Below are 70074 nucleotides of genomic sequence, written 5' to 3' on the forward strand. Positions count from 1 at the left end.
TGTTGTTCATATGTAGTTAATTTGCATCTCAGTGGGGTTAAATCCGTTGGTGCTGGGAGGGAAACATGGCAGGAACATTGGCAAGACAATAGGTCACATAGCGCACTATTGCATCACTACTGTAACTTAAAGACCTGTTTTTATTTGCATAGCTTACACCCCCCACTGAGCTGCAGCCATTAGCATATTCATTTGGCCTCCCTACAGAAAAGAATCTCGTAGCATAAAATACCGACATGCGTCCCTGGTTGGGTACAGTTGTCACCGCAGGCCCTTCAGGATCAGTTTATTGGTTTCTGTAGACCTACAATGTTTTATCTATTCACACTTGCTTCTAACACTGAATACAGTATGTTTATTATAGTGATATTTCAATGTAGAGGACCATAATGGACCATAAAGATGGCCTGAGTGGTTAAATGAATTTCATCTGATTTATTTTCACATGAATGAAGGCCGTTCATATTATAGAATAAGTGAGTCAAACTTGTGTTAAAAATTGAAATGCTACAACATGGGGTTCAAGACCCCCAAGTGGTCCCAAGATAAAAAGGTTGAGAACCACTGGACCGGACCGTATTGTATCGCAGGTATTTGAAGTTTTTAGGTTTTCTTTGGAAAACTGTGTTAAATTTTTCCGAAAGATAAATTACTCTTCCACATAACCAATTTTTTCTGAAATAATAGCCACTCAGGCAGCTTATGAACCGTGTTTGTCTCTTGACCTTCAGCAATTACAATTATTGATTTTTACTTACTGTATTTTGGCTGAAAAGTGTGAATATATACGAGCTGTCACAGTGCAATATCATTTATATTTGGGTGTCTACATTTGTATGCATACTGTTTGTACCCTATTTTTTACTGATCTGATCCACCCTTCTCCCTCCCCTCAGTGCCTACACAGAAGCCTACAACGTGTGCTCGCTGGCTGTCGGTCCACAGACTGGTTCAGTGGGTGATGTCAGGGGACAAACAGCGAGTGAGGAAGACCAGGGGCGCACGTCTGAAGAGGAAGACGGCGGTGCGGACAGCAATTATGACAGACAGGTTAGTTAAAATTGTTAAATTTAAATATATAATTTTATCATTACCTTTATCACTGAGTAATTAAGTAATTAAAAATGTCTTAGCCTTTGTCCATACTTTCTACTGTTTTCATGTTGCCCACTATTCTGTAAAATGTTTTGTATAATTATTATGAAAGAGAAGGTATCACTCTTTCCGAATGCTAGATAGAAAATGAAGACATATTTGAAATACAGAACACAACAACATGTTTTTCACCTTGGGCAACCGCGAAAATTGCCCTCACAAGCCAGGATTTTAATGTGGGTTAATGGAGGTTAATGGGCTACTACAAGGCTGTCTTCATTATTTAGAATTTGATTGCCGCTTAGAGACGATGTGGAGAGGAGAGCCGGCGATATTTGTTGAACCAGTGCCAAAATGCTTTAGCATTTCCTAACCCTGGGCTTATTACAAATAAATAATATGATTGTTTACAGCCTGACGGCCGATCCAGAGCCTTTTACATCGCAAAAGAACTGGTGGATACAGAGAGATTGTAAGTAACATGTAAACTAATTTCTCTTATCCCACATCTCTATCTATCAAAACTAATCAGCTCCTTATTAAATTGAGTTTATATTTCTCTGTCCACAGGCATGTGAAAGCTCTCAAGCTTCTTCAGGAAGTGAGTGTGGTCTTATTAAATTTACTAATGTAATGTATGTGTTCAGATATTCTCTATGGGAAGGAATTAGTATCTACTTTAAACCACAGCAGGCTGTCCGAACTCTGCAGAACTGGAGTTGCAGAATAACGTTTGGAAGAAAGGCAGTTCATGTTTCTCTGCTCAGGTTTACATTTTATATCTCTTGAATTCATCTTTCTGCTTCTTGTTTTTAGCAGACGCATACTATATTTACTTTTACTTCCAATCCTTAATTGTATGAACTAGCTTTTATTATATGCTGTTTATGTTGCGTGTCAGTGAGCATGACTGCGCATGTTCACAGTCACGCCTAAAAGCTGCGAAGTACAAACACAATCTGTTGGCCTCTGAGCAGTTAGGGCTTTTGTGCCTTGCTCAAGGGCACCTTGCCATTGGCCATAAGGGAGGAACAAGTGCTGCTCCTTCACTTCCCTATTTAGAGTTACTCCTCTGTGAACTAGACCTCTGCAGCTCCAGTCGGCTCGAAGAGATGATTAGATTCCTTGATGTAATAGCTCATGTACTCCCTGCTGTCAGATATTATCTAGTTGTACTGCTGCAGAGGGAGGGAAGAAAATGCAGACTTTTGTGAAATTGTAAGTTTAGTCAGATTTTAAATATAAACAATAAAAAAGAATAACCTTTCCGCCACGTGTGCCAGGACTTTCGGGAAGCGGTGGGGGCAGCCGTCGGAGACGAGGGGGAACCTGTGTTGGAAGAAGAGAGGCTTCGAGAGATTCTCAATGAGCTGCCTGACGTTTACACTCTGCACCGCAGAGTCCTCACCGAGCTGGAGAATCGAATCCGCCATTGGTGAGACGCTTACATAATTGTTGAGTAAGGAATACTGGCACACACCCATTCACACATAGACTATAACTGAAAGGAGCTCTTCCACACTCATCCCTGTTCTTCCTTGGCTCCACAGAGTGCACACTAATGCAGCTGAGAAAGCTTTAAATGTAAGCTGACGACTGATGCATGTCACTTCTGCTTCATCCTCTCACGTCTGTTTCTTCACTCAGGGAGGAGAGCCAGAGGATCGCAGACATCTTCCTGTCCAGAAAAGCAGAGTTCTTGGTTTTTACCACGTACATTGGCCACTATGACCGAAGTATGAGCCTGCTGGAGGACAGCTGCCGGACCTCACCTGCCTTTGCAGCAATTGTTCACCAGTTTGAGGTCAGGCCTACGGCGCTTCTCTTACTGCAGTCCATGAAAATCAACATTTAACAAAGCACCTTCTGTATACTACAATATGAACCGACCTTTATGAGAATGAAATGTCCTCAGATGTGACATAAAACAAAACACAGTTTGGTACATAAAGTGTTTTCTCCACATTACATGTGAAGTCAGCCCCTGAATGCTGTTCATCCTCCTCCTCCTCTCTCTACAGCGTTGTAGTTTATAATTTGTAGTTTATAAGAAAATTCTCTTGGAATCAAAGCCTGCATGAAAAGAAGAAAACACTTTTTGCACATTGCATTTATTTGGGTTTTGGTCATGAAATATATACAAACAAAATAAAAACATGAATACTGGGATTGTTTGAATAATTAAAACATTTTTTAAATAGAAAACTAGTTGAGGTGATGAAAAAACTGCTGGGTTTTCGATTAGAAATGACAGGGAAACTTTGGTGGCAACCCTCTATATTTGTTTATTATCTTTGTCAAGAGTCTTTCTTATCTCTGCACATTATCTATTTGCAGAGTTCAGTGTGTGTACATTACGTGCATGTTTTGCAGTAGCAGAGATGGTGATGGCAACATGTGCGAGACTGTGAGTGTGTGTGTGAGTGGTGGTGGGGGGGGGTAAAGGCAGACAGCTAAGTGAAGGAAAGTAAGTAAAGGAACAACTACAATGTGTTCTTGGCTGCTGAGAGAAACAGTCATGACACACAAATAAAAATTTTATGTGTCATAGGTCAGAACAAATATGTTTGACATGTTGGCCTTTCCCAACAGCTTTTTGAGCACTTTAGTGGGGAGTTATAATTGGCCTCAATTAAATGAACAGTACTTTCAAACCAGTCAGCCAGAGACATTGTTAGAAAAGATGTTGAGTTGACAGATCTTAAGTATAAAACTTATAAAAAATAGGATATGATTATATGATATGCTTAAAAGTGTAAAAAACAGGGAGTTTGCAGCATTTGTTCACTACTCAGTATTATTTACAAAAGCATTGTCGAGCCAGCTGCTAAGTGCAGAGCCTGGCAGAGATCAGTGGCAAGATTGTGGCGCAGACTATTACACCCTTTTGTAATAATCAAGCTGGATTGCAGAAGGAAATCCAGTGGCACTATATACTGTACATGCATCTCATTTATGGACAAAGGCGTTTCCAGTATTTTCCCTCCATTTTATAGACCTCTGAAGAGAGGAGTTGGCAGAAAGTCATTGCAGAGCTTGGCAGATTTCTCTGTCTGATTTAAAAGCACCAGTGTTTCAAAGTCCTTAGCTTCCCCTGGGTCCTCTCTCTCTTAATGTCAGTGCAGCTGCATCATTACATTTAGAGTTTTTAGCCAGGCTAGCAGCATGGAGGTCAGTCAGCTGGTTGGTCCACCACTTCAGTCCAAACTGAAAACTATTGGATAGATTGGATTGCCATGAAATTCATCATCCCCAGAGGATGAATCCAAGTGACTCTGGTTATCTCTAGACTTTTCCTCTGTGGCCAACATCAGGTTGACAGATGTGGTTTAGAACGAAATGTCTTGACAAGTAAGAGTGGATTATCATAGTGTGGTACAGACATTCACATCCCCCTCAGGGTTAACTGTAATCACTTAAGTGAAAACCCTCCTATTCACATCTAGCGCCACCAGCAGGTGGCGATGTGACTGTGTAAACAGATTCATGTCCCCACAACAAATAATAGTACTACAAAACCACACACGTACACAAACATTGTGCAAGGTACTGTGCTGGCCAGCAGTCTGTGTTATTGGCCCTTGGTCACACTTAAAATATTAATATGACTGGTGGTTGTGCTCAAAGGTCCAATGTTGTTGTATAATTTGCTTCTCATCACAACTTTCTTTTTCTTTGTCAAAGTTTTTTACACACTCAGTGAAAACCCAGTGACTGTTTTCATTAATCTGACATGTGGATTGTCCATAATTCATGTGCATTTCTACAGTAAATGTGACCCTAATGAACAGCAACGATGCAAAGAAAATGTTTGTGTTATTTGTCTCAGCAGCAGAGTCCAGCTGGGGAGAAGGTTTCTCTGAAGCATCAGCTCCTGCAGGTCATTGTGCGTGTTGCTCAGTACCGCATGCTCCTCACTGGTGAGTCTAGTGTAAAGGACAAGATTTAGTTAAATATGGTCTATTCTGAATACAAATATATTTCACTTACAGTGGTTTCATTCTTGACTCTTACGGGGAATTGATTAATTTCATTCCTCCTATAGATTACCTGAACAACCTCTCCCCCGATTCCAAGGAATATGAAGACACCCAAGGTACCATAAACAAACAGCAGACTCAGTGTGGACAGAGGCTGCTCACGCTGCTCTCTGTTACTCACAGGAGAGCCTTACTGGCCTCTGTTCGTCACTGTGTGTTTACAGGGAATTTATTTGTGCTCATTTGGCATGGAGAGATGGCCACGAGAGAGCCAATTTAGATTTCTTTGTGTGGTGTGGTAACCTACCAGGAAGCTATTTCAGCCCTCTCCTATGTGAAGACTGTAATGTGTAATTCATGAGAAGGCAAGTTGCAGCAACACTATCTTTTACTGTATCTTCGATAAGAGAGACATCCCAGAGCAGATGTGTAGTCACGTCCAGACTCATGACTCATTTTGACTTTTATCTTAGGTGGCTTTCTACTCGGACACAAGGAATAAAGAAACATTTAATCAAATATGAATATTCACTGTGAATGTGTTCACTTGTTAACATGCCGCCTTTTTCCTGATCCCCCTGTCTGTGTTTGTCTGGTTCAGCTGCTGTGGCCATAGTGTCTGACATTGCAGACCAAGTAAATGACAGTTTAAAACATGGGGTAAGTGCCATGTGTAAGTATATGTTGTATGTATGTGTATAACTCTTGAACCCAGGAAACAAACAAGTTCATCCAGAATTACACATCGTATCTTGTACTGTGTGTCCAAAGTCTCTGGTTTGGAAAAGAGTCTGAATCTGTACATTTATGATTAAAAAAACTAAAAAAAAACTGGCTCCCTAATAACTTTAAGATCTTCCTCACGCAGTCATCCACCAAAAGTCCTAAATAGATTATTCAAGAAGGAAAGTGACCTGCTTCCTGAGTAAATGTAGCGTCACAGCACAGATTTGACTGAATGTACACAGAGGAAGAAATATGAGAGCGTTTCACCCCAACAAATTATCAGAAATGATATTGCTAAAACCTTTTTCATATTTCTTATGTTAGGATATAAATCATAGTTTTTACTTAAGGCTGATTCTGCTTTCAGGAGACCAAGCTCTGGTACAAGACGCAGTGAAGCTCACATTTATCAGCAACCACCAGCACATGGTTCATACATTTACAGCACAGCAACATTCTTCATGTATTCATATCATCATGATATCACGATATCAGATGTGAGTTATAAAGTTTTAAATGCATGAAAATTGAATTCCCCATGAAATTTGGTGCAGACATTCACGACCCTCAGAGGATGAATCCCAATGATGCTGGTGAACTCCTGACTTTTTTTCTTATTTTTTTGGTCGTTACTTATCCGGTTGTCATAGTTATATGCCAAGTGATGACATTTCTGAATTGTCTACCTTATTCTAAAGAGAACAATACTTGACATGCCTGCTTGATCTAGGTGATAACTACATCTAAAAACAAAGGGCGTCATGAAAATAGCCAAGCAGAAGGAAATAGTTTGGGTTTACGGGAACATGTCCGCTAATGCTCTTTCATCATTTCTCTTATTTTGGCATCTCATTTTCCCTCCCTGTCTCTCTGTTCTTTTCTCTCTTTTTGTCTCAGGAGAACTTGTTGCGTCTGGTCAACATAGAGTACAGTGTTCACGGCCAGCGAGACCTGCTGCAGCCTGGCAGGGTATGACTCTGATAACAGCATTGTTTCTGTCTGAAGCTTGCCAGTCCACCCTGTCTGCCCTGCACCACCCCTGTGTTGCCCTTTACACAGTCATTCAGCTGGGAATCCCCAGACGGCCTGGACTGAAACAACATTAATTATTGCAGACGTCCTGCATGTGTCATTATCAGAAAACGTGTGAAATGTTCAGTTTGTTTTAATCCTTTGTATATGTTCTTTTTTATTTAATCAGGTTTTTGTTAAGGAGGGCACCTTGATGAAGGTCAGCAGGAAGAGTCGACAGCCCAGGCATCTTTTTTTGGTAAATGCTGTTTCCTGTATGTAGTATATGAGTTAATAGATACCTAATAGGCTATTTTTTTATGTTTCTATGTCCAGACTGAGCTATTAAGAGCGGGGTTTCCTGGCAGGATGTTTCTGAATGCTGACTTCCTGAGCCAGTTCTTTACTGACAGCGCAGGGAAGGTCAACACTAGCTCCACGTACACCTGTGAACTTTTACAACTTTAATTCTGTCAGCTAATATTAGTCTAATGTGTCTTCAGCACCTTTTAATATAAACAGTTCTTTCAGTTCACTGAGATAATGTGAAAGTAAACAGGAGGCAGACAGATATAGAAGTAGAAGTAAAGTTGAAAGACTAAACTAAGTAATAATTCAGGTCATTCTTCACCACCTGTCACAGCCAGATCAACATTACGTCATTTGTTTCATGAAAGAGACAGTTCCAAAAGAGTGAAACCAACAAACTGTACTAAACATTCAGTTGGTAAAATCAGAACATAGAGATGGCTCCAAAATATTGTAATCAAGAGACATTAGAAAATTAAACGCCTTTGCAAATTATCCATGGAGCATCATCAAAGTGCTCCGCTTCTCCCTCCTGTGGCATTTTTTAAATTTGTGATCTGGGCTCGACACTAACAAAGCTCGTAAATGTCTCTTCTGGAGGAATGTTGGTAATCATCGCTGCATAACTTTTATGCTGCCAGTTTATCCATCCAGATGCTGATCATGTGTTTTTTAGCTGTTATTAATGCGGGAAACAGCACAGTAAAACAAGTCCGCGGGAGCTGGCATGCTCCTAAAGAAGGTACTAAACCACACAGGGACAGTGAGTGAAATGATCCATAGGAAAAATAATTCAGTGGTTAATGATTCAATGTGATATCTGTTTTACTGAAGTATCTAGTTCATGTGTGATCATATAAAAAAAATTAAAGGTAAGAATTTTAACTACATGGATCCCTTCCTGACACGTTTTAAGACATTTACAAATACTCTGCTTGGAGTAATAAAAAAGTGCAACCACTGAAAACAAGCTGCCTCCTGCTTGCAAAGTGAAGGTCAAACGTCCAAGTGATGTAACAATAAACACATTTTAAATTATGAAATTAAAGTTTTGTTTGATTAAAGTCAACCAATAGAGATCTGTGCTGTGTGGAGTGACCTGCGGTGGAGGTGGTGGTAGGGGATTGGTTTGCTCCAGGTGGAGATTAAGTGTGTTTGCTTGTGTGTGAGCTGGTAGAAATACAGTATGTTGTCATTATGTTTACTGTGTACTTGTAACTATACATCATCACCCTATTGAAAATAAGAGGCAAACTACGTACAGTGTGGGTGTGTAGTGTTACCTCTCACTTATGTATGAGCTTAGGGTGCCACCTACTGGAGGATCACTGCACATGCATGAAAGAGGAAGTCTGAGCAGCTCACTTATTTCAAATATATCGACACGTCTGCATTTACAGATATATCTATGTTCCTCAGACGTACTGTGAATTATGAATGTTATCTGTGTTGTCAGATGAACGATGTGTTGCTCTACACCTACCCTCAGCAGGACGGGAAATACAGACTGAAGAACACTCTGCCACTCACTGGATTGAAGGTCAGAGTCTTTCATCAAGTCACCTCATGTCGTAATCTCTTTGATTTCTAACTGTTTCCTCCTCAGAATGAATCAGATGTAAAGCTTTTCCCAACCTTTAAACAAACTACAGTCATAAAAGTATTGGTAACATATTAAACTACAGCCCGTATTTTATCATTTTGTCGATATTGGATACCTACAGGAAACATTCCTGGGCAGCAAAGCTGACGTTTGGGAGAAATGGTGCCAACAGCCTTTTTCTTACTGTGTAATTAAAGAGTAAAAAGAGGAGTCAGTCAACACTTGATATTGATCTTATAGCCAGTGCACCTTATTTTTACTGTGTGATCAAAATAATAATTGCTAGATTAGCTATGATGCACCTACATGTATGCAATATGTGATTGCATGACTTTATTATGTTACAGTTTTTGTCCTCAGATGACCACAGAAGTCCTCTATAGCTGTACACTACAGAGAAGTAGTTTGTTTTCTGCCCCAGCGTAACTGTCAATTTTCAGAAGTAGAGACACATTTCTTAACTTGTCCTTATTTTAGATCCTACATTGTAGTAGAAGACATTGTAATCTCTCTTACACACTGCAATGTTTGTTAATAAGTGAAACTTCATTCACACAGTAAGATTCAGATGTAGAGACTGTAATATAATGTAATAATGTTATACATAGCTGTTGTTGCCTTTCTAAAGATTTAATTTCACAGGAAGAACCCCCCCCCCCCTTCTTTTTTCTTTTTTTGATATGTGATATTCAACTGATACCCAGGTCAGTAAACCCATCACAGAAAATGTCCAGAATGCGCTGAAGATCGAAGGAACAGACATCTCCATCACTTTGTCTGCGAGGTGGGTCACACTCTACTGTGTTTAAATGATGGATAATAACTAATAATGGCAATCATGACAAATGTCCACATCATCACAGAAGGTTAAAACATTTTAAACCTAAAACATAAATAAATGTTCACTGATGCAGCTGATATTTTGCATATTTGGTGTTAATGACTTCTGCAAAAACTGTAAAAACTATTCTGTAATAGTGTATTGAGTTTATTTGTACGTTTTGCAGTTCCTTCATTGAAAGAGAGGACTGGTTTTACACTCTAAGCCGCACTGTAACTGAACACACCAGAGGATCTGTAGTATTCAACAGCTGCTCAGGAGAAGTGAGTCAATCGCTGCTTTTTCGTTCCGTAATGTCATTACTCAAAAACATTTTCTACAGTAATGCTTATCCTCACCACTATATGACTGATGTTACAGCTTATGGCCTTATAACTCCTTACTCTGTCTGTCTGTCTGTCTGTCTGTCTGTCTGTCTGTCTGTCTGTCTGTCTGTCTGTCTGTCTGTCTATCTCTGTCTGCGTGCGTGTGCGTTTGTGTGTGTGTTTTTTTTTTGTTGTTTTTTCCAGGCTAGAGATCGTCTGCATCTGTCTCTCGGGGAGAAAGCTCCCACACTTGTTCCAGTCTCACAAGTGATGATGTGTATGAACTGCACCTCAGATTTCAGCCTCACTCTTCGTAGACACCACTGCCATGGCTGCGGGAGAGTGAGTCACACACAAATAAAAAACGCAGTGCTCTATGATACTTTAAAATCTGACAGACAGGATGCAACAAACTGTGCCTTTGACCAGAGTGCTGAATGTGCTTAATGTTTTCATTTTGCCTTTGCTGCCTGTATGTTTATAAATACAGATTGTTTGTCGGAGCTGCTCCAGGAACAGATATCCACTGAAATACATGAAAGACCGCATGGCCAAAGTGTGTGATCACTGTTACAACGAGCTGAAGAAGAGAGGTGGGGAAACTCTGCTTTCATCAAACAATTTGACTGTCAGTCTGCTTTATCTGTCCACAAATGAGTTACTATTCTTCTTTTAACCAATAGAGGCAATATGGCAACCCTTCACTAGTTAACTACATCACTAATAGTTATCAGTAGAAGAAGGGCCAGCCTCAGGTGAAGTTAAATCCAGGAGGTGACATAAGTTTATTTTACAGGAAGGATGATCAGTACACAGTAAGTGGTAGATTTGGAAACGTAGAAATAAAAGTTGAAAGTCGTGGGCCATAATTACTTAGTGCACATCAAAAATATCAGTGCGAATTACAACACACTGTAGTTATTTCATATAGATCCAGCCACACTGGATGTAGGATGAGGATAATGTAAAATCTATGAAATGTGCCCAAACAAAAATATACGTAACTGAGTTCAATGTGTTACACCATGGTGAGGGCAATTATGCTCTAATTTGTCTAAAACAGTACATGTAATTTATAAAAGCAGCAAAACTGAAGCTCAGGTTCATTAATAAAGAAAAACATTTCTCTTATTGTACTTACAAAAATGTCTGTCCACATTTGTGGATCCATATTGTTGTATATTACTGTAACGTTTCCATTGTTACTCATGCATATCCTGTGGTATAAAGCAAGTTGTATGTCTGTGCAGGGGGAGATGTGTCTGCACTTACAGCTAAAAGTAGCCCTCGTCCAAACCGCTCCAGTCGTCCGCTCTCTGCTGTGTTTCAAAACATTCATCCTCCCAACATTTGGAGACATCGCAAAGGCACCATGTCCTTCAATCAGGTACACCGCCCTCTCTTTGCAGAGGAGCCACGTTTGCTGCACAGTGCAGATTGATGAATTGTTGATGATGTGAATGACAGCTATGCCATCATTTTCTACGTAACACTGCCACTGTTGTGCAGGTGACGGAGACAGAGGAAGGCTCCATTAGTGGCAGTCTACAGCGTACCAAGAAGAGCAAGAGGAACTGGAAGAGACTGTGGTTCCTCCTAAAAGACAAGGTGCTTTACACCTACCGAGCTCAAGAGGTGAGGGGAAACATGCACTCCCCTTTAACCTGAACAGCACATATTCATTCACTCACACACTTCACACTGTCAGGAGACATCAGTTGGAGTTTTAGTTGTAGCCGCCAGTCGACTAAAAATAACTAAAAGTGCAGAGAAGCCCACGGTTACATCACCACATCTTATAATCCGCTTTTTTCCCTGATGAAATTTTCTGTCTGCAGGAGAAAGTGGCGTCAGAGAGTTTGCCTCTGTTGGGTTTCACAGTGAAGCTGCCGGACAAGCAGGAGGGAGAGGACGAGGCCAGCGTCTTCCAGCTTTACCACAAAAACACTTTGTATTACACCTTTAAAGCTGAGGACAACTACACAGCCCAGAGGTGAGAAGCATGCCTACCTAATAGCTCATTTTAACAATTTAATACAGTGCTACTGCAATATAGACTCACTATAAGCTGATCTGATCTTCTCTAGTGTGAATGACTCACAAGGTTCCTACTGAGTTGAGTTGAGTTTGCAGACTTGGAAAAAAAATAAGAAAAACAGTCAAGTTTATAACTTTCACATTACTCACTGGGTTCCAAAGAGTTTATGAGCCAAGTTTAGACTGAAGTGAAAACATGAGCATCGCCAGATTTGGAGTTTCAACATTGTCTCTTAATGTTTACAGAAACAGAAAAGTTGGCTAAACTTCCCCCCAATGGACAAAATATAGTTATAGATATATATAAGTTATAAAATTAGCTCAGTTAGTAATGAGGGTATATGTCATGCTGACAGGCACAGGATTGGTAGTTTTTAGGCAAACCAGACTGCAATTATTCATTTAGCACAACTGCAGTTCATGCTGTTTCTTTTTCCTAATTTAAAATCTGCTCCTCACACAGGTGGGCAAATGCCATGGAGGAAGCCACAGTTTTATAGGATAAGCCTCAGTGGCAGGCTGCTGAAAATAGAAGTCTGCTGCCTTTCTTCTGCTACAAACCCGTGTCCCTAAAAAACTGACCAACTGTGAAACCAAAAAGGGAAGATAGGGAATAAAAAAGAATATATGATTATGTCTACAAGCTGTAACCTCCCTGGCTGGACTGAAGAAAAGGAGACATTTTGTTCTTTGAGAGGGAACATGATCACCTACTTTGTCACCCTGCCCGCTGTTACAGCAGGTGTGATGCTGAGAGCCACGAGAGGCCGTGGCCCAGATACCTGCCAGTGTGGAACATCACATTGATGTGACCTGTATTTCTTCTAGCAGCTGAGCAGCGTCTTTCCTCCAGATCAAAGGGAAGATTCTGGATTTTTTTGGAAAAGAAATGTATATTCTATGACTTCAACTGTTTTTTCAATATATCCAATATTTCAGGACAACATAAACAAATCAGTTCAATAACATACGCAGTCATTTTACCGTCGTTTTCAGGGAGGCAGAAAATATAACAGACAAATTCAACCTCACTCAGAAATGCCCACATCAGGAATGGCTTGATTTTCAGTTTTTAGCTACGTTATTAGTTACACCTTTGTCTCAACATGTGTTCTTCCACTGGATTAAATCTCTATGACTAATACTTTGAAGCACAGGCTGAATCAAAGAATGAGTAATTTTATATATGTAAAGAAGTGTCTGTAGCTTTGCCATATGTACTGTATTGTTGGAGACAGTCCTGCCAGTGAATAAATAGTTTCTATGATTTTTTTTTGCACTGATATAAAGAGGAATGAACCTGAAAAGATATATGAGTGTATCTTCATCATAGAGGCCAAAAGCTGCAACCACTCTACTTACTTAATTTACTTAACATACTTTTCGATTGGGAAAATGTGGACATGAATGTCTTTGTTGTTTTAAATACCCAAATATAATGTAAATTCATATTTGTATAAAGACTCCATGTCCAGCTGTGCACAGATGTGTTGCCCTGGACTGAACTATGAATCACTTATTTCACTGATCTAACTTATCAGTGTCCTGGACTTTGTACTGTACTTGATGATTTATTAAGTTTATTTCTAACACTATGGTTTTAAAATCAAGTAAAGGAGGCTGTACTGATGGAAGCAGCCTGTGTCTGTGTTTTGTCCTCATCCTCAGCATGTCCTCTAGATGGCAGGTGGACTAAACACTAAAGTACAGTAGGCTGTCATTGACTTCCTGTCACTGTGTCCTTGCTGATGGAGCTCAGTACATACAGTAAAAATGGAAACATTTCCCACTATGCTGCCACAACTGTTTGCACTCCACTTGTAGCACACCCTAAATGAGTATATTGTGTCTGTGCTGGCATGTAGTCCATGTGTGGCTTGTTCTGATGAAACACCAAACTGGTGAGTGTTTCAGATCACACTTGTGAGCTGCTCGGGAAGACACCAGGGACTGAGTGATACACAGTCCAGTGTGCTGTTTGGCCAAAGAAACGCCAGGCCTGCTCTGCTTCTTGTCTCCCCCTGAGGCTTCCTGACCCAGAATAATATCAGGCAGAAAGTTTGCTTTCTGGGGCTCCTGAAAAGATGCAGACACCTCGTCCCAAATAGAGGACAGATCATTCATCACTCTCTTCTCCCTTTCTAGCCCCAATTCTGTTTTATCCCTTCTTCTATTGCGTTTCTCAAATATATTAGTTGTGTTTTTCTTTGCCTTTGCTGCCTTTGGTTAAGACACAATATGCATATACAGCACCTTATGAATGACAGTATTTATCGCCCCACACTTCCTGTACCTGTCCCTTCTCACTCTGTCCTTCCACTGCAGTAACATCATTTTGTTGGCTGTAGTCCAGTGCTGAGTGCTTGATTTAGTCTCTGCAACACTGAAAGAGAGAAATCTCAAGAACACATTACTTCAAAGTGTACTCTGTCAGTTATAGTGATATGTAAAACAGAGCTTTATCATGTTTGTATTTGTATGATATGCAGATATGTCTGCTTCCAAGTTTTCTAGTTTGACCAAAGCAGCAAGAATCAATATAATTGTTGACTTATAGTTGTTGTTTCTAGTTGTTAGTAGTTGAAGAGTAAATGGGACCAAAACTGAAATGTCCAGTTGCACTTGTAAAGATTCCTTGTGAGCTAATTAATAAAAAAAAAAACTTGCTGTGGGATTGATGGTGGAGAGATAGGCTTTTTTTTTCACAGAGGGGCAGCAACAGTGTCATAATCCAAGCTTACTTCCATATTGCCGTAGGCAGGAGCAATGCAGAGAGAAGAAAATAATCAATCATCACACACAGCCTACTCAATAAGGTCAGATGCATTCAGCTCTGTTATATGTGCGCAGCCTCAGGAATCATTAACAAGTGATACCAAAAATATTTCCTGAGCTGAGTTTCCTGATCTATGGCTTTTTTTTTTTTTAACCCACGATGCTCTGACATCAGAGTTGTGTGAACTGTCTTTAATGACAAACTCACACTGACATACTTTCTGGCCATTTTCAGTTTTAAGGCAATGTACTGTTTGTGTGTATGTCGTGATTTACAACAGCAAGGCTTCTTATGTTTAGTAGTGTTGTGTGGGCAGCAGATCTTCAAAGGGAAAGGGACAGATTTTATTACATAACAGCTACAGATTTAAATAAAAAGACTAAGAAACAGGAGAGAGCGGAAAATAGCTGTGTCCACTTGACATTGGCTCGACAGTTCTGGGTTTGCACCTTGCCTTGTGTTCCTCAGCACCGCTCAGAGATGGGGAGAGGGAGAGGAAAAATGATGTGGATAGTTAGGCTGGAAGAAAAGAGAGACGCACTCTTATGTCCCACTTTGCAAACTGTTTGCAGCCTACACTGCCAAGTCAATGTTACACCTATTCCACCTCCCCTAAAGCTTTAAATAGCCCACTCTCCCTCAACAGGACAAACAGAGAAAAACATACAGCCTTCAGAACACTCTGCACCTCCGACTGAACATTTATTATCCCTGTTGCCTAAACATGGAGTCTGCATTGTACTTTCCAGTGTCTTATGACCATTCTGTCATCGACAACTATCTGCAGAGAAAGTAGTACAAACTCATGTCAGCAGGGCTGGCAGCTGTCACTGAGGGAGCTCAAATCTGTCTGGAGTCTTTGAGCCAAGCCAAAGACAGACAGTGATTTTTTCCTTTTTGTATTTTGACTTTTTTAAGCATATGCACATTTGCTCTCCTGCCAAAAGTTGGATGAGATTGATACCACTCTCACATCTGTACTGCAAACATGTAGCTGAAGGCAGCAGCTAGTTAGCTTAGCTTAACACAAAGACTGAATGCCGTGAGAAACAGCTTGACAGGCTCTGTTCAAACGTAACAATATCCACTTACCAGTACCTCTAAGATCACTAATCCATACCGCATATCTTGTTTTTGCAATCCATACAAAAATTGATAAGTAAAAACAACTTTTTTTTTACAGGGGTGTATGTGGTGAACTACTGTGTTTCTTGTCTCGGAGCAGTTGCCAGGCAACCAGTGAAGATGTGGTCCAGGAAATAGTTTGGTACACAAAACCCATAAAATGAACAGTTGTGGTTTTTGTATCCAGGTGTAATTTGGTCATTAATGTTGCGCTAAAGGTGCTGATTTATTTTGATACCTTTACAGAGAGCCTAGCTGGGTGTTGCCCCATGTTTCCAGGTTTAATGCTATGCTATGCTAAGTTAGCTAAGCTAGTTTTGTGTAGAGAGGCAAGAGTGGTATAACTCTTCTTGCCTAACTCTCTTCATGAAAAAAAGAGTATTTTCAAAAATGTTGAACAATTCCTTGAAAGGCCAATTCCCCTGTGGCATGATGACATATTTGCTGTAGCAGCATCATCACCAGAGAGATCAACCTACTGACATGGCGGCTGCTGACTTAAATTGTAGTCTTGACAGCCAGTGACTCTCAAACAGTGCAGCTTTCCTTATTATTTATTTATATATTTTAACAAAATTACTATTAGTTTACTGTGACACTTGTGATCACCTTTCCTGGACTCATGCATTATTCTTTTTAGACCCTTTCCATTCATCAATTAATTCTCCATGTGTTTAACTCTCCATGAATAATAAATATATTGGAAAATAAATTGGTTCCCATCCTTTTTGGCTCTAAAATGGAGCAGTGTATACTGTCACAAATTGTGATCTTAGAGTTGACATAATTGGTAGGCAATTCAACCAAGAAGCGATCCTTCCTTCTCAGATTGGTTCATTTATAGTAGGGACCAAGAGGATGTAAAAGTATATGCAGTGGTTTATTTAAAGAGGAAATAAAATCCCCCTAATTTGAATGTTTTTCTTTTTCTTCATGTTTAATCATCTTGCTATGTATCTGATTTATCTAGGAAATCAATGGCATGGTCACAACCCTTATAAAATCATAACCTATTCATACATTAATACGCTACAAATGCAAACTCAACTGCAAATGATGCAATTTTCTCCCATGAGCTATATTGCCATATGTATCAACTTGATAGATATAGTTTCTGTGTGGATCTTCATCAGGCTCTCTTTAAGTGTGCTAAATTTAACATCGGGCTGTTCTACAGCCTATAGCCTATATCCCACAGGTGGATCATGGCAGTGGGTATGTGTGGATGTGTGTGTTTGCTAGAGGAAGAACAGAAGGAGAGGTTTCCTTGAGCTTTGAATGTGCATCTGTCAGAATCAGAGAGGAGTCAGTGAGCAGTGAAGTCTTTAGTGTGCGTACACACACACCCAGTCTCCACTATAGACTTCCTGTGTCTGCCGTGAGTCACAATCTGTCTGTTATGTAAGTCCTCTGAGGAGAGAGGGGAACACTGACACACCTGTGGCCCGTCTGCCTGCTCCTGGCAGGTTTCACTTTATGTGAACGTACAGCAGCACACACAGTTTCATACTTTGAAACTGCTCTTAAACATTTCATTATGACCCACCTTGCATGGATTTATGTACTGCAGCATTCCCAATGCAGAGCTTTGTTCACTTCAGCCAATATTTCATTTGTGTGATCAAGATGAGAATAGCTCAGCTGGCATAAATGAGGTTCTATCCTTGCTCATTTGTACACACACACACACACATATGTGTGTGTGTGTGTGTGTGTGTGTGTGTGTGGGGGGGGGGGGGGTGAATACAAGCATGAAATAAATAAATGGTGTGGATAATTTGGAGTGCTTGTGTTAGTCTAGAGCAAGAAAAGATCCTTTTGGCAGCAGGAGCCAAATCTGCCACCTCCTCACCACCAAAGCCTAGCTCAAACCTCTAAACTACCCCCGCAGCCTACCAGCCACGTGACCCCACCCCCTGCGACACAAAGTGGAAAAAAATAAATCTTCCCCCACATAGTAGGCTATGCTACAGCAGTAATCTAGGGCACTCTCATCAGCAATGCAGATCTTTATGCACAGGTATGGTGGCCTGGGTATTTTTTCCTCAGGTGATCAACAGGTCTGCAGTGATGAACCCACACCATTACGTTAATCACACGGGAGGGTGGAAAGTGTAATTTGTGGCTGGGGCAGACGTCTGTGCGTGTGCGCTGAACAAGTGAACTGTCAAGGTCATGTGGAAAACGCATTATAATAACTGACAGGACCTTCAATCAAAATAGGCCAACTGAGTGCACGGCAACTACTGGGACGCAAACTGTGCGCGTGTGTGTGCATGTGCAAGTGTGTGTAGCAGGTAAACGTCACAGCCTGCCGAGAAAGCCACTGTGAGCAGGCGCCACACTTCCTCAATCGACGGAATCACAGAGCGAAAAAACGAGAGGAAGAGAAAGAGCAACTTTTCGTCGTGCTGCGGTGGAAAACAACCAGCACTGAGGTTACCGGACGAGGTGAGACTGCCATTTTTCGGCTTTTAGTCGAGCTTTTCACAGAGTTTGTGTTTATACGTTTGGAGTTTGCAGAAAGTTGCCAAAAGATAAAAAAAAAAAAAACGTACCCCTTCTTCTCCTTCTCTGATGTAGGGGGAAACAAACTGTAACGTTTACTCGTTTAAACGTAACCGCTGGCGCTAAAGTTAGCGAAATATTAAAAATGTTCGTTAACTTACAGTAGTAATACTATGCCTACGACTTTTATTTGGCAATTAAAAGGATAATAATCACTACTGAGCTGTTCTGATTTACTATAATCATTCTTACCAACTTTTTTGAACAGTTCCCTCGTTTTTAAGGCAAGTAAACTGAAATGGTGCGACGGAATCTGTGACCTGTCACATTTTATGGTGCTGCGCGTCAACTATAGAAAAATACTTTCTTTTTTTTTTTTTTTTTTATCAAAGATTGACAGGTGAGGTGTTAGGACTCTACACACAGACCTGTACTGGTAGTAGCAGTAGTAATACCACTACTCTATGCTTCGACAGCTATTAAAATGTGTGACCCAATTTAAATACACGGGGTCTCACGGTTGGTGGGTAACAGCCGTTAACGTACCGTTAGCAGTTGTATGTGGCTATTAGCATTATGGCATTCCGTGCCAGGTCACAGAATCTCACTGGTCACAGAAAGCGTTGTAACACCCGGTTTGAGGAGGAGGAATGCGGGCAGGTCTGAACAGCAAAGGAAGGGGAATCTGTGTGTGTTTTTTCTCAAATAAAGTGTTATGTTTCTTGTCGAAAGCAGAGTCTGGTTGCAAACTGTGGTCTAAGGCAGACATGAAGTGACATCTACTGTTCAGCCAAATGACAAGCAACCACATCCTTAAGACAAAAATTTTTCTGAGAAGAAAATCAAATGTACTTGACTGACTCTGAGGTCGATGCTGATATTATGGAAATGATTCATGCTCACAGTTACATTGTAAATCACTGTCACGGTATGCCATAGTGTTTTCCTACAGTGTTTAGTCTTTGAACAGCATGTGAATGATTCACAACTAGAGTTAGAGTTGATTCACCAAACTCTGTCACCACATGTGTGCATGTAAATCAGAGAGGTACCTGTGAGGACATGTTGTGTCCATCACAGGCAGGCTTCATTGAGAGGTTGTCCAAAATAGTCTGAAGTGGCTTTACATTCACATATCAGATCACTTCACAAGTTTTGTCTCTTTTTCTGTCTTTAACTTCTCCCTTTTCTTCCTGTCATGGTGTGACAAGGGTATCCCCTATCTTTCGCCTTCATTTTTATTTATATATATATTATTATTTATTTTAAAGAGCTTGCCAGTAATGTTAGGCAACGGTCCAGTCTCCAGCACTCAGGCTTGGCATAGACAATCTACAAATGCCAATACTACAACTGTATTATAACCATGCATCAAATTCCTGTACTGTAGTAGCTTGTGTTATACTTTAGTTATGGTGCTCAAATACAAGGATACATGCACAAACACAGAGTTTTATTTGTATGCTTACGTAGAATCTAACCCCAGATTATAGGTGAAATAATAATAATAATAACATAATTATGGCCTAGTAAAGGTAATTTCTTCTCCTGCTAACAAACCCACTTTTGTGTTGCTCATTAGTTGGTAGGTAGTAGGCATCAGGAAGTAGGATGTAATGACTTCTAGGAAATTAGGTGGAAGTTTGAAAGTTACAGTATACTGGTCCATGGGACATAACTACTGAATTTAACGGACGGGACAAATCGAAAATGCACATGAATAGTTTGCTAGGAAATCAATCACCACCGCCCTCAATCACACACTGTGCTTGCTATTGATTAACTCCAAAAACCCTGACATCACAGCGCACAGCAGCAGTGAGTGTGTGATCGTCTTTCATCTCCCTTCCCTCTTACTGCACACTTTTTTCCTTCCCTGTGTTTTTTTTTTCTGTGTCACTCTTTTTTGGCCTCAGTGTGGGTGGTTTTGGGCTAAGGATTGTAAAAACCAGCTCAGGCTTACTGTAGAGCAGCACATGCTTCTATTTGGATTAGCGTCATGTTGAAACTCGCTCTGCCTTTGTAGTACAGGGAAACACATCCACTGTTGCAGCTGCAGCCTTGCAGAAACTAAACACTAAAGAAACACAGTGACAGGGAACCAAACAAGTAGCATGTCGTTGTATTTATACATAGAGGTGTGGAACTAACAGAGTAGGTATGTAGAGCAGCATGGGTGTGACTGAAGTTCCTGGCCAACACATGAGATTGATGGGCGTCACCTCTTGCGTCGCACATATAGAAACTTGTGGTGCATTTGTAGAAACAGGAGGGGCTGTGTCTGCAGACCTTGTAAGCTTATGTATGCAGTAACTCATGCATGCAAAAACTACCGCCCACCGTGTAGGGTGACATTGATCCCTCACCAATATGTCATTATTATCATATATTTCACCCCAATGCGTAAGGCATGCAAATTTTCATGATCTTTTAATTTATTGATTTTTTTATTTTATTTTCAATAATCAATAATTAAATCATTAGATCTATAAAATCTCTATAAAAATAATGACTAAGGCCCATCAGAGCCTGTAATGATAATTATTAATTAATTCTAATAGCAGGAAAATCTATACAGTTACCCAGCTTTTTCCCTCAGAAAATTGTCTTACTGGAAAAATATGAAATACAAAATATATGAAAAAATACAGATCATATTATATATTTTTTTTACTTTTACTCCCACCAACCAGTTTTGGAATCAGATAGCCTACAAAAAACCTGCAATAGTCAGTCCTCCACATGAAAACAAGTGTTATTGACAGAGGTGTAAAAATGTTTTGTGTCCCTCCTTTCTGTGGGTGTGACTAAGTTTAAATATCTCAAAGTGAGATGACTAAGTACAAGAGTAAATGCAAAGTCATGGTGCAGACAGAATCAAATCAGGTGTCAGGAATATATTTGAGTTGTGTATCTCAGACATTAGTAAAAGATCTTATCTTCTCTCTGATATATGTTTGTTCTTATGCAGTTTAACATAGATCTGTAGCACTTATTAATGCTTATATGTGAGCCAGCAGTATTGTTGTACAAGAAAATGTGTATGTATGCAATATAACAAGTGGATAGGGTGATGAACTACATCTCTGTGTGTTACTAACATGTCGTTATAGATAAATGTCACCAGGGTAACACTGTGTTTATCTATCTCCGAGAGCAGGTGACCCTGGTACTTGTCACCATGGCTCCTTTCTTGAGGATCACCTTTAACTCGTACGACTTGGGCGTCCTGCCCCCATTGGCAGACCCTCCCTTCTGTGCAATCAAGATGAAGGAAGCCTTGACAACTGGTGAGAAAACTCTTTCACAGGCTACAAGGCCCTATGTTTTCAAGAAGTTGTCATTTCTAAGCTGTCACCTCCTTCTTATTTCCTGCTCTGTATTTATACTAATATAAATACTGCGCTGTACTAAATATCTTTCTCCTTTCTCTCTCTGTCTGTCTTACTTTTTTCAAGAACGAGGTAAGACCTTGGTACAGCGGAAACCTACAATGTACCCGGCTTGGAAGGCCAGTTTTGATGCGCACATCTATGAGGGTCGTGTGCTCGAGGTACTGCTGATGAAGACGGCGGAGGAGCCTCTGGCTGAGGTCACTGTTGGTGTGTCCGTCCTTGCTGAGCGCTGCAAGAAAGCCAACGGTCGCGCTGAATTCTGGGTAGGACATTACAGATTGTCCTTTGTCCCTGCAGAGAAATATTTCAGGCACTCTGTGTGCTTAACTGTGTGTTTGTGTGTTCAGGTGGATCTCCATCCTTCTGGGAAAGTGATGATGGCAGTGCAGTATTTTCTGGAGGGAGTGGATACAGGTGAAAGGAAATAAAATGGAAACATTCTCTTCTTTATTCTACTCAGTGGCCTTATTTGTGGGCTTTTTTCTTTAAACTATATGATTTTTCATAGCTGTCAGGCTACGTTGTTTTCTCTGCTTTAATACTTGATAAATATTATCAAAAAGCCCATTGTTTCATGGCAACATAGGATAACAACCCAGTGTCATCAGAACCTGATTCAGGTTTTTTTGAACTCTGATTGAGCCTTACCCACTTAAATACTGAAACTGCTAATGTAAAATAACCCAAACTGAAACCTCCACACACACACACACACACACACACACACACACAAACAGTAAGATGAAAATAGGTTTTTAGGGCAAGAGTCGGAAAGTAGGTGAATAGTGTGAAAATGGGGAAGAAGCTTTTCTTGTTCTGTCTTCTAACTTTAGGATTAACCAAATACCATGCTGATAAAGCTTTCTCTGTAGCTCCACAACCAGTTTGTCTGATTTACAATCTGTAGTTTTCATTCCTTTCATTTTTAACTCCACCCCCACCCCCATATATTCACAGACTGTCCAGCCACAGTATTTTGCCTTCCCATCACTCACAGGCATTTACATGAGCAATTCCTGTGGTTCCCCATTTATTATCAATTTGTGACATTTACAAAATTAGCTGATTTTTCCATTGCAGTGTTGTTCGAATTATCTGTATTTCTCTGTGTATCTGGTAGAGAGTAAACAGGCTGCAAAGGAGGAAGAGGCTCCTACTCTGAACCGCAGACGAGGAGCCATCAAGCAGGCCAAGATCCACTTCATAAAGAACCATGAGTTCATCGCCACATTCTTCAGACAGCCGACTTTCTGCTCTGTGTGCAGAGAGTTTGTGTGGTCAGTGATACCTACACTTCAGTCCTATGAAAAAATCACCAAGGCAGCTAAAGGGGAACTCATAAACCACTGATCAGATAAACTAAAATACTAGACAGAACGATACAGGGAGATCAAAAACATAGTGTTTAGGAACTTCCTGATATTTGGCAGCATAGAACACTCTCTGGGTAGGCTGATTTTTGTCAAAGTGATTTAGACAACCTGTTTGCTTTGATGTTATTGATAAAACCAGTAAAGCCAACTTTCCATTTGAATTGTAACTTCTGTCTGTTGCACTGATAATGTTCGAGAGCTACAGATCTCCACTAATCTGCTTTAAAATATTTGGTCTCACTGGAAAGGAAGCTTGTACAAAAAGGAAACACTGATACACAAATCAGCAGGGGTGTACTACAGCTGTTCATTATCACTGACAAGTGATAAATCAGCAAACCATTCACATGATCAAAGAATATTACAAATTGACCCATTTGTGTGTCTCTTTGTCTCCCACAGGGGACTCAACAAGCAAGGCTATAAATGCAGACGTAAGTGTAAAATAATTTACAAACCCCCATGCTTTTATGCCCCGCTTGAAGAAGTAGCCCAATGCATGAAAAATGTGTACTTGAATAAAAATACCTTCTCACTGTTTTGTTACTATTGCAAGATTATGATATACTGTATGTTCAGATATTGAATCAAATACATATCTCATCTTTGCTTTTTATCAGAATGCAATGCAGCCATCCACAAAAAATGTATAGACAAAATCATCGGCAGATGTACCGGTACTGCTGCCAACAGTCGGGATACTGTGGTAGGTTACACACATTTCTGCAGTACACCATGTACTGTGAGCCTTCTCCATATGTCAGTTTAGTGTGGGCTTTTCTCACTTTGGTATGTGCTCTTTTAAAGTATTTCTCCTCAACAATATAAACAATGGTCGTTATTTCATTGAACTGGCGTGTGTTGCTGGGTCAGAGTTTGATACAAAGGCAGATACCAGTTAAGGTCCAGATCCATTTTCAATGATCATCAATATTGGTGGATAAAGGCAATCAAGGACCAACTGACCTAGATAATAGCCACATGGGAATGATGAGGTACACACACCCACACAGCGGGTGAATAACAGATGGGGTGTGGTCTTCAAGAGGTACTTTAAATCAGAGTGGGGACAGATCTGGGAAGAAACAAGTCATTTTATATTCAGCAGCGGGGTAACTTCTACTGGTAGAAACTCAGAGAGGGAAATAAAAGATGAGGCAGGTGCGCAGGGCTGTGAAGTGTCACAGGCCACTGATTAGGATTCCTTCACCAGTTTTTCATGGAGATGATGAACCCTGTTTGTTCCGACAGTTCCAGAAGGAGCGCTTCAAAATTGACATGCCGCACCGTTTCAAGATCAACAACTACATGAGTCCCACCTTCTGCGACCATTGTGGAAGTCTGTTGTGGGGTCTTGTCAAACAAGGCCTCAAGTGTGAAGGTACAGTGCAGATATGCTTGACTGGTTGCTGGAGTGTAAGTGTACTTTTGTCTAACAGACTTCTTTTATTATTTTTTTGTAGATTGTGCCATGAATGTCCACCACAAGTGTCAGGATAAAGTAGCCAACCTTTGTGGTATCAACCAGAAACTATTAGCTGAAGCACTTACACAAGTCAGCCAGGTGAGTTCACGGAGATGGTCACAAGTCTTTAACTGCTTGGTCAAATCAAGTGTCTTTAAGTATTTAAGCTAAAGTTAAAAGAAAGTGCAAGTAATCAAAATGACCAGTCTGACTCAAGTATCAGACCACCTAATTAAATCACAACATGGCTCTTTCATCTGATTGCATTATCTCTTAGTTAGCCATCAGTATACTCAGATGGGTTCATAGAATACAACTGGAACTTGATGAGTTGAGAACCACAGTTGTAGATAGGCACTTAACACATTTTAATGCACTTCCTACATACGTACAAAAATGGTAGAAGTTGTTGTTGCCTGGAGCCAGTATGACTTGGTAAAACTTTACATGGACACTGTCCAAGTCCAAGGGTGTTACAGAACAATCTTGTGGCACGAATATAACAAGAAAATATTATATGATATTTAATAATAAAATTATGAATCTAAAAAGGTCAGAAATACTTTAACTACCATCAAAACACCGTGATAAATACATGTCTGCATCACTGATCTGCTAAAAGATCATGCAAAAATACAGATGAATGAAGTATTAACATAATCACTTATTATGTTGCACGCATCTTTGTTTTCAATGAAAATACAGAACAAATGCAGCATGAGGCAGATGTGTTTGACAGATCTAAAAGACACCTTGAGAAAGCTTTTACGATGTATAGTCTAGCTATGTCTTAATTGTTGACCCTAACCATTATCCCAACTGGACTCCAATCATAACTGCTGAAACCATGAGCCAATTCTAATCCTAAAACCAGTCAGACAAATCCAGACAAAGCATATATGTTAAGGGAGTATCACACTCAATTCATTGTGTACTGACACATTACAATCCTTTGGTAGTAAGTTGAATATTAACAATAGACTATCAAAATGAAGTGTAACCATCAAACTGAGTGTCAATTGAATGTGAAACTCTTAATCCTCGGTGCGTGTTGACGAATTGTTCAGTGTGACACCTGACCTCGACAGGAACCTGAGCCTCCTATCCTGCTGTGTTTAAGGACTGGCTTGTTGTAGAACTCCCAGTTCTCTTCCTCCTTTTTCACAGACTTCTGGTTTAAAACCAAATCTATGTAGTTTGGAGGACAGAGAGGTCATATAATCAATGTTCAAAAGAAGACTCTGACAAAATGAGTTTGCATTGGATAGACCGCAGCTAGATGGGTAACCATTGCTGGGAAACAATTTGTCTGGCTGTTTCATGCTTATTTTTTCTTTTTTTTTCTTTATTCCATCAGAAATCATCCACTCGCCGTTCAGATCCAAACCTGCCAAATCTGCCGGATATTGGAATCTATGACGAAGTTAACAAACTTGCTGGACTGGATATCAATGGTCAGTGAGTGTTTTTTTGTATGTGCATGTGAGCAGAACATAGTCAGCTTGTTACTGATATTACTACTTCGAGAATAATGTGCAAAAGGATTAAATATTTCAAATAATCATGTGAATAAGTATTTTCTACTGTATGTGTGGTAATTTGTTTGTCCATTAGATGGAACTCCCTATGGCAGACTGTGGGAGGGGTCCAGTCCACGGCCTCAGTCTCGCATTACCCATCTGACCCGCATCAATGTGGACAACTTCATCCTTCACAAGGTCTTGGGAAAAGGCAGCTTTGGCAAGGTACCATGCAACCACATCAGTGTGAAATAAACTGTGTGACTAGTGACTACTGTTTTCAAAAAACTACCCAACTCAAAAAAAGTAATGACATAGATTTTAGGTGTTTGATCGCACTGTGAGCTGCAGCCATCTGAAACAGACCCCTGGAAAACCTACCTGAACAAAATGTGCATGAATTAATTTTCATAAAAGAGACACTTGATCTGACGGAGACTTGAAAATAGTCAGTCCTGACCCAGTCCAAAATGTAGTCAACCTGAACAGATCCTAACAGAGAGAGAACACCAACACTGGCAGCAGCATGATGCGCTATTAACTATATGAATTAATGAGCAGCCATGGTGGAATCATAATCATAATAATAATGCCCTAACAATGAATGTAAACTCATGGAAACCTAAATTTGTTTAAGTGCTACAAGGACCGATTTATATAAATAATGTGATTGAACGTCCTGTTTACATTTCCTGCACTAACAGTAAAACATTCTGCAGCAACATGGGCGGTAGAAAGATGAAAGACAATGTTCTAATCTTGATGTAGAATACTGACAACAGCTGAAGTTGATATTTTGTTGGTTTTAAGTTGTGTTGTTAAGTAACTAAAATCCAACATCCTAGACATATAAAATACCAACATTCTAGCTCTGAGCAAAACCAACATCTGCTAATCACAATGTCAATTAACCAATTCCAACTAAAATTTAACATCTGTCTGACTTAAGACTTGTTAGAGTCTAATGTCTCTCTTATGTTACATGATGCCCAGTGCCAGCTGGGTTAATATCCAAATTCCAGTTAACCAAATTCCAAAAAACTGTAAATTAATTAAATAGCAGAAATCTTGATCTAAGCTTGTCTTCAGGTCTCTCGGCTGTTCACAGTTCACAGGTCTCATCTCTGTTTCACTTCAAAACATACTGGTTTCTCTGCAGTGATTGTGATGCACCATTCGATCAGAGCTGATACTGTGTATGTTTGTGTACATTTAAATCCACTGGTACTGGACATATTCACACACTGTCCCAAAACCCATGAGAGTAAAACTAGACGCTAGCCGATCCGATTACACTTAGTAGGACCTATCCTGACTCGGGTCCCGGACTGGGTCTCAATTCCTCAGAACCAAGTGGACATGTGAAGACCTCCAGTCTGAATTTATCAACAGTTAACTTGACATGTCAAACCACATGCTCTTTGCACAGAACACAAGTTAATTGCCAATATTAATCTCTCCTCTCCTCTCCTCTCCTCTCCTCTCCTCTCCTCTCCTCTCCTCTCCTCTCCTCTCCTCTCCTCTCCTCTCCTCTCCTCTCCTCTCCTCTCCTCTCAGGTTCTTCTGGCAGAGCTGAAGGGTCGTGGAGAGTATTTTGCTGTTAAGGCTCTGAAGAAAGATGTAGTGCTGATGGATGATGACGTGGAGTGCACTATGGTAGAGAAGAGAGTCTTGGCTTTAGCCTGGGAAAACCCTTTCCTCACACACCTTTACTCCACCTTCCAAACCAAGGTAGTCCTTCTCCACCTTTGGAGAATTTTTCTCTACTCTACATGATTGGTTGGGATTATGTCATCAATACTGAAGTGAAACTTGTCTATAGGAGCATCTGTTCTTTGTGATGGAGTATCTGAACGGAGGAGACTTGATGTTTCATATTCAAGAGAAAGGGCGCTTTGAACTCTACAGAGCCACGTGAGTCACACCCTGTCACACAGTTTTAACAAGCACAAGCTCTAGGGAAAAAACACACACAACATGTCATCATTACTCAGTGCTCACATGTTCATGTAGCGGCACAGAATCACATATTCAGAATCAATGAGTTGATGGAAAGCAGATACTCATAAAGCTCTCCCTTTGTCACTCTCTTTGTCTCTACCATTATGGTTTTTAGCTTTTACATGATATACTGAACCCTGATGGAATGGGGCAAGGGGTGGCGTCCATTAGCAGCTGCTGACTAGCAGACTGGCCTTGTAAGGAGTGAGCAGCTCTTAGTGCCTGTGTACTCTAGGGGGATGTATTTGTTACTACCACCCACTATTACACTGATAACTCTCTCCAGAAAAAAATCTCTGCAGTGAGCCAACTCAAATTTGAAAAAGTCTCACATTTACAAACAGAGATGAAGGCAAGAAAGAAAGACTTCTTAGTCGGTGCTCTTAGATGCACAAATAATGCTCAAAGGCAATAAACAAAAAAATGCTTAAGTGTATCGGTCTTTCTTGAAAAAAAGACAGTAGTTTGTTGAAGGTCTTTTATTATGTAATCTGCAGATACTGAAGGCTACAGAAGGAAAAATTCACAATTTCATTGCAGACATTTACCTTGAAAGTGAAGCAAAGTTAATTTGGTTTGACTGTAAGAAGCAGAGGAGAACAAGTACTGTAGATGTACAGTAGGTTTGAATGCCATCTTAGGTTGTGATATCTAGTTTTATGTTGTTGAGACTGTGAATGCATTTACCATAATCTTTCTTTTAAACCAATATGGTGCTTTGTGTACTGCTGTTTTGGTTTTAAAACAACCAGTGTGTTCTGGCACTGATCTTATTGTGTACCTCGATTGAGATATTTTTTTGAGCCATGTACTCTTCATCTGAATGTGATTGTGTTCCAAGAGATCAAGCCAATTGGTGGTGTCACCTTTGGTTGCTGAAATTGTTTTTCTGCAGTGTTTGTATTTGACTTTTTGTTTGGCGTCGTCTTCACTGAAACCAACGACAGAAACGGCATTCTTTTTAGGTGTAAGCTGCTCGAGATGAGGGTCAGTGTTTGCAGTTGTGTCATTCATATCACCAACTTCACTTTGAGTGAAGAATGCATGAACCGAAATAAGTGATATGAGTTGTTGGTGAGACGTTCTGAATGTCGGTTTTGATACTTTTTCAGTTAATTGCCCAGCTCTTACTCTGCAGTTACATCTCCTGTAGTTAAACTGGTGTTTGCGTCCTGGATCCATGAGATGACAGGAGTAATTCTCAACGTTGCAACCACAGACACCCGATCTTGTGTTGGCATCTGCTTAAATCCTCTTCACTGAGTGATTGTATTCAACCTGTATAGATTGATTACCCTCAGTGAGCGAGACATAGAGGGTGGGCCATTTCATCATTCTCACATTCATCTCATGCATTAATTTTTAACAAAACACATTTAGGTGTTTGTTTACATATGTATTTAAATGTAATAAATTAAGTTATTGTGTGTTGCTGCACAAGCTGTCACAGTGGAATGGAAAGTATCTCCTGGATTTGGTTATGCAATATTTTTCCTTGGGCAGTGACTGAACTGCAGATTTTCCGGTGACCTCTTTATCAGCACAAAGGCCGTTCTGCCAGTGGCTACTCCTAACCTGTTGGCCCAGTGTTGTAGAGAGTCAAGTACATCGTCTCAATCTTCCTCCTCAACTGAATTACTCCTCATATACAAAATTGGTGCCTAGACCATATTTTGTGTTGTTGTAGTGTTTGTAGAGCAGGTTTATTCGTGTGCACTTTCTAACTTGTTCTGTGAGAGCTATATTTATAATGGTCGCAAATGAGAGATATTGAGTGGATAAAACCTGACACTATTCAGTCCTTGTCAGTTGGTCATTTACAGAGAAAGACCAGTTACAAGGTTAGAGTGGAGGCTACTCTCATCTCCTGTTAGGACTCAATCGTTTCACCTGACAGAGATGACAAGGGAAGCAGGTCAGAGATAGGCTAATCTTTTGGCTCACTGTAGCTCTCATGTTTCACATTATTAGAGCGTTATTCACCTGTCTCCTGCTCCATACAAATGTCCTCCTGAATAATTCAGCTCTACACTGAAATGAGTCTGCAGTTACACCACGTTTAGCTGCCAAGTCAGTAGTGAGATAGCTACAGTGCAGTCCTGTAGCTTTCCACTAGAGATGAGTAGTTAATATCTATCTGTCTCTGTCGTCTCTGTCTTCGCAGGTTCTACTCGGCTGAGATCATCTGTGGTCTGCAGTTTTTACATTCCAAAGGGATCATCTACAGGTCAGAGCAAAATGCTTTTTACATCTGGATGGACAGTACTGTACATAAACTTAAAATGACCACACTAATAATTTTTCACACACAAACTATAATAGTATATTCTTTGCATCACAGCTGACTATTTTGCATTATTTCCATATCTTCCACAAGACCGTTGATTTCAGTTCAGTTGCAAGTGCTATGTGAAATTTACAGAGATTGCTTGGTTAGGTAATCCCACGCATATTCACAGCTTTTTTATGAAATGATTGTGTGGTAATGCAGTTGTGAGCAGGGACTGTTTAGAAGACTGCCATTGTGGTTACAGTCCAAAAAGTAAACTCAGAAGAAAAACAATGAAATGTGAATTCAGTAAAGATGAAAATGTGAGTTTGTTCAGATCTTGCAGTACAAAAGCTAAAATCTCAAATCTCAGGTATAGTGTAACTGCTGACAATTACATAAGCATGTAGGACTAATATAACTTTTATAACATTTCTGGTAAATTAACACAGACAGTGGACTAAATATTCACTTGATTTTTTTTAAGCAAAAATGCCCAAAATTTTCAGAATTTGTCTTATGTGATAGTAAATTGAATATCTTTGGGTTTTGAAATGTTGGTCAGACACATGGTTACTTACTGGCAGATTAACGTATTAGAACTGTTCGTTGCAGCCCTTATCTCAGGCAAGTTTCAGATCTCTACCACATTTAGATTTTCAAATTACAGGGAAATGAACTGAAACCAGTGGCTTCCTGGAAATAAACATTCAACTTAAGTAAAGGTAATTTCTAATGAATGCGTAAATCATCCAAACTCTTGTTGCATTTTGTAAGTCATGAGTTATAAGGTTCTTTCTGGCTTGAGTCATGTTCTAAAGCAGTGAGTGCTCAAGATTTCACAGTCCAGCTGGAAAAGTTTTTAGGTGCTTTTTTTTTTTTTATCACACATTTAATCCTCCAAAAGTTAAATAAAATAATGCAAGCCTTAGGTAGTGTTGTAAAGTATTAATTATCCAACCCTGCTGTGATTATTTTGTTTCCAGAGATCTAAAGTTAGACAATGTGATGCTGGATCATGAGGGACATATAAAGATAGCTGACTTTGGGATGTGCAAGGAGAACGTGTTTGGAGAGAATCGTGCCACGACTTTCTGTGGTACTCCTGACTACATTGCTCCAGAGGTATAGTGCTTCAAATTTAGAGAGACGCTCTTGTTTTGAAATACTCAAAACTGACAAAACAAGTGTGGTAATTCTTATTTATAATATTGTGTTTCAACTCAGATCCTGCTGGGACAGAAATACTCGTTCTCAGTTGACTGGTGGTCTTTCGGGGTGTTGCTGTATGAGATGCTGATAGGACAGTCACCTTTCCATGGAGATGATGAGGATGAGTTGTTTGAGTCCATCCGCATGGATACTCCCCACTATCCTCGCTGGATCAACAAGGAGGCCAAGGACCTGCTTGAGCGGGTCTGTACCAAACGTCTTATACAAATACCATCTGTCATATGACTCCATTTCTGCTTATTGGAATATGTGGTATTTCCATGTTTTATTATTTTATGGCTGAAATTTAAAGATTATATGATCCTGTATTGGAGAAGAAAATTCTACAGCTCTTGGGTTGATGAAATTTATTCAAATCCACTTGGACAGTGTCAACACTGTGCTCTTTTTATGTTGTAATGGTGCATATTCTTACTTAATTTTCCTGTTTCCCTGCAGTTGTTTGAGAGAGACCCCACTCGCAGGCTAGGAATCGTGGGTAATATCCGTTTACACCCCTTTTTCAAGACCCTTAACTGGCAAGCCTTGGAGAGGAGGGAGGTTGAACCGCCATTCAAACCCAAAGTGGTATGTCTCACACACAAATCAGTTGGGGTTAGACTGTGATATCAGTTATTGGTTTTGTTTACATAAATCTAAAATCGTGTGATGGCCTGTTTAGCTGAGATATGTTTGTGGTCAATTACAGAAAGCACCGAATGATTGCAGCAACTTTGATCGGGAGTTCCTCAGTGAGAAGCCTCGTCTCTCCTTCAGCGATAAGAACTTCATAGACTCCATGGACCAGTCGGCATTCGCTGGTTTTTCATTCATCAACCCCAAGATGGAGCACCTTTTAGAATAGAGACTGTTTTAATGACAGTCAGACTCAGGTCACATCCCAACTGTTTACGGGACAGTTCTCTTAATATGTCGCAGATGAATGAGCTGTTCCACAGTCAGTATTTTTGTGACCTTATTTTAAGCACAAACTGTTCTCCTTGGGTACGTATAGAAATGATAAGAGTAGAAACGGGCCCTTGTACTGTATATATTGATGTTATTGTATTTGTGTGCATGCTTATTATTTGTCTAGGTTGGAAAGGCCTGTATGAGTAATAATATTAGAGCGGGAGGCTGAAAATCCTTACATTCCACTTGACGTCACTGCTACCATCTGCAGCCATTTTATGTCCCTTTTGGTAACATTTAGTTCAACCCAACTGAGACTGAAAAATTATGATGAGGGAAAGAAACCCATAGAAATAAATCTGTACTGTAAACTTCAAATGTAGATTGTTTGTGTGAAGGATCTGACTGCATGTAAAGAAATCTCAGAGCAACAAAAACGTGTCCATGTTTAAATATAGCCTAATAATGACTGTTATGTGTCTTTGAAACATCTGATCTTTTGCCTTTGACTGGATAAATCATGTCTGTCTTGCTGACAAAGAAGAACTTGTGGTTTTGTGGTTGACTAAACAGTGCCATGTAAAGATCAAATTTTAGCAGACCTGCAGCTGGTCTCAGCTGTATGGAAAGGTCTTATCTGGGGACGGGGAGAGATTGGGTGCAGCCAGGGTTGCAAAAAGTTCAGTAATGGTACGTGACTGCAAACGAGTGGGAAGTCACTGAAATGATGTATATAGACAATGTATATGTACAGTATATTGTTGTAACATGTATATTGGTTCACTAAGGATGTACTTTTTTTTTTACTGTCTCCATCTTTTACATCTGATTAAAAAAACCATCAACTCCTAAGTCTGATGTGCTCCTTTTAAAACGTCTGTATCTACTCTGTCCTGGTTCCATGGAGGATGAAGTTCTCAAAAACGAGAGGGAACTTTAGAGGTCAGATCAGGGTTTAATCAAGGTGCAAGGTCACATGTTATTAATGAAAGTTAATTTTGATTTATCAGTTAGATGTTTGTTACTGCTGTATTTTAGTTTGTTTTTTTAAATGGATATTTGTTTGGGGCTGATTTAATTTATATTTTAAGAATATTGTGTAATTTTATGAATAGTGTTTTTTTTTTTTTGTCTGACTTGGTTTTTAATATCCCAAGTTGGAAACACGTGTTCACACTTTTAACATATTTTCCCTTGAATTGATTTCATTTTGTAGATCTATTAATAAACCAAGTCAATATCAGTGGACACTATCTTATGGACAACACAGGAGGCAATTTGCACCTGTTCTGCTTAGAAACTGAAAACATTCTTGTTTACATAAGATTGATTTGGGCTTGATGTGACTACCTGTTTTACTAGTCTGACAAGCTGTCAGTTAACATCCTGCTGTACAGCCAGCTGTAAAATAACTATCGGAAATGTCTCTGATTCGCTGATTATACATCAACAAAGAAATTTCTTGCATTAAGGTGGCAGTCCCCTCATTCTTTATCAACTACTGGATAGGCTTAGAGTTTATCACACATTTTAATCATGGAATTACTCATCAGCAGAACTAAATGGGGCTTGTACAGACACCATTGAGGCACATTAGTTTTTGTATTTAAAAATCAAAACAAATTGATTACTTTTGTTTACTCCTCATCGAAGAAAAAAAGGAGAACTTCAGAAGTGAAAATGCTAATGTAATGTTTTTATGGCCTATAGATTTTGGGATCAGTCTGAGAGAAGACTGATTTTTTTCTTGGCAAATGTAATTTTGTGAATATAGATTGTATCTGATAGTATCAGTATCAATATGTTGGTGACAAATATTTGCTCATTACATAGAGCTGGAGATTTTGAATAGACCTTTCAAGGGACATAACTTGTGTACTACACTCAGCTCCTGCAGATTATCAGAAGGATGGTTACACCCTCTAGCGGCACTACGCTGAACATAATGTTCTTTGACGTCATCGCGTAACGTGTCTCCGTACAATGTGTACGGAAGTGTTACTACCAGCCTCCACTGTTGTCAGACAGTTGTCACTTCATACTCGGTCTTCAGGAATGAGAACATATTGTGATGAGGTTGTAGACAGCCACACTGACGGGTTTCCACAGTATGTTTCTAAAATGGTTTTTCTTCATAGAAAGCAGCGGGTAGTTTGTCTAGTTTGCGTTTGATAAAAGTTTTCAGCGGGTTAGAGGAAGTCCACAATGAGCACTCAAGATGTACTGAGGAATGCGTCCACTCTAGCATCGTACAATGTGTTGTTACAGGTACGTGGACACACACAGCTGGACTATAAAACCACACCAGCCCAGTGTTTCAAAGTTTTGCAAGTTTATATATGTCGGCTTGATCTGTTTTTCACTGTTGTTGTTTTTTTTTTTTTTTTTTTTTTTTTTTTATATATCTTAGGTGATGTTCCGTGTGCTCACCTTCTTACTGAACGCATTCACACTGCGCTTTGTGTCCAAAGAGCTGATTGGAGTCGTCAATGTCAGGTAAATATGATAGTTTCTGTGATGGGAACACAGTGTCAGCAGCCAAGACAAGAGGGAGCACAATGCTTCCACAATTCACTGCACCAGCAGCTGCTGTAACGCGTGTTTTCCTGTGTCTTTATTCTGCAGGCTTACACTGCTGTACTCCACATTAGTATTTTTATCCAGAGAGGCTTTCCGGAGAGCTTGTCTGAGTGGGGGATCTGGGACAAACCACAGCTGGAGACAAGTTATCAACCTGCTATGGCTGACGTGAGTTGATTTTACAACATCATTTCACTGAGGAGTGTTCATTTGATCTTGTGTATTCATGTTGGATGTTTGCCTGTGTGTCTTTCCCTTTCTTACCTCTCAGGCTGCCTCTCGGTGTGTTATGGGCAACCCTGCTGGTCTGTGTGTGGCTGTGGCTCCTGGAGGTCCCAGATCCCCAGACTGTCCCGTACTACGGCCCTGCTGTGGTGTTGTTTGCCTTGGCAGGAGTGCAGGAGCTTCTGGCTGAGCCCCTCTGGGTCCTGGCTCAGGCTCACATGTTTGTCCGCCTGAAGGTGGTTGCTGAAAGCTTAGCAATGATCGCTAAGTGCAGTATAACTGTGGTGCTGGTGGTGTCTGCCCCTGAATGGGGCCTCTACATCTTCTCTGCTGCTCATGTAAGAAATCATCTGAAGTCTTTGTCATTATTTCATTAAATATGTCTCTTATAGTCACTAATTTTATTATTTTCATAGTTGATGTACACAGGATTCCTGGTGCTGTGCTATGGTCTTTACTTTATTCGTTTCTTGGGCTCTAAAGAAGCAAACAAGAAGAGTTTTCCCCTGCACCATGTTGGAGATCTCTTGCCCTGTAGAGCGGATGGAGAGGTACTGGAGCTGCGCAGTTTATCACACAAAATCAAAAAATACACAAAATAACACTGATGAGTTTCAAGATGTGCTGTTTATCGCAAAGGACTAATTATCCCTGCGTTGTTTTCTAGCCGCTGGTTGATTGGACTTTAGCCCGGCTCACATGGAGCTTCTTCAAGCAGTCGTTCCTGAAGCAGATCCTGACAGAGGGTGAGCGTTACGTCATGACCTTCTTGAACGTTCTCAGCTTTGGAGACCAGGGTGTTTATGATATCGTCAATAATCTGGGCTCCATGGTGGCACGCTTCATCTTCTTACCCATCGAGGAAAGCTTCTACATCTTCTTTGCCAAAGTGCTGGAGAGAGGACGTGCTGTCAAAAGTCAGAAACAGGTGTGAATTTTGGAAATAAACACCAACATGTCTTTGTGAATGGCTAGTGTGCGAGCCAGTCTTCAGTTTTACTTTGTATTGTGTCTACAGGAAGAAGTTGCCATTGCAGCAGATGTCCTGGAGTGTCTGCTCAAGCTGGTGTTGGTGATTGGTCTGATTATCTCAGTCTTTGGCTACGCCTTCTCACACTTGGCTCTGGATATTTATGGCGGCTCTATGCTGAGCAGTGGAGCAGGTCAGTGAACAATGACCCAGTCACAGACGCACAAAGATATGACACATAACAAGATATGGAATTATATTTTGTTTGGTATTTTAGTTATATTATGCTTAACTCTGTTAAAGGACCGACTTTGCTACGATGCTACAGCTGCTACGTCCTCCTGCTCGCTGTAAATGGTGTAACAGAGTGTTTTGTATTTGCTGCCATGAGCCAACAAGAGGTTGACAAGTAAGAACGTAAAAATACACAGAGACACAAATACAGTTATTACACAGCATCTAACCTGTGAGTTTACACTGTGGTTTTGTCCTCAGGTACAACCTGGTGATGCTGGCTCTGTCTGTGTCCTTCCTCTTCTTGTCCTACTTGCTGACGTGGTGGGCTGGCGGTGTTGGTTTTATACTGGCAAACTGCCTCAACATGGGCCTCCGCATCTTACACAGCCTGCTTTACATACACCGCTACTTCCAGTTCAGTCAGTGGAAACCACTGCGAGGCCTCCTGCCCTCCCCGTTTCTACTACTGGCACTTGCTGTCAGTGCAGTTGTCACAGCAGTTTCTGAGGTACAAGAGAACCGTGCCTCTTCATTCTCCACTCATGTGGGGCCATTCATTTGCAGTGCATTCATTTTGAGGCAAAAACTGTAAAACAGTTTAAATGAACTGAAACAGATTGAGGGTGTTTTTGTAAACTGTGTTTAATCCTGTTCAAATCAGTGCCCCTAACTTGAACTTTTCTTATTCTCTGGTTTCAGAGTGTTTTCTGCTGTGACAGCGGCTGGTTGCTGAGGCTGGTCCATATTGGCATTGGAGCTGTGTGTCTACTGGGTGTGTTTGTTGCTGTTCTTCTCACAGAGACTCGTCTTATTCAGTTTGTGAGGACTCAGCTCTTGCCCCAGTACAGAAAAAAACACACGTAAATATGACTAAAAAAAGGAAGAAAACTTCTGTTCCGCTACAAAGAGTAGTTAAAAAATCTACGGATAATTGACCTCTTGTGTATGTGCGCGCACGCGTGTGCGTCGGCTTGTTTTGCTAAAATTGTGGGGTCTGTAAACCAGGAGCCCCGTGGGGCTGAAATGCTGGACTCCACAAGTTTAAATGGCTGTTTGAGGGTTAAGACTTGGTTTAAGGGTTGGGGTTAAGGTTAGGGTAAGCGGCTAGGGAATGCATTGTGTCAATCATGGGTCAACATGAATGTAATGAAAAACAAGGATGTGTGTGTGTGTGTGTGTGTGTGTGTGGTGTTTTGATGTTTTCATTGTAACATTCCTGTCTTGCTACATGCAAGTATGAAGAAACATGGCAGGACTGTTTTGGGATCTAATTTTGGGTGACAAAGAAGATGATTGTATTATAAGACTGAAACTGATATGGATTTGTTTACAGTGATGGTTTGTCCTACACAAATAAAGAAAGGCAATTTAATTCATATTTGTAGTGCTATGATTAAAAAGTATGAAATGTTGGGGATCAAATGACCAAAAATCTGCATTTGTAATATTTTCCTTTTACTATTTTGGAGGTTTCCAGCTGTTTTTCAGGCCTTTAACGTGGGACATGAGACAACAAATAAAACCTGTATAAATTATGGACACTTGCTTCAGACATAGATGATTATATATATATTTAATCTGACTAATTTAAATTTGGGTTCATAAAACAATCAAGGACTTCAGTTGCAGTTTGTTTATAAAAAGCTGTTTAGATTTATTTTAACACTTTGTTTTTGGATTTCAGTTGTCTCATAAAATGTGATGTCCACAAACCTGTTATCATAACCATTGTTTTTTCTGTTATGTAATGATTCATACGGTTCCTCTACTTAAGGTTCACCTAAGTTTTAAAAAAAAAAAGCCATTTTCATTGCTCCAAATGAATATTGTCACAAAGTATACACTTTGCACGCTATGCTTGTTTTACACTTTTTGTCTCTATTAGAGCTTAAAAGCTTGATATCACCAATTTATTGACATGTTGCTGGGAAACTAGTTATTTGTTGGTCTTTCATCTGTACTAATCACCACTGGTTTTAAGGTCCCTAAAGGCGGAATAATGATGTAATTATGGAGCATAAGCAGGAAGGGGTGGGAACAGCATTCTTGTAAGGCAATGCAATGCTCATTCTACTTCTCTCTTCGTTATGCATTTACAGATGTTTGCATGTGAGTCTGACATGGTACAAAGTTTGCCAGGAAGTTTGATGTCTTAAGACAGACAGCTACTTATCTATTGAGGCACATCTTATGACTGAACTTTGAATCCAATCTTCCCTGCTTGCTTGTTACCAGTGCTGTTAGAGTGCAGGAGGGAGGAGGAGGAGGAGGAGGATACACAGACAGACGTTTGTCATGTTCTTGCATCTCTGGGATTCATTTGGGGAGGTGTATTACCACCAGTTGTAGCAGTGACCTCATCATTTTGACCCTGAGAAAAAGCGGAGGCAGAGAGACAGAAGAAAGGAGGAGCCTGTGCACTCATTGCGTCATTTATTAGTCTTAAGAACAGATTTATTGTCCACTGGGGAATCTCTGCTTGGTTGTGTATATATGTGAGTCTGTGCTGGGCTGGACGTACAGGAGAAAAAAGAGAAACAGCTCAGAGAGAGGAGAATTTCTCACAGGATATCTTCAACTACTCAACCATCATGTCTCAGGTAAGTCCACAGGATATATTTTCTCATATTGTTGAAAGAATTGTTGTTGTCAGAAATCTCTGATGTGTTGTTGTACCTCTTACTTTTTATTGCCCTTCAGCCAGGTCAGGAGGAAGATGAACAAATGGAGCGTCCTGAAGTGAGAGAGGAGGATCTGACTGAAACAAAGAACAAACTGGGTTTTGGGGAGCCAGCAAAGAGCAAGACAATTGAAGTAATGGAGGAGTGCGGTGAGGACACACACACACACACACACACATATATACATATATATATACACAACCATATGATTTGACACTATTCTTACAGATGGAATTGAAAGGAAATAGTCTTTTTTTCCAGTATCTGGTGAAGCTAAGATTAAATTTTGGCAGTGAGTGTGTGTGAGGAGTGTTTCTCATGATGCTCAAGTTTCCACTCCATATACAGAGAGGAAAGGAGGGTTATAATGATGGGAGATTCCTGTCTGTGATCTCTCTCTCGCGCCCAGTGAGATGAGAAATGAAGTGTGTGTGTTTATAAAAAGCATATCAACAATCTTATGCAACCTTTATCCCTGCCTCGATAACAGTGAAATATACTGACTGTAGTTTATTTTCCTTCACAGAGAAAATGGGTAAAACCGCTCCCTCTGTGTTCAGCGGCGTGAGGTCGGGAGCAGAGACTGTTTTCAACGCGCGCTCGTCTCGACCAGTCAGAAAGTAGCAGGAGACCTCCTGACCATGATAGGACAACACCTGTTCCATGTTAGGGGTTTAGTGTCAGTTGTTTTCCAGCTGAACTTCAGTCCATGAAAAATCCTGCTAAAGGCCCTTTCTTTAGTGGCCTCATGTTGTTAATCAAAGTCCTGAGTTTTTTTGCACTACAACAGTTTAGTAATGGTCTGTTTTTGTACTTACATTAAACTAGTTCATAATACACTCATTCATTTCTATATACATATACAATTTTTAAAATAGAAATTTTTTGTTTATTTGGCCATTGTTGTGGTTTCTTCTCACTTGCATTCCCTCACTTTTTAATGGTGCAGGGTACTAAAAAAACAAAAAAAAAACAATGCCATATGCAACTGATACATTTCAACATATGTATAAAAGAACTGCAAAACATGAATGAGCCTTACAAGCATTTCTAGATTTATACATTAAAAATAAACATATGATTTTGCCTGGACTGTGATGGATTGTCAGATGTCACAATTATGGCAAAAATTTGAAAAGCTTGAAACCTCTTGGAAATATGCTAGTGCCAGTAAATGTCAGTAAAATGTAACAATCCAAGCCAAAAATATTAAAGAAAACTTGAGTACATTTGTGTTTTTCCTTTTTATTCAAAAAATTATTTTCATCAACAAACGGAATGAATAAAACTTAGAATTTATTAGTTCTACTACAGTAAATGTGGCAGAAGCAAGGACACTAGAATGAGCTGTGGAGGAGAATGACATTTTGGGAAAAAAAAATGCAAAGAAACAAAACATGAAACAAGAATGAAGACATAAAGTGAACCATGTAACAACTGGTTGATAACATGTAAAAGAAAAAATAGAAATCCAGTTTTATTTCATAAACTTGTGATGTTGGTCTTGGAGGATTTTGGCGGAAGACTTGGCGTCGTAGAACAGCTCGTTGATTTCCTCCACCTGCTCCCTCTCCACGGTCTCTTTTCCCTGAACACGGCCCAGCAGACTGGCTGGCGTCAGCAGCTGCACAGCGTACCTGCGAGGAAACAGGAGCCACTCAGTACGCTCACATAACAGTATGTATCCAGTAAATGCCAGAACTTCTTCACTTTATTCAGTGACACACACAAAACGTCCATCTTTACCTGAGTGTGGTCTTTGTGCCAATCTCTGCCAGGTGTGTGAGTGCTTCCTCGCTGATATTGATCCCCTCAGTCTGTGCACGGATCTTGATGATCTACAAACCACAGCCTGATGAGTGACACATGCTCAGGCAAGATGTCGTACACCACACGTGGAGATACTGTGACTCTCAGACTCACCTGCTTCATCTCCTGTGGCGTGTACAACATGGTGCGGATTATCATTACTCTGTCCAGTAAATCCAGAGGAATCCCATGTGGGGAGCTGATGTCTTCTGTCCCCCTGGTGAACAACAGGTGATTGTTAATACTACAAATCTTACATCTTAGCAAGAAAATGACCCGTTTCATTTTAAGATTGTGTTTCTCGCCCTTAAGCACATTTTAGACGTTTTACCTGATTAAACAGTTTCCCCTGTTAGAAGCAAACACAACAATGGGGGCGATGGTGCTCTCGAGTGCCCGGTGAAGGTAGGTGAAGCATTCTATGTCCAGCATGTGCACCTCGTCCACAAATAGCACACCAGGTACGAGCTCAGCTACGCCTTGGTCAATGTAGCGGTTCACAACCTTGTTGATCTCGGCACGCAGCTTATCTGAAATGGGAAAAGGGATAAAAGAGCATTGATTGAAACAACAGAAGTCAAGTACTGGCTTGGTTTGGACCGGGGTAGTTGTAGTTTTTCCCTACCTGTGATTTCTGTCTTTTTTGGCTTCATCAGTTGTCCCATCATGGAAAGAATGTCCTGGCCTCCCTAAGATCAAATAGTGAGCATTTATTTTAAAACTATAGGGAATAACTTGGTAACATATAAACAGCTGCACTGGTATTAACACAACGCTACAGGACATTTGCAGTTATGTACCTGGGGTCTGGCATTTGCAACATCCAGGTCGTGCAATGTAACATCTTGGACTATCTCCTTCTTTTTGTGAACATCACCTTTGGGAAGCGGCACATATTCCTCAGCCTCCAGATCGAACTCTGTTGCAAAGGTGTCACAACGACCTTGTCTCTGCAAAGACAGTAATACCAAAGTGTGTTAATAATAATTTAAAAAAAAACTAAACAACAAACAAACAAAACCCCTGCTGTTTAACAAAAATGAATCTCTGGAGAACAGTAACAAAGACAGCACACGACAGGAGGGAGAGCAGGTGTATGATTGAACCCAGTGCCCGCCCATCACATTGAGCAGGCCATGTGTCTGAGGGATGAAAGGCTTTGAGAAGGCAGGTCATGAGATGGCTGTCAACAGTAACAAATGTGTTGTCCAGCCCTCCTTCTCTGGCCTCTGACTAGAGCCGACCTGCGCCCCCGGCCCACCTGCACTGATTAAAGGAGCCGTCATCGCAACCTGTCAACACAGGCCACAAGCCCCGCTGGCGGAAAAGAGGAATTGTGGGAGATGATGAGATAGAGGGAGCGCAAAGAGCTGCAGGAATGAGAGACCCTCATTCCACAGTACAGTAGAAATGCAGCAGAGCTTTCATGCAGAGCTGAGAGAGATGAAAGAACATCACCATGAAGGACAAAAGAGGACAGGCCGCATAGAAAAGCTTTGGCCTAACAAAGAATTTCTTTAAATATTTAATTTGTGAACTTAAAAAAAAATATTGTTTAGTGAATGTATAGTGAATTAAAACGGCCAGCTGATCAGAATTCATGACAATTGTGAGGTAGTAACACATGACAGTGATAAAGTAATACCTTGACAGCGCCACTGTTGGCTTCAATGTAGATGACGTCTCCCACTTCCACACGCTCTTTGTGAAGACTCTCATATATACTGGGATCCAGCTAAGGAAAGAAGACAAGAGATTTTAAGTAACGTACCTCCTCCTTACCTCGTTCTTCAGTGTCAGAATGAAACATAATGGTAGAATATCATAATATAATATGACTTGGATGATAAGAGTATATATGTGTGTGTGTGTGAGTATCCAAAATAGAAGAAGGTGTGTATGTTTTTAATCAATTTTAGTTAAGAGGGAAAGAGACCATATTTTCAACAGGATCTGGAAGATGATGATAAAAAAGAAAAAATCATGTCTAGACACAACCTGCTTTACAAGTAGCAGTAGGACGTATAAATAAAAGAGGATAGGAAAAAAGATTATAGCTCCCAATCTGACCTTGAGCTGCTTTGTGCCTTTGCCTGTCTTCAGACCGATGATGACGTGGCTGATGGTCTTTCCGTAGCCACCCATGGGATTCTCAGTCTCACAGGGGGTCAGCTCTGTCACCTCCCCTTCATACACCTCCTTTGTCTCTTTGATACGCAGTCCTGAAGGCAGGCGACATTACAGTCACACACGCATGAGGAGTACAGAGTGAGAACTCAATCGGGCCTTTATATTCCTGTATCAACTAAGTCACCACATCCCTCAGTCTACTGAGCAACGCATTTCATTACCGGGGGAGAACATGTGCGCGCGTGCCAATGAAACGTCTGGGCATCGTTCTGTGTAACATGATCACATTCTTGTTACTCTTTCATGCAGCCTGTGGCCCTGAGTATGAGCAGCACACAGGTGGATGATCTTCTGTGGTGGGGGTCAGAGAGCACTGCTTAAGGCAGGACTGTGTGTCACGGTGCTCTTATCGGCAAGGTGATGACAACCTTCAAATGAAACCCACTCCCACTGCAGATCCTGTTCTAGGGGAGGAGCGAAGGTGCTGATGACCACCTCTCCTCTCTGCCTAAGCTCCATTTCCTCCCCTGCGACAGGTACCATCAGCAGTCAGACAAACCCCCTTCCCCCGCTCAGGCCTTCCTTCCTTCTCAACACTACTCTCACAAATCCGCAGCAGAGTGTTGCCTTTCAGCTCATGAGGATGGGGAGAGTAAAACACTTTTCTCTTTCTGCCCAAGGACTTCCCACTGAGGGGCTAAGTTGAACAAATACAAGATCATTTTACACCAAAAGATGCAAAAACCACAGGACTGAAGTGAATCGGAGGAACTCAAGACCTCAAGAACCATTAAAGGTTCAGTTCTCCCAGTTAAAAAAAAAAACACTTCATTCTGTCAGTTTTGATTCTACGAGCTAAAACCTGTGCTTCCAAAACAATACAAAAGGAGGGAATGAAAATGGGTTTTTTGTTGTTGTTGTTTTTTTGGAGACCATGTTTCAGATACTCGGGATAATTCATGACGTTGTTGTTAAAACTTTTCATTAGTACCATTCAGCGGGAAAAGAAAAGTTCTCAGTAGGAGATCTGGTGATTATATGATTTTGGCTGTTTCTACGTTTCCTTTTGTTGTAGCGTTTGCCCTCTTCATCTCGCTACTATGGCGACAAGTCAACTACCAGCATTTAGAATTGGTACCTGTGTAAATTAAATTCTTGCTAAGCTTTTTTTCATTACTACAATTGAAAACACTAATGGGTCAGAGCCTACCAAAACAAAACAAAGAAATTGAATTTAACTATTTAAGTGACACTCACCAATGGCCCTCCTGAAATTTTCCATCAGTACTTCTGTTTTTTTAATTTCAGATGAGTAGACCTCACTGCCGACCATAGGACAGAAAGGCACCTTGTTTCCCAGGTCCTGTGCTATACCCAAGGCGAGGGCAGTCTGAAGGGAGGAGAGGTAGAAAAGGAATTTAAGGGTCACAATCTGCATCAACAACAGAAGCCACATTCATTTAAGTTTTTTCTCTGTCTTGAATGAACACTAAACACTTACCTTTCCTGTACCAGGTGGCCCTGCCAGTAACACTGCCCTTCCGGCCATCTTTTTCGAGCGAATGAGCTCAACAATGATGCCACAGGCCTGGACAGTGACAAAAAAAGAAATACTACCATTATATAATGACATACAATTGTTGGAGTCATACTCTACTGCTAGACTGCTTTGTCAGGGTTGTGCCTGACTTGGCTGATCACAACATCAAAGTCAATTCAAGAATTCATTTAACTGGCCGAGGCGGCACCTTCAAATGTCTTGTTTTATTTGACCAAAAGTCCAAAACTCAAAGATATCCAGTTTACAATGGTATGACAGATGAAAGCAGCAGATCCTCTCATTTGAGAACCTTGAAATTGAGCATGTTTGGCTTTTTTTTTTCCACAATTATCAAAGTAATTAGCTAACTATTTCTCTTTAGACTGACTTATCAATGAATTGATAAATTGTTTCAGCTCCAATTGAAATTAACCATAAGACTGACAGTGGCAGTAGCTCCCATAATTTCAAGTCTCTGCAATGTCTCCATAGCACATTTGAGCCTTTGGAATCTGTTAATCTGTCCATGTATGTTTAATATTGGAATAGTACAAATATAAATCGATTCTCTTTTATAATTTATAAAATGGTACACTGGCCAGTTCCTATTCCAATGACTTTAGACTATGAAGTATCTAAAACAATGTTCTTGTGTCTGTAATCGTCACTAAATGTGTGTCAAAATATGGACACACATTACTTTTTGCCTGGAACATTACATCGTAATTTTAAATGCATGTGGGTCTTCCAGTTTCAACTGAGAAAATATCCCCGTATTTCAATAACATTGCCGCTGGCACTGTTAGTACTTCAATTGTCTCTACATTTGGTATTTAACCAAATTCACAAATCATCAGGAAATCATTATTGGGAAACAAACTGCATGAATGTGACGTCTGTTTAGAGTGAACCTTTCCTTGAACTCACCGCTGACCTGAGAACGAAACAGCGACACCACTGTGCTAGTTCAGCTAGCCTGTTGGTGTACCGCACCGCCTGAGGTGAGCGAAATCTTCCTCGCAAAAAAATCTCAGCTCTATAAGTCATTTGTCCAACCAATACAAGAATAAAATAGGTGCAGGGAAAGATGAATATTACCTCTCTTGCAGCCTCCTGGCCGACTAGACCACACGCGCTCTGTTTAGCATTCCCGGCCTCGTCTAGCCCTAGTCCTTTGACATGACTGTGAGAGGCGATCCGCTGTGTTTTCGTGGTGCTTTTTACCTCCTCGATCTTCATAGTTGTGTTACTTGTACAAATTTGAAATGTACAAATTGTAAGGAGGGATTAAGGTGAATAAAAACGTCTCCTATGTCTCAGATCGTTTCTCACCGCCGGAATCGGCGCCGAAACTCAAAACACAGGAAAATCAGTTTCCATGTGGGTTACTAGGGAACCTCGACGGAAGTGATACCCTGGAGTACCGCCCATTTAGGCTATCCAGTAAATTGATTGGATCTTGTGAACTCAAATAACAGATTCATTGGCTAAAATTTATGTCAAGCATTCCCATCAATCAAACCCCGCCCCTCATAGTTTTCACTTCCGTTTGTGTTTCAGTTGCTTAGTCGTAGTAGAAACTGCCAGAAACTTGACAGTGAGTAGATGAGAATCGCAAATTAATGCAGAATTAAAAAGATAGGGACGTTTCATCACCATTTTCTAACATTTTGCAATTACATTTTGGTCAAACAGACATCATGGCAAGTCAGTTTTCCTCTTTATTTGAAACTTTAGTTAGCTACTGAAAAAACGATCCGCTTTAGCATGCTGTCCTTAGTATGGAGTGACTGACAACAGGGAAGTAGTGTCTCCCAACTGTTAAAGCAAAGAGAAGTTTTATTTATAGACACGTATATTTTGTAGCTATAAATGCCACAAACTAATTAAAACAACTTGGTGTGTTTCGGTTTTAATTGACAAGTGCGAAGGAAGAAACAGTGGACAGTTAGCAGTGCCGCCTGGTGTTCAGTTCAAGGTCCAGGTCAGATAAACAAAAACGTTACGTCAGTTAACGGCACACCAGACTGGGATCAAAATGTCCGAGTCTGATGGTGACACTCGCACTAAAACGTTAAATTTTAACATTGGAGTGCTCGGACATGTCGACAGTGGGAAGACGTCGCTGGCCAGGGCGCTGAGCAGCACCGCATCCACGGCCGCCTTCGACAAGAACCCGCAGTCCCGTGAGAGGGGCATCACGCTGGACCTCGGCTTCTCCTCCTTCACGGTGGATCTACCTGAGCACCTGCGGGGTGGGCAGCTGCAGTATGACAACCTGCAGTTCACCCTGGTGGACTGTCCGGGACACGCCTCTCTGATCCGAACTATCATTGGGGGTGAGCTGCTTGAATTCTCAACAAGTTTTGGTGCTAGATATCACTCTGATGACAACAGATGTAAGGGTCGTAAACACATCATAGGATACACACGGGCACTAAATGTTGACCACTACACCAGTGGCTAATGATACAGGTTGAGGCAACTGCAACCATACTTCACCAGCTTCAGTCAAAAGAAAATTGCGGTGCTGTTTAACTGTAATGCATTATATTCAGAGGCGTTTATTATATATCCACCTCATTTATACCAATGAGAATAGACTAAATATTAGAACCACATCTGACAATTATAACCTTCATTAAGGGAGGATTTTTCTGCAGGACTTCTTTCAGACTGCATTAATTTTTGCCAGATATACCCAATAAACTGTCAACTGAGTGCATACACATAAATACATGCCTCTTAAATAGTCCTTTTTCACTGTATACTTGTCATAGCAGGAAAAGAACAGATGCTGCTACTAAAATGAACAAAGGCTCTATTTTATTGAAGTGTCCCAGTAACACATGACAGTGTGACAGTGAACCAGCACACACAATACCTGGGTCCTGATATGAAACTGCATGTTGTCTTAACGTTAACATTCAGGCACACACCATCATTCAAAGGCAAAACTGCTGAAAAAACAGTGAAATTAGTGGATCTGTTTTAATCTGAAGGTCTAGAGATGAAGTTCCTTTCAGGCATTAGTATTTTACAGGAAAAACGTAGGTTCTTATTAGCTCATGTCTTTTCAGTCTGTGCAACTACGTTTAAAAGAAAACCTACACACATTACTGTAAAAAAAAAAAAAAAAAAAATTGTTAGCACAAACATTGAAACTGCTTGGTGGAAGTAGCCTATGTGTGAGAATGTAGTGCGATTAGTAGCAGTTTGTGAATAACACTTCACAATGAGATGATACATTATTACATGTCCCACCTTGTGTTCTTGACAAAGATCTGACTGTCTAAGTGCTGCAGTCATGGCCAGTGTAGGAGTCTGTATTTTATATACTGCAGTATGTTCTCGCTGTTACTACCCACAAAGGTGACCTCTCCAGCAGGGGGCGCCTTCTCTCTGTAAGCATCAATGATAATCATGTCATATTGACTTGGATGTTTGAGAGTATGATGAGATATAACTACAGTGTTGTCAGGGTTTAGAAAAGCAGATAATTACCTGCTGTGTCTTTTAGTCCTTGTTTGTGACACAAATAAACAACCAAGATCCCACTTTTAGAAACTTAAAGAGCATGACACAGGCAGACTTTGATAGAAGTAATGGTCCTGATATTAAAGCAGACTATAGGTGCTCAAACACAGAATGCTGCCGTGTTGTGTATCCAACACACTTTAATGAAACCTGTGAGCCAGTGGGGTGGCACATGCTGTAGATTAGGGAGGAAGGAAAGTGTGGGGATTGGGGTATGTATTAAACTTCCCTTCCTGTCCCAAGTGGGGAGAGCACAGGAAAGAATGGGAGCCAAATAGAAGGAGAGAAAAGAGGGGAGCACAGGAAAGAGAGACTGCCAAAGTCAGGAAAAGAAAAGAGGGAAAGGAAAGACAACCAAGTGAGCTGCAGCTCTAGTTTCAACCCTCCAGCCTTTTACTCTCTTTGCCTCTATGCACCCCTCCCCTAATTTCTCTTCTTGTTCTACTGTTATTCTTGGGTGTCTATGTCCGTTCCTGTTTGTATTGCTGTTGTCGGCTTCATGTTCCCCTTGTAGACTCTTCTTAGAGTTTTTACTTCTTATAATAGACGCACAACCGAGAAACAGGAACGTCTTTAACAGCAAATAGCTGTGCTGTTGTACTTCAGTTTCCTGTTTCTTTCCTATGTCAGTAAAATCAGGTATACTCTCGATTATTGTCTGCATTTTCTGCCTCCTCTAGGTGCTCAAATCATTGACCTGATGATGCTGGTGGTGGATGTGGTCAAGGGGGTGCAGACTCAGACTGCAGAGTGTCTGCTGATAGGAGAGCTGACCTGCCCTCGCATGGTGGTCGTCCTGAACAAGGTTGACCTCCTGCCACCCAACAAGAGACAGAGTGCCATCGAGAAGATGACCAAGAGACTGCACAAAACACTGGAGAGCACCAGGTCTGCATTTTGTAGTGAAGTATAGTATGTAAAACAATTAATTGGGATAAGTGTAGAGGGCTGTGGCTGTGAAATGTGGGCCCAGAACGTTAAGTGGTTTGTGGCATCCCACGTACATCAAGTGGCCCAGGATTGAATGTCTTCAATCTCTTCAATCATTCAACACAAATTGTGTCTCATCTCTGCATTCCAGCTGTCTGTCTGTCAGGCCCCACATGTATTATCATTTCAATGTTTTTTATTTGAAGCAACTTAAATCATTACTTCAACATCAAAGCATGAGGTCGTTGCAGCATGACTTTTTTTCTGTCTGCCAGATTTAAGGAATGTCCAGTGATTGCTGTGGCAGCGAAGCCAGGGGGCCCGGAGGCTCCTAACACAGAGGAGCCACAGGGAGTGCCAGAGTTAATAGAGGTGAAGTCTTGCAACACACTGGTGTCCCTCCATTGTTATAAATGTAGTTTAAACAAGCACATGTTGATATTTGTGAAGATTCAATATAGACACATGACACACACATTTGCAATCAAAGATGTTGGATGTATTATTTAACATACACTGGTTTTAAATTACCTCAAATTTATCTTTGGCATTCCTGTACTGCATTTCTTAATTATTGGCCAGCAAAAATATATTTGTAATGAGTTGATTTATCGGTCACATTATTTTCTGGTCGACTTTTTCAGATTTGGCAAATTGAGAACGGAATGAAAACATAAATACATTTTTGGTTGTCTGTCTCAGCTTTTGAAGAAACAGACATACCTCCCTCAGAGAGACCCAGGAGGTGACCTTCTGATGGCTGTGGACCATTGCTTCTCCATCCGTGGTCAGGGAACAGTCATGACCGGCACCATCCTGCAGGGGTCGCTGGCCATTAACGACACTGTGGAAATCCCAGCTCTAAAGGTATGCCCCAAAAAATGGGCAGGAATTCAGAATCTCTGATATTTACAAGCAAGTGACAGTCCCTAGAGCTGGAAATGCATTGGTAAAAACCACAGAGGTTTGGAGGTTCAGAAGTTGACTGGAAGTGGGCAGACAGAGGGAGGGATGGCTGAGTGGGTTTAGAGGATGTGTCAGTTTAATGTGAGAGAAGGATGAGGGGACTGGGGGTGGACTGGCAGCACAGGAGTTAGTTAATCTAGAACAGATGCAAACTTTCAGCTAGGCTCAGCAGTTTTGTCTGCAGTTATCATGTTTACCTCTTGGTGGCAGCAAATGGCTAAATTACCAGTCACTATGGAGCCTTAACCTGGTCGATTACTGTTGATTTGGTCAGTGTGTGGTGAGGACAAAAATAATACAACCACAGAAACTACCATGACTATCAAACATGCATAGATAGACAAATAGGCAGACAGATAGATGCCTATCTTTTTATTGTCTGTTTGTATACTTGTGGTTTTTCTGATCATTTATTGAATCAAAACAAAGCACATTAACTTTAATTTAAAAACAATTCAAGGTTTTTATCAATGTTTTACTTTATTTGAATCCAAATTTAGATATGATTTTTCACAAAAAACTTTGACCAAAATATTTTTCCCCAAGAAATAAACCACATACAATAGTTTTAATTTTCCTCAGGCTTTTTTGCTTTGATTGACCTCAGTAAATTTGATCATGGGCTGTGTTAGCTATTAATGGGCATAGCAAATATTTTGACAAATAGCTCTGTTATCTTTTAAAGAAAGAAGCAGCTTAAAAATGCAAGTTGTGTGTTTGTTGTGTGTTTACTTACCTGTGTTCATATTTTATTGAGGAAAAAAAATCAAGGCTTTTCAATTGATATGTTATAAACATTCCTGTACTGTGGAGATAATAGCTGATGTTTTCTCTGTATTTAATCTCATGTTTAGTTTCCAGGTTCTAAATGTTAAAAAAAAAACTTGGACCTGAAGAAATGATTGAAAATGTCATAAAAAAAATATTAAAACATACACGGTCGTTAAATTCAAAATATATTTCGTATTTTGTGATAAAGTAACATTGTGAGCTATGAACTTGAAGCAGCTTAGTCCCAATATACTCTGTATCTATACAGGTTTTGCTTTCTCTTGTACCTGTGAATTGTGTAGCTTTCCCAGACTGTTGGGATATGTAACAATGTAATACATACGTAAATGTATTACATTGGGATGCTAGAAATGTATCTTGTTTGTGTCAAAATGTGTTCACACTGTGTTATTGTTTGTATCTCTGTTATCAGGTGACCAAGAAGATAAAATCCGTGCAGATGTTTCGGAAGCCAGTGTCAGGGGCCATGCAGGGGGATCGTGTGGGCGTGTGTGTGACACAGTTTGACCCTAAACTGTTAGAGCGGGGTGTGGTGTGCACCCCAGGGTCCCTGCGCACGCTCTATGCAGCTGTCATCTCCGTCAGGAAGATAGGCTACTTCAAGGGCTCTCTTGCAACCCGTGCCAAGTTCCACATCACTGTGGGTCATGAGACTGTCATGGCGAGGGTGACCTTTTTTGGCTTGCCACCTGCTGGTGCCTCCGAGCCTCCCTCTGACACTAGACCATCTCCATCACTGCCCTGCTCCCTGGAAACACCCTTCACCTTCGACAGGGAGTACTTCTACCAAGATGAGTATGTCACAGGTCAGGGAGAGACAAGTTCAGGACCTGAACCGGAGCAATGGGCCCTGTTGGAGTTTGAGCGGCCTGTCACGTGTCCCTCACTCTGCCTTGTGATTGGCTCCAAGCTGGACACAGACATCCACGCCAATGCATGCCGGTTAGCTTTCCAAGGCCGTCTGTTACAGGGGTTTGAAGATAAAAGCTTTGCTGAGACTGCCCTGCCTCGCCTGCGCATCTACAAGACCAAACACAAAGAGGGACAGGTGGAGAGGGTAAGTGGATATTCAGTAGTTTCTTTTATTTACTCTTAAAATGGTGTTTTTCATGATTATCAACCTTTCTTCTCACTCCTGAGTGTTGTCCTTGCTCCTCTGCCCTCTCTATCACCTTGTACTTCTACTGGCTCTGGTTCTTTGGATGTTTCTCATTGCTGGTGGCACTGGAGCATGCCTCTCAGACAGAGCCCCTATTGTATATTCATAAACAGACACGTACACACAAACAAGCATGCATATGCAGCCCTGCTGAGCAGTCTTTGAGCATGAGGCTTGGCTGGGTACACATGCCTTAGCATGTGCTGTGACACAGAGGTGTGTGTGGGTGGCCGCCTGACGCCACTAGCTCTGTCTAGTTGTCAGAGGCTGGCGCTGTTTGGACACACCTGAGTGGCACAGGAATACCCACATGACTGTGTGAGTTAACCTGACTCTGCCCTCATTTCTCTCTGGCTCAGCATCTTTCCCTCTCTCACCCTACTCCTATGTCTCTCTCTCACATGCCATCTTGATTTTCATTCTTGTGTGATTGCTCTTACGTTCTGTCCTAAATCCCGAGCTCCAGTTCATACCGATCTATATCTCATCTTATCTAAATCACTTGTTTTCTTATTGGACTTCAACATCTGATTTGACAATTTTTCAAAAAGTTAACATCTCCCTCAACTTCTTGCAGTTTTCATTTTCGGTTGTGTACTCACTGTAGATGTTATGACTCTGGTAATTCTACGTGTTACAGTCAGGTTTCTCTGTGTGCACCCTCGTGCAGGGTCGGATTCAGGTCAGGGGTCAAGTGTGTGAACTAGTTTCCTGCTGTTAGCACCTCAGGCTGTTGACAGCTCCAGTCACTGGCTCAGGAGTAGAACAGTGTGTGCAAGAGGTCAGACCGTGGTCATGTGACGTTGCATTTGTTGTTCATCTGTTTCCCAGAATGAAGCAGCTATGTTTCAATACGTAAGAATTCCCTTTTGTAAAAGAACACATTACTTGCATTTCTGAGATATGACGGCCTCATCCAGTCACAATTCATACGGTCTGTCAGACGTGTATAGCAACTGTATTTTTTTTTTATCAGCGCATCAGTCACGCTTGAGGGGCGTCAGGGTCAAATGTTCAAGAATGAATAAGGGTTAGGAAGAAGAGGGAGGAAGAGCTGGCGATGGGGGGTGAGCAGGAGACAGAGCGGTGCCCCCCTCTTATCAGATTAGTGGCAGGTTAGATTGACTCAGTGATGGATGATAAGCAAGAAATACAAACAAATATAGCATATAATGTGCAGGAGGATGAAAGAGAGAGTGCTAGACAGCTAGGCGGCGAGCCTCGAAGAATGTGGCTGACAATGAACGGTGCAGTTGATGAGGGCACAGGACGGAGGATCAGCTCTTCTTCCTCATCTGGCCAAGATGGCAGAGTGAAATCATGGTAACTTGCAAGATCTAGACATCAGAGGAAGGAAGCATGAGATCAAACTAAAACACATCCTGACATTTTCAGAGTCATAATTAGATCACATGCTTGCACACACATCACATCTGTCACATCTGGATCTTCCATTGTATCTGTCATTAATTCTCCAGCTCATAAGGCTCTTTCCCACTGTTCTCAGGTTAGTGATGATTACACTGTGATTGGCCGCAACCTGTTCAAGAAGGAGACCAACCTCCAGCTCTTTGTGGGGTTGAAGGTCACGCTGTCGACAGGCGATAGTGGCATTATCGAGGGTGGCTTTGGACAGAGCGGGAAGTTCAAGATTCGGATACAAGGTAAGGACTTCCACATGTGTCACGATGGTAGAAAAACTACAGATGCTACACATATCAAACTCATCTGCTGCTTACGATAATGTGCAGTTTGACATTGGACAGCAATAGATAGGTATCCCTTTTCATCAAGACACACATCCAGAGCTCTTTCTCTGTCTTTCCTTGGCTTTTGGGGTTCTACAGACAGTTTTCAGGATGTGGTAAGAGCGGTAGGCCCGACATCCCGGGCCACATTCCCAGGATTCCTCTGGGGATTGCCTGTGTTCCGGGGGAAGTCTGTTCTCTGTTTATTTTACCTTCTGTTGCTCCAAACCCACGGCTCCACACCGGGAGGGAAGAGAAAACAAAAACATTTAGAAAGAGAACCTCACCTACATCCTCTTCACTGCCTCACACTTGCATACTCAAAAGTCTCAGACATACTGACACACACATCTTCTGGCATGAAGATAATGCAGACATTCAGCGGTCTTCATCTGAGACTCCATGCGGACATTAGGGCAAAGATGGCACTATTCCACTGATAAGGGGTAGGGTCAAATAATTGATACGGCAATATACCTGGATAAAGTCTCTCAGTACATTGGTATTACTGTCATGATAGGTTGAGGTGTATCATTTTAACTGATCGCGTTATGGCACTTAAGCCTTTTGCAAATTTTATATTTGAATGATGGCATACATTAGCATGTTGCTCAACTCTTTGGCGTTGTTTTGTCTGTATATGAAATTCTTCCAAAGTGAAAGCATTTCATAATGTTTTCAGTCCCAGAGAGTTTTCCTCTTCATGTGAGTATTGATATGAGGCATAGTATGACTCATTGCCAGATGCCAGCATTGTAAACTTCCTTGTAATTTCCCACCACAGCTACTGGTGTGTATTTGGTTGTCTGTTTCTCCACAGACTTTCTTTTCATTTCTCTTCTGACTTTTCTTAAGGACACATACATAAGACGAAGGGAATGAATGAAAATACAGCAGAGTCTGTCTGCTTTCATGCAGACTTAATTGTCAAATAATTCTCTGCTGCTCATATAATGTGAGAAAATAGTGAAAGACCCCCATCACAGTCCAAAACCTGAAGATATTAAATTTATTATTACATAAGACAAAGAAAAGCAGAAAGTCCTCACATTTAGGAAGCTGTAATTTGAGAATTCGCTTATACAATTAATTGATTATATAAATAGTTGCAGATTAGTTTTCAATCAAGTAAACTAATCGATGAGTCAAATGTAGACCTACTGTGACGTAGTCTTGCCGATGCCTAATTCTTTGCCAGTGACGCATAGAGACTCTTCATTTCTTCATCAGCATACACTTTATATGTACCACCACAAAAGTAACTAGTTGTAGCTTTTTTGATAATGACTGATGTTAAAGTGGAAGGGAACTCCACAATCCATGAGCCTGTCACTGACATAATCATTAGTATTTGATTCACTCACATTGAATGTGTTACAGTTTTCCTGTGGGCGCAGGGGACAACGAGATTATCATTCCTACGTGCTCTTATCTGGTCTAGGCACTGAAAACATACTGGTTTAAACCTGGTGTTATGTTTCACCCTACCCCCCTTTATTTCTCCACAGAAGCCAATTTACCCATGTTTACTTCTTGTAGGGTGTTAATTTTGGACCTTGTGTGATAAATGCTGCCTGATGAGAAGGCCACTTGTCAAATCTGTAATGCTTCACATGTACTTATATCTTGATTCTTAAACTTTAGTGATAGTCCCATTCCGCTTTAAGTTTGTGCAGTGTTTTTATTATATAGAAGATGTGATAGATGTTTTTATGTTTTTACAGTCAAATACCTTGAAATCTTTTTGAGGACAAACACATTAAAAAAAAGTGCAATTCCTTTGTGTCACTTGTATATGAACAAAAAACATTTAAGTTTGGGTGTGTGAGTGTGTTTTGTGGTGGTAAACTGAAGTTTTCAGCTGATCATAGATAACAAGAAGAGATTTCTGGCTGCGCTGCAACCATAACAACCCTCACATCGGCATAACGATAACAAGAAGAATGCTGGCGCCGTTCTACGTGAGGTCAGACAGGCAGCGTGTGAAGCAGTGAGCCCAGATCATTTCTTACCTTCCGTGTGCATAAGAGCAAAACAAGCAGCCAGTTTCTATCCTCCAAACATGCACATAGAGAAAGACAGATATGATGGCATAGAAGAATTTGGAGTGCGCGCATGATTAAACAGCATTAAACAGCAGCTCAGCATTCACAGGAGGCAGCTCAGTATGGCCCAGAACGAGGCCCAAGTGCCGGAGGAGTGATCAGTGTCTGTGAGCAAATAGAGGAGACATGATATTGGGGTGTACGCATCAGGATGAGGCAGATGAGCCAAGTGACCATAAGGCAGAGAATCAAGGAGCAACTGAGACATTTTCATCAGTTACATCAGGAGGATGAAGGCATCAGTTGATCTCGAGGTCAGCACACCGAACAGGCTCCAGCACTGATACAGCACCTACTGTACACATAGCAGGGATGACAAGATCTCTATCATGCATCAGATATACTTGCATTGAGATAATTAAATTGACCTAAGCACTGTACGTAGTGTTGGGCAACCAAGTATGTTCTAGATTTATTACATAAAGGGATATATTTATATGTTTCTTCATTTAAAAAAAAAAAAAAAAAGATATTCAGCCCTTTTGTTTGACCTGACTGTTTATCTTTTCCTCAGAGGGTCTTTGCCCAGAAACCAAGCAGTTATTATCCTCCACCTCAAAGAAGAAAGGGAAGGGTGGAGGTAAAGGTGGACCAGCAAACGAAGAGGAGCCCAAAGCAGACTCTCAGCCCGTTAGCATTGACTTGCATTTTAAACGGTACGTCTTTGATCCCCATAAAAAGATGGTTCAGTCTTGACCTCTGTTGCACACACTTTCAGCTTGACACTATGTCAAAGGTCATGCTGAAGACAGGGAGAGACGGCTTCAGAGGTCATGTAGAGGTGAGGGGAATACCAGCCTCTCAGGGATGTGATAACTTTGTTCTATCAGCCTCTTTCTCTGGGGTTGGAGACAGCCTGTTGAAATGCAATGATTGTGGAATGCTGAACGCATGTGAAACAGTGATTGTTTTTATCTCCCTTTATGGAGATGGACTTAATCCAGTTTGCTTCACCACAAGGGTGGAAGCTGCTTTTCTGTTCCTGATGCATTTGATTTGTCTTTAAAAATCAGTACTTTTTTTCTTCTGTGTTGATAATGTCTGAATCAATTCATTTGATTAGCACTAAACTCTTTTTCTGGAAGCTTTCAATTCATCTGAGCCTAATTTGCCATAAACACATTGACTAGCATTATACAAATAGTGAACTCACAGACTTCCATAGCTTTATTCAAATCTCTGTACTCACTGTCCGTGTCCTGCTCTTCAGCTGGGATAAAGGTAATGTTTTATTTCATCATATATCATTATTTTTTCTTTTGATTTCATTTTCTTTTATGGCATTTTGTAGAGCTGCAATTTAGCCCTGAATAGCCATTATATCAGAGGTTGCCTGAAATACTAATCCTTGACAAATAAAGACAAAGCTATGCTGAGACTCCAGTTCTGACTGCTGTTTTCTGTGTGACCATTTGTAAAGTCCTTGGGGATAGCAAAGGATGTACTAGTTGCAGGTCTGCAGTTAGTCTAGTAATTAATTAGATAATCGACAGAAAATTAATCAGCGACTATTTTGATAATCAAAAAATCAATTAAGTTGTTTTTAAGTTTAAAAAAAAAAAAAAAAAATCCAAACATTCTCTTGTTTAAAATTTGAAGATTTGTTGCTTTTCCTCGTGTCGACTTTGTGGTAAATTTAATGTTTTTGGTTTTTGGATTGTTGGTTGAAAAAAAAAAAACATTTGACATCACCCTCAGCTCTAGAAAACTGTGATTGGCATTTTAACTCTTTTCTGATGTTATTCAGACCAAACAATTAATCACTCAGTTGAAAAAAAACAATCTGCAGATTCATTGATTTTGACAATGATCATTAGTTGCAGTCCTAGCCTGTTGCATCCCAAAACTGTATTTGCAGAACAAGCTGAATTCAGCTGTGACTATGTACAAAAACATTTTTTACTTGAACACAATATGAAGCACTCTCCACGCTCCACTTATGTGTAGTCCCTGCTGTTATAGTCGAAAGAGATGCGATATCCATATATCTTATCACAATTCCTGCACATTATACATATTTATACCATAAGCATGTCTAATTTGCGGTTCTCTGTGGTCGGTTTGTTCTGCTGTCATCTGTGCTGTACAGTGTAATGGGCACATTTTACCTTATAATTTCCTAAAGAAGTTTTCTTGATGTCATGCTCTGCTTCAAGCCTATATGATACATATACAATCCTAGCCGTAACTAATATCCATAAGAAGTGTACCTTACTACTGTAGCACGGAGTTTGAAACTGCTCACTGAATCGTGTTACACTGTACTGCAAAAGAATGATCGATACAGGGTTTAAAGTTACAGAAATGGTACTGTAAATATATTTTTAAAATGACTAAATTAAAACGAATATTTACTAATAATTGAGATCTCCACACGGTGATGAATGAAACGGTCAGGTCTCTGTGTGTCTGTGGGTGTTTGTGTATGTGCATGTCCATCCTGTCACTGAAGTGACAGTGAGAGTGCAGGATACTCAGTATGTAGCAGATGATGTCAGCAAACTGTCCCCGTGAACAGCGACTCTATCTCAGCAGGAATCTGTGGAAATTGGAGAGAGAGAGAGAGAAGGAGAGGGAGGGAGGATGGAGGAGCAGCAGGAGCAAGAGGGGACACTGGAGGGATTGTTCCTCTGAGTGACAGTCCTTTTAGTCTTATCTCCTCTCGTTCCTCTTATAGAAAACCAGACAGGGGGAAAAAAAAAATCTCTGTCGCTTTTTACTCCTGTGTCTCTCCAATTTCTCTTTCTCGCTCCACCTCCTCTTTCATTCTTCATCCATTCTGGTTTTTATTGAAAACCTTTTTCTCTGTCTGTTACTGCTCTCGCGTCTCATCATGACACAGTAATGCAAATCATCTTTTAGGGCCCTAAATATTTCCCATAATTTCATAATTACACAGGCAGGTTATGACGATGCAGATACTTTTGCCATTGCTGCAAAATAGTCATTTTTAAATATAGTTTTCATATTAGTCAGATCTATCTTTCTAGCTTTCTTTTTTTTTTCAACTTTTTTTGGTTTCATGTATGCTATCCTTTCATTTTTAAACAATAAAAAAGCATAGCCACTAACATATAACTTGGCTGAAAGTCATTGTTGTCCTCCATGACAACATAAATGAAAAAATAAAATGCATTGTGCCTCAATATAATTGTGAACACTAAATCACTTTTGTCTTCTTTTGTATATCTTTTCTTGTCTTGTTAAAGATCCTCTCGCATTTCATTAATACAGACGCGGGAGTGTGGGTGCAGCGCGTTTCCCCCACTATGTTTTAACATGCATGCTAATCCCGTTGTGTGTATGTGACTGTGTGTGAGAGAGAGACACCAAAGTCCCTTCTGAGCTTAGGTGAGTAGGTTTGGGTGGACTGAATAATCCGCTTTTAGGGATGTAGCTGATTGTGGCTGGAGGAGACAGACAGGGAGGCTATGGGACTGCAGCTGGGAGTGTGTTCTCACCTCGGCTCATCACACACACACACACACACACACACACACACACACACACACACACACACACACACACACACACACACACACACCATCATCAGGCCAAGACAAAGGATAGATACCTGACATGGGAAAGTGATCACACAGACTTTCTTCCTGAGACAATCTGATTACAACATTTCGGCTTGTAAACAGAGCTGGTGTTCATATTCTTAACTACAGTTCCCCATACGACTCGCTACATGTTTCTCCTTTTTAAAAGACAGTCATGATGATTTCACTTCAGTACCCATGTCTTTTTTTGCTCACGACCTCCAGGTCAGCCAGGAGTCGGGGGTCAACGTCTGAGTTCCTGAATGTTTATGGATAGGAAACAGTCATGATGAGCAGAGATAACAGGCAGCCCTGTGAGAGAAAGAAACCGAGGGAAGAATGTACGGTGGCTGGATTATTGACAAGGAAAAGGAGGAGGGAAAGAAAGGAGTTTAAAATGTGGTTCAAGGCAGATGAGATTGAAAAGAATAATTAGCAGCCATTTGACTGATAAATGGGCGCAACATTAATTAACAATTTAACCAGTGGGGAGGTGGTTAGGCTGCAAACGCGCTCTCTTGTGCTCAGATATATTCATAGCTTACTCCAGACTATTATATTCCTTCCTTACTGTCTGACGGCACATTTTTTTAGCTTTAAAGCAGCTCTAGAAGTTTTTTTTTTTTTTTTCACATTTCTCTGTTGATACCCAGGCCGCTCTGTTCAGCTGCTGGTTGTTACTGTACCAACCTGTCCTATAATCACACTTTGAACATCATCTGTGACAAAGATATTGCTGATTATTTGAGGACAGAAGCCATATGTTGCCATCAGACAGTTCCACTGCACTAATGAGCACAGACAGAGATACAATCAGCCTCAGCCCCCTCACTCCTCTCAACCCTTGCCTGCAAATATAATTAGCTATGATTAAAATGGGCATTGTTTAATTAATACCAAAGCGGCCTCTTTCAGTCGACATCTCCATTTCCGGCGCAGCTTATCCCCCACCCCTACCCCCCCATCAGCTGTGGAAGTAGTTGTTTTGTTTTTGACTTATGCCTTTGTAAATTGTGGACATAAATACGGACCTGCCTATATAAAGGTATATGGTTAAAATCGGTGTCACTAGACTAGTCTGAACTCTGGCTTTGTCGTGGTATACAGTTGATCACTGTGAAAACAAATTCTATGACAAATAATTGTGACAACTAGTATTCAAATGTAGGAGCAAGTGGAGTGGTGTTTCATGTAGCTCTTTGTAGCTCATATTTATCTTCATATTTGTGAGATTTCCATTTGGTTTGTGTGAAAAAATTTGTTGTCTGCAAATGAATTCAAAGTAGAATAACATACACAACATTTTCGTCTTTAGTACAGAGAAATAGTTATAAGATTTCACAAAACTCAAGCAGAGTATTTGTGCTTCTAAATAAAAAATAATAAAAGCTGCGCTGACCATGTATTTGGTGGATCAGTTCATCGTAACAGCAAGAAGAGAAGATTTTCTCAGCTTTTGTGTAGCAGCATATATCCAGAGTAGGTCAAATGTCACCAGTCACAACACACCCGCAAACTCTAAACAAGTCATGTGAACTAATATTATGTGTTGTAAAGATCACAAGTTGCGTAAGTGAGACTGAAAATGAGGAAAATAATGAACCTGTGATCTTCTTATGTTGTATATGGAGCAGCAGTGTGTCAGCCTTTTTCTTATGCATCGTACACTCACAAATTATCTTTAATTTCAATTTTCTGTTAAATGAACTTCTCTTCTGCATGGGCACCGTAAACATTGCTTATTGAATCTATTTAGAATTTTATTGCGGACACCTTAAAAAAATATATGTTACTTTGACATGTAATATGTATGTAAAGATATTTATTAGTGATGTGCTGTGATGACTTGTTGCCAGAAAAATGATGTCTTTGTTTTACATTTTTAGTGATATTGAGTTTTTAACTTTACTAGCCAGTAATTTTTTTAAAAGATTAAAAATCCCAGCTACTAAAGCCAAATTCTTTATTTCCTTTGTGAATGAAAGAGGCTCATTAGCTGATCTGTCCAAAACTTTTTGCAAGGGATAAGCAGTACACCCTAATGAAAGAGAAGCATTTAAGACCACCATTGTTCTCCCATCACCACTGGGTTGTTTGCATATCTATTCCTGTCTCATTTACACAGTCAGAAAAAAAAAAAAACATGCAAATTAGTGCTGGCACCTCAATAAAGCAACGTATTGATATACTGTTTCCATACCCTGACACAAACAGCTGTCTGTTTTTACTGCCGCTGTCATCCTCTCATCTCCCGCCTCGTCACCCCAGGACGAGGGGGACAGTGAATGAAAGGCAGAGGCTGATGGCCGAAGAATAACAGTCGATCATTACAGCTGAGTTCAGCAGAGTCCAGTCGTCCGGGTCAGAGGTCACCTGCAGCATCACCTTGAAAAATGCCAGGCAGTATTCTGTGCACCTGCCGATGTCATGTTGTCTTATTATAGGGGAGGGGGGACATTAACACATCTGTGCATAGATACACATTAACACATCTGGGATACAGTCGGGAACAAGAGACTGAGGCTACGTCCATACTAATATTACTAATACTAATAAAAAACAATTGAGTGTTGTAACTTCATATCAGAAATAATCCCTGTCCATACTAATGCACCTGAAAACGTATATCACATGATCATTCACATACACTGGTGGTGTAAACAAGAAGCAGATTGTCTACTCTGCAGTTGTTTAGTTGCAGAAAATACTATGGACGGGGAAGCTGTGATAAGCTAAAGCAGAGAGGACATGATCTAATTGTCACAGAAAAAGATCACCAGGATCAGAAGTACTTATCTAAAATCATAATGCTGTCCTCTGTTGTTCATGTACCTTCAATCAGTTTGTACACCAGAGAGAAGTGATAAGTTTATTTTTCAACTGCTCAGTACATTTGTTTTCAAAAAACATATTAAAGGGATCCTTATCAGAGTGTTTGTTGTTTATATATGGAAAACTATCTGCCAATATATTAATATAAGCTTTTTAAATTCTCAAGTGTCAGTCATTTTGGTTTTGGTATATTTAATATATAAATCAGTATGTTGACTTGGCAAAGTTGACAGGATTGTAAGTGTTGATGAACTACTTGTCACATTTTTTAAATGCCAGTAAAGACTAAAACAAAATGGAGACAAAGGTTCAGGCTGAGGAGGAAAGGAAAGGAGAGTAAGCTAAAAAATAACATCCCTGACAAAGTACTTTTTACATGGTGCACTGGACCTGCTGACTTTATTTAGATGAATAAGAAATATTTTTCTCTATCCTCTGAAAAAATTCCAGGTTGACCTTACTTTTTCTCTTAATCTGTATTTTTTGATAAACTAGCAATCATTAGATATCATGCCACCAGTGTTGCCATCAGCTCAGTATAGAGACTTTACTATTATCAAACTACAGGGTTTTGGTTTGAGGTCCTGTGTAAGCACAAAAATGTTCCCAATAATTATATTAAAACAACATAGTAATGAATTTGAAGGAAAGGCCTGAAGCTGTTCCCTTTCGAGCATTGTGTTACTGTGGAGGAGACCTAAGGCCGCAGGGAGGCGGGTTTAAAACTGGGGGTTCAGTTCCTCAGCTAAACTTGCTGCTGGTGGGGTCATGTGATGTGTAGGGTCATGCGAAAAGTCATTTCCACTCTGGATAACCTTGTAAAATATGTCAAAGAGATGTCAACTATTCTTGGATTTTCATGCTTGTTTTACAATCTGCTGTAATGTCTTCAGGGAGCCTTGGGGAGTCCATTTGCCCCGCTACAACCCAGGGGTAGATGTTATGTTTATTATATTAGTCACCAAACATGATGGTCCTAAACAAAGAGACCAGTCCTAACTCACTCCTTATGTGTCACTCAGTCTGTGTTGTTAGATTTATGAATCCGCTGAGCCTAAAACGTGTTTAGCAAATTATTTACTACATTAGAGCTTTGCAAACAGTATCATGTTCATGTAAGTGTCTGGATTGTGAATGATCTCAGAAAAGAGAGAAGGAGTAATCAACGGCACTGAAATGTATCTTTATATTTCTGTTGTCCACGTCTCTTTACGGTCGTCTTATCCGCCGTAAAAGTCTGAGCAAAACCATGAACACAGATGTATTATAATGGCTGTCGAATTCAAGGTAAACCTCATGACTAAAATGGCCAATGATAAAGTTATACAGTGGTGGAGCAAGTATTCAGATCATTTACTTAAAAGTAAAAGTATGGAACATGTTGTAAAATAGTCCATTAGAAAAAAATTCTTAAAAATTAAACGTCTTGTATTGAAAAGGTTACTTATCTAAAAGTACACAAGTATTATTAACGAAATGTACTGAAAGTATTAAAAGTAAAAGTACTCTACTAAAAATACCCCCGGTGAGTGGTATACTATATATTTTTGTACTATACTATGTATTTTTTCAATTAGATTATTATTACTGATGCATTAATGTAGGCTATAAGCAGCATTTTATTGTTGGAGCTGGTGTGACCGATTTTCCCTGCTTTACATCTTGTTAGGTATTTATAACAATGCATTATGTTTTACCTTAACCTTAACATTCATTTGAAGTTGTGTTTGTTTCCACGTGACGAATGTAAGTCCGATATGCACTGCAATGCTGTTTTAGCTCTGTCTCTCCCAACTCCCAAGAAAAATAAATGGCTCTCTAGCTGCTAAATCCTCCACTATGTTCATCAGCTAATTTAACTGTTTCTGTCTGAGTTTGGGGCTGAACAGGTAGTGTGCAGTGGGTTTACCACAGGTCCTTTTTTTTGTGCTGAAAACCGCTGCGTAGTGTGGTGAGAGTGAAGCAAAGCGAAGTTGTTGGCCTTAAACAATGAACTGAAAGACACTAAAATGCTTGATAACAGCTTAGGGGAACTACAGAGTCGCATGATAGCAACCTCTTTCAGACACACATAGTAAAAAATATTGATTACAGCAGCTTTAAATGGTTTTTAAAACAATGATTATTAGGTGAAACAGGCCTCACTTACTCACATGCGGTGACAACAGCTACTGTATATCCTTAGGGACGGAGCTGCTGGGCTACTATTGTTATGACTGTGGATAGATTTCTTTAAATGTATTTGAATGGGACTGCTACTGCGCTGCATGCAGAGAGTTTTGGTGCAAAAACCAAAAGCACACTTAAGAACCTCCGAGTCTTAGATTTAGGAAACCACAAATGGTCCTTGAACTTTCAGTGAAAAACTGTTTACACATTTAGAGGTTCTTCATGGAGTAATATGTTAACATAACATTTTAAACCCACAAAAACCTCTAAATAACTTTCTTTTTTAAGTAAGCACAAGGTTATCAGATTAAAGGATATTTATTGTGCCCTGAGGTCTACGCTGTGTGTTCTGTAATGGGCCAGTGTGTATACAGAGTTAATCCTGGACTGACAGGCAGGGACAGTGGGGTTCTGACGGGCTGGGGGGCTCTGTGTCGGCAGGGGACCCAACATGGCTCTGGTTCTGTCTGGGACCCGTCTGGAAGCCCAGCACTGTCAGGCTGGCCCAAACACTGGCTGATGGGGCTTTTAGAAGAGCAGAGTGAGTGACGGAGGTTTAGAGGAGATCTGACACTGCAGCCTGTGGCGCTGCTGTTTATGTATGTATGCTAGCCCTCCAAAACCTGTGTTTATGAAAACAGTGGCCCGATGCCCATCAGATAGGAGCAGCGGGGCTGGGACAGGGACAAGTCCTCTGAGAGAAAACTAAGAGGAGAAGGAAAGACAGACAAAGACAGAGAGAAAACGAGAAGAAAAGAAGGACAGTAAGACAAACGGAACGTGAAAATGGGGCATGAGGAGGGTTCATTTGATGCAAATGTGGTCTGAAGTAACCAAATCAGTTTTAGCAAATGTCTTTGTAACTCTTTATTCTCTGAATATCACTTTGTCTTGTCCTCTCCCCAAATGTTTGAGCTAAACTCTAGCAAAAGTAGAAAGTACTTTGCTTCTCCCACTAATCCCCTCCTGCCTTTAATTTGATTTCTTCCCTCTGTTTTGCCCCTTCGGTTGTCTTCCTCCTTAATTAGCTCATATCCCTCTGGTTTGCCAGATTGAGGGTGTTGACATGCACACGGCACAGCCCCAAATCAAATATATATAGAACCCTGCCAACCCCTAAAATCTCTCACACACACATACACACATGCAGACTTTCTTACTTTTTCTACTTCTTTCTTTAAATTGCATTTTTGTGCCCCTTGTTTTTGGTCCTTGCCCCTCGGCTGCTGCAGTTATCTGTCATTCTCTGTTTGAAGTGGCATATTCAGAGTGGAGAACCTGGAAGTTCATGTTTATATTTTCATATACCATGATTGTTATTTGCTATATTTGAATTCACATTTTATTTAATTCTGGACTGTATGGATTCGTTATGTAAACGGAGTCAAAATACTTTGTTCTAATAATTTATACTTTGTGTTACGGCTGTCCATGCATTGCAGTGACAGCATCCACATTGTGTACTATGATTTGTGTGCAGTGGTACACTCACAATCCTTTGTTCTAAGTTTATTTCACTTGTCCTTGATCATTTTAGTGTTATCAAAGGAAAGTGGAGGGAAAACTGCTTCTCAAAGTTCACATTTCAAATATTTTTAATTGTTTTATGCAGCTTTCATTTATTTTTCTAATAATCCCCTGAGGCGGCTGGAAGACTGTTTACTGTCTTTGATTTGCAGTCCTGTAGCTTTAACTCCAAGCGTTAATTAACCTTCAAATGGGGAAATTATAGCAAGCGCAAGTATGTGTGCACGCATAACAACCACACACTCACACACACACACACACACACACACACACACGAACACACTGACTCCCAACAATGGAAGAGAGTTTTTTTTTCATCTGAGATCTACCTTCCTTCGTCTTTCTCTCTCTCCCTGTCTCTCGCCCCCTCTCTCACTCTCTCCCTCTCTCACACACACATTCATTCACACACACACACACACACACACACACACGTACCAGACTTAAACATGCAAGTCGACATTTATTCTCTCTTTCTCCTCCTCGTTCCTTTTGTGCACCAAAGTCTAACTCAATCTCGGCCTCCGGATTCTTTGAACTTCTGTCAGCGCAGAATTAACATTACAGGTTCAAAGACAACAGATATCTGTTTTCTGCTCAGAACCAGTTAATCTCCCTGCCTTTCACTCCATTTGTCTCTCTCCTCAGCTCTTTTTCGTCCTATATGTCATCTTTGTGTTTTTTTTTGTTCACTTCTTACATAGCTGGTAAAACATTCTATTATTTTGATATAGGCTCTCATTAACTGTTCAGTTTAATTAAAAGAGCTCATTCATATGAAAATAGGCAGCTGATAGTGATTTCCTTCCCTAGCAACAATCGCTAACCTTGCACAGCAACTCTTAATTAGAAAATCAGCTTGACTGACGTACTATACACACTTGTACACGCATGCATTTGCATTCTGTAAAACAATGTAATAGACCTTTCACTTGTGTAATATCAATAAGAGTAAAGAATCATCTGCAGTCAAAGGATATTTTTTGAGCAATAATCCTGAAAAACATACAAATTTCAAAAAGCTCTATTGCTCTTACTCCTTTTTTATGGCAGGTGTATTGTCTGTATGTATCCCATAGTACACCCTTTCCCTTCTCACCCTCCCTTATTCTGTTTTCTGCTCTCGCTTCATGTTGTCAACGCTCTGATAGGTTAATTCATGCAGTGTTTACTGTCCCGAAAAGATTTCCATCAGGCCTTTCTCCCCTCTGTTTTTCTTCTATCCCTCGCTTCTCTTTTCACGGCTTCATCGCTGCATATTAATCATCAGGTGTGTGTACATAACATCATTGCGAGAAGGCACAGAGCAGTGGGGAGACAACAGAGGAGCAGAGACCATTTGAGGGTGACACACTGAATGGCAGATACAGTGACTGATGAAGCAGAACAAAATATCCCGTTCTCTTCTTTCCTCATCTGATTTCACAGCTGCATCTTGAAGCATCAAATGGCCTGTTTATTATGATACAGCTCTCTAAAGGACGTTTCAGTGCTCTTTGATCTTAATACAACAGCCTACAAAAGTTACACTGGGCGAAATGATCAATTATTATCAATTATATATTTAAGATACATACTGTACCTGCCCACTTTTCTGTTGATTGATTGTTGATTTAAAGTTTCCTCTAAGCAGTAAATAAACACTTAATAATTGGCTTATAACAGACTATAATGTAGCTGTATGCAGAAAAACATTTTTCAGTGTTTATTGATGTATTTTTCAACAACTATAATGAATGAATGAGAGCGAGAATATAACATAGGTGATATATGATTACACACAAACATATGAACTGTTTCATAAAGATCATTCACATTGTGGTTGATTTTGGAAATAATAGTTTACAAAAGATTTTCGACTCAAGGTATACTTACTAGATTTCCTTCAGTGTTTTCAGCCATACCTTGTGGCCTTCATCAGTGGATGGCGTTAGCTCACATGTCAAAGAGAGCGATGAGGAAGTACTTAGGAATAAATAATTACATTACAAATACAGCTACTGATGTTAGCTTCTTGCAGATTTATTGTTAATGGTCTTAATCACGGTTTATAAGTAACAAGGAATTGCATTACAGAAAACTAAGTTTGAGATGATTTGAAACAGTGTTGTCATTATAGTGTGTCCACCAGACAAACAATATATTTTTGCGTGGACTGCAACAGTGGGGCCATCCCCATAAACAGGAATGTCTGACTGATTGAGTGACTGATTAAGTGACACCATGTTGGAGTTTCTCCATTGGTTGTTTCTCTTTCAAAATGTTTTGCAGCGAACAAGCAGTGTTTAAAAAAATACTGAGCGATGTTTTTGGACAAACCTTAGCTACTTTCTAGAAGACAGTCCCCAGTATTGTCCCGCTGACCGAACAGCAGCTGATATGAATGAACCTCTCACTTTCGCTCCGAGTGATCAGTTTACAAGTAAATACAGCAGAAATCACAGCAGAGCTGTCGTCTTTCACTTATGTGTGTGGTGATTTTGTCAGACGACGTTGTGCTTATAAACTTGGGATCTTAGTGGTACTGAACAACAGCTTTGAAATGGCTTGGAAGTGACTGCTGGTTAGCGTGTTGTCTTAATGGACTGCATTTCAGTCACTATTTATAAAGTGGACACAACAAAAGAAATGCAAAATGACAATATCAAATACTGAAAGTTTAAAAATGTAAAAAACTTTATCCTTATCACTGCTCACAAATACATAGTAGTGTATTATAAACAAGTTATTATTTATTTATTCAGCCTCTGCAGATGAAGATATTTTGTGTGGTAAATGAATAAAATTTATCACAGAACTTGTAAAATCATAATGGGATTATCAAGGGTGTTTATTTACATTGCAGTCGTAGTTTCCTCTGTTATTGCTTGTTTTGGAAAAAAACAGCATCATGCATTTTTTCTGCATTCATCATCTATATAAAATATGAGATGACACAGATATGCAGTGTTAAACTGTTCCATGGAGCGTAATCAGCACACATCTTCTCCTAAATATGTAAATATGGTAAGGAGTCATTTATAGTTTTTTCAAAAGTCTCCACTGTTTTTTTTCTCCTTTCTTCCTTGATCTTTTATCTTTTGTATTATATTTCAATTTCAATTATATTATATAAACATACATGTAAAATGTTTTCCAAGCTTTTTAATTACACATCCAAACATGCCGTCCGTATAATATATATGACCAAAAATTACAGATTGCATTTTGAGTCCGAAAATATAACTTTTACTGATGTACCATCTGTTATTTCCTATCCGAAAGTTTTGTTCATTTCAACATTCACTGTGTTTACTCTCATAGTTAATTTTCCCCCGACACACAAACAAACAAACATGAGCAAGCATACAAATAACTCATCATGAATTCAGCCTGCTTAGGGCGGTAGTTTCACCTGCCCTGCCACCAGCATGTCCGACTGTCTGTCTGCTCTCTGCAGAGGAGAACCAAACTGAGAAATCTGATTAGACATACTCCTGACTCTTATTCCTGCACAGAGTTTGCGTGGATGGGAAGATTTAATGGAGGGATGGGGGTTGAGGGGTTGTCTCTTTACTGATGTCAGGCCCAAGGCTTAAGGGTAGTGTCCCACGGAAATGAGCCATTAACATTGAGGATTTATTTATTTTTCTCCTTCTCCTTTTCCTTCTCTGCATTTGGCATGGGGGTGCAGAAGTCAGACAGACTGTTTGGGAATGATTTGGGGGGACACGACAGACAGCCCCCGCTGCAGCCCCTCTGTGAGCTAGATCTCATAAATGGAAATGCTGCTTCGATTATTATGACTGTATTATTTTATCAGCAATGTCTGGGAGGGGGTTGAGTGTCTTGAATGCTTCCGATTTGCCCAGATAGTAGTTCAAGCATGAAACTGGATCTCCTCTCGTCACAAACAGACATTGCAGTAAAGTTGAGTGTACACACCAGTGACTGTGTTACTGGCCTTCTGCTGTAGTTTTCCACCTTCCAGCATTTCTCTGCAGCTTTGTCTTATTTGTCTTGAAAATAAGTCCCAACCATACAAGTACAGGCTGGTGTCAAGCAGATACAGGGCGATAGCACAGAAGTGAGGGATGTGGTTGTAGTTACGGATGAGGTGTTGCTTTATCAGCCAGCGCGAGGCCAGGAT

The 70074-nt window shown here is 40.4% G+C and overlaps 6 protein-coding genes across 8 annotated transcripts in view; 5 read left to right on the forward strand and 1 right to left on the reverse strand.

Annotated features, from left to right (window-relative positions):
• The window catches only part of LOC130186450 (FYVE, RhoGEF and PH domain-containing protein 5-like), a 21823-nt gene extending 8282 nt beyond the window's left edge, over positions 1–13541 (forward strand). Inside the window, exons 3-21 of one of the 3 annotated variants that reach the window (XM_056403601.1) lie at positions 897–1050; positions 1509–1567; positions 1666–1696; positions 2379–2530; positions 2743–2899; positions 4925–5015; positions 5141–5191; positions 5677–5735; positions 6699–6770; positions 7003–7071; positions 8578–8661; positions 9429–9508; positions 9732–9828; positions 10075–10212; positions 10361–10463; positions 11121–11257; positions 11380–11505; positions 11709–11863; positions 12371–13541. In XM_056403601.1, the coding sequence (XP_056259576.1) occupies positions 897–1050; positions 1509–1567; positions 1666–1696; positions 2379–2530; positions 2743–2899; positions 4925–5015; positions 5141–5191; positions 5677–5735; positions 6699–6770; positions 7003–7071; positions 8578–8661; positions 9429–9508; positions 9732–9828; positions 10075–10212; positions 10361–10463; positions 11121–11257; positions 11380–11505; positions 11709–11863; positions 12371–12407 (1852 nt within the window). In that variant the 3' untranslated portion in view covers positions 12408–13541. The remainder of the gene's footprint in view (positions 1–896; positions 1051–1508; positions 1568–1665; positions 1697–2378; positions 2531–2742; positions 2900–4924; positions 5016–5140; positions 5192–5676; positions 5736–6698; positions 6771–7002; positions 7072–8577; positions 8662–9428; positions 9509–9731; positions 9829–10074; positions 10213–10360; positions 10464–11120; positions 11258–11379; positions 11506–11708; positions 11864–12370) is intronic. The other 2 variants (XM_056403617.1, XM_056403609.1) reach the window with 2 other exon arrangements.
• Positions 13542–17810: 4269 nt separating this feature from the next.
• On the forward strand, positions 17811–33315 carry prkcda (protein kinase C, delta a). Its single transcript, XM_056404427.1, has 18 exons — positions 17811–18259; positions 21477–21606; positions 21775–21974; positions 22059–22125; positions 22832–22988; positions 23487–23518; positions 23705–23790; positions 24336–24465; positions 24548–24648; positions 25907–26003; positions 26164–26294; positions 27627–27800; positions 27892–27983; positions 30235–30297; positions 31326–31464; positions 31567–31755; positions 32011–32139; positions 32261–33315. The coding sequence occupies exons 2-18, from the start codon at positions 21498–21500 to the stop codon at positions 32414–32416; spliced, it is 2052 nt and encodes a 683-aa protein (XP_056260402.1). The 5' UTR covers positions 17811–18259; positions 21477–21497; the 3' UTR covers positions 32417–33315.
• Positions 33316–34459: 1144 nt separating this feature from the next.
• Positions 34460–37851, forward strand: rft1 (RFT1 homolog). Its single transcript, XM_056393867.1, has 10 exons — positions 34460–34731; positions 34874–34959; positions 35089–35211; positions 35315–35606; positions 35685–35819; positions 35936–36196; positions 36287–36431; positions 36542–36647; positions 36734–36983; positions 37175–37851. The coding sequence occupies exons 1-10, from the start codon at positions 34669–34671 to the stop codon at positions 37337–37339; spliced, it is 1626 nt and encodes a 541-aa protein (XP_056249842.1). The 5' UTR covers positions 34460–34668; the 3' UTR covers positions 37340–37851.
• A 945-nt stretch (positions 37852–38796) lies between these two features.
• Positions 38797–40385, forward strand: mustn1a (musculoskeletal, embryonic nuclear protein 1a). The gene is made up of 3 exons (XM_056393887.1): positions 38797–39075; positions 39176–39305; positions 39683–40385. Exons 1-3 carry the CDS (start codon positions 39067–39069, stop codon positions 39778–39780), a joined length of 237 nt encoding a protein of 78 aa, XP_056249862.1. The 5' UTR covers positions 38797–39066; the 3' UTR covers positions 39781–40385.
• Positions 40382–46042, reverse strand: ruvbl1 (RuvB-like AAA ATPase 1). The gene is made up of 11 exons (XM_056393876.1): positions 45734–46042; positions 44597–44683; positions 44353–44485; positions 43036–43187; positions 42611–42700; positions 41766–41915; positions 41591–41654; positions 41297–41495; positions 41080–41182; positions 40903–40994; positions 40382–40793 (listed from the first exon to the last, which is right to left on the reverse strand). The coding sequence occupies exons 1-11, from the start codon at positions 45872–45874 to the stop codon at positions 40634–40636; spliced, it is 1371 nt and encodes a 456-aa protein (XP_056249851.1). The 5' UTR covers positions 45875–46042; the 3' UTR covers positions 40382–40633.
• Positions 46043–46179: 137 nt separating this feature from the next.
• Positions 46180–57255, forward strand: eefsec (eukaryotic elongation factor, selenocysteine-tRNA-specific). The gene is made up of 7 exons (XM_056393856.1): positions 46180–46974; positions 48853–49060; positions 49378–49474; positions 49805–49969; positions 51273–51917; positions 53527–53683; positions 56387–57255. The coding sequence occupies exons 1-7, from the start codon at positions 46674–46676 to the stop codon at positions 56566–56568; spliced, it is 1755 nt and encodes a 584-aa protein (XP_056249831.1). The 5' UTR covers positions 46180–46673; the 3' UTR covers positions 56569–57255.
• The last annotated feature ends 12819 nt before the right edge of the window (positions 57256–70074 follow it).

The sequence above is a fragment of the Seriola aureovittata genome, chromosome 2 (genome assembly GCF_021018895.1).
Source record: "Seriola aureovittata isolate HTS-2021-v1 ecotype China chromosome 2, ASM2101889v1, whole genome shotgun sequence".
Lineage (NCBI taxonomy): Eukaryota > Metazoa > Chordata > Actinopteri > Carangiformes > Carangidae > Seriola > Seriola aureovittata.

Bases quoted from the DNA above. Each gene is read 5' to 3' on its own strand.
- prkcda (XM_056404427.1), top strand. From the start codon at position 21,498: ATGGCTCCTTTCTTGAGGATCACCTTTAACTCGTACGACTTGGGCGTC. The intron at 26,295-27,626 runs GTACCATGCAAC...CTCTCCTCTCAG, and splicing joins GAAAAGGCAGCTTTGGCAAG to GTTCTTCTGGCAGAGCTGAA. The intron at 31,465-31,566 runs GTATAGTGCTTC...GTTTCAACTCAG, and splicing joins CTGACTACATTGCTCCAGAG to ATCCTGCTGGGACAGAAATA.
- rft1 (XM_056393867.1), top strand. From the start codon at position 34,669: ATGAGCACTCAAGATGTACTGAGGAATGCGTCCACTCTAGCATCGTAC. The intron at 35,820-35,935 runs GTACTGGAGCTG...GTTGTTTTCTAG, and splicing joins CCTGTAGAGCGGATGGAGAG to CCGCTGGTTGATTGGACTTT. The intron at 36,648-36,733 runs GTAAGAACGTAA...TTTTGTCCTCAG, and splicing joins AGCCAACAAGAGGTTGACAA to GTACAACCTGGTGATGCTGG.
- mustn1a (XM_056393887.1), top strand. The intron at 39,306-39,682 runs GTGAGGACACAC...TTTCCTTCACAG, and splicing joins TGAAGTAATGGAGGAGTGCG to AGAAAATGGGTAAAACCGCT.
- ruvbl1 (XM_056393876.1), bottom strand. From the start codon at position 45,874: ATGAAGATCGAGGAGGTAAAAAGCACCACGAAAACACAGCGGATCGCC. The intron at 40,995-41,079 runs GTGAGTCTGAGA...TGTGGTTTGTAG, and splicing joins CGCCACAGGAGATGAAGCAG to ATCATCAAGATCCGTGCACA. The intron at 40,794-40,902 runs GTAAAGATGGAC...GTTTCCTCGCAG, and splicing joins GGCACAAAGACCACACTCAG to GTACGCTGTGCAGCTGCTGA.
- eefsec (XM_056393856.1), top strand. From the start codon at position 46,674: ATGTCCGAGTCTGATGGTGACACTCGCACTAAAACGTTAAATTTTAAC. The intron at 49,970-51,272 runs GTATGCCCCAAA...CTCTGTTATCAG, and splicing joins TGGAAATCCCAGCTCTAAAG to GTGACCAAGAAGATAAAATC. The intron at 51,918-53,526 runs GTAAGTGGATAT...CACTGTTCTCAG, and splicing joins AAGAGGGACAGGTGGAGAGG to GTTAGTGATGATTACACTGT.